Raw genomic sequence first — 72,089 nt, 5'->3', positions numbered from 1 at the left:
ATAAAATTTAAAATTAAATCTGTTGTACATTTGCAACTCAGGTATAACTTACTTTCCCCCACAGCATAGTTATATACATATACCTGTGTGTAAAATATATATATATATATATATTATATACATATATATCATATAGTTGCAGAGGTTTCCCAACTGAAATAGGTAAAAGAAATAAAATTAGAGAAAAACCTGCATCTGTACAAGAAAGAGGGAAGAACGTCATATCAACAAACGTTGAATAAATGAATGAATGAATCATGTGAATACATAATATCTTAACAAAATAAGATAGTAGATAACCTGCCATATCTAGGACCCAGAAATAAAAAAAACAGAGTAGCTTTCATGTATCTAAGGTACAATCCTTTAGCTATTCCTATCAGGATTTTGAGCCCTGTTGATAAAGTTGAATGTCAAATTTGTCAAATATGAGTGGAGAATAAGAAATGGATGGCATTCTTACCCCAGTAAAAGTCAACTCTGGTATAGTCCATCCTCTGTTCAAGAGTTCTGCATTCATAGATCCAACAAATAGATTAAAAATATCTGGGAAAAAATTGCATCTCTACTTAACATCTATAGATTTTTGTTCTTATTATCCTTTGCAGTATAACAACTATTTATATAGCATTACATTGATTAGATTTTATAAATAATCTACAGATGACTTAAAGTATGTAGGAGAATCTGTGTAGGTTGTATATATGCAAATACTATGCTATTTCATAGAAAGAAATTAAGTATCCATAATTTTTCTATTTGTGGGGGTCCTGAAACAAATCCTCCACAGATACATAGTCACAGACTATGTAGTTTATTTTTCATCACCAGTACTTTCTATCATATTAGTACTTGAATTTCTTTTCTCCATCCTATTTCCCTCCAGCTATTATGGTCTCCCCACCACCATCTCAGGGACTTTCATCACAGTTTGCTTTTGTAACACTCTCCTTGACCACTTTCCAATGTAAAGGATAGACTAATACAACTCCACCTTCACACCCTATGAGGATGAAATGAAAATTCTTACATGTGATTCCTTTGGAGAACAATACATTTCATTTCCTTTGAATGAAACCAAAGATATTGGAGGCAGTGTGATTGCAAATAGCTTCCAAGAAGAAAGATAGCAGACTGGCAAAATGGTTTATTTAAATACCTGGCTTTCATTCAATCTATTAATTGTTGATGATGTTATACTTACTTTTTGGCAAGATCTATTATATTCATGAATGTTCTTTTCTAAGAGTTTTCTGTTAAAATAGGCATACTGAATATAGGACAATATTTCTTAGAAAGTTGATGGATATTTTTATTTTGTGTTCTTTAAAAATTAAAAGAAACTACACTGATTGTGATTTGCTTGACCAAATGTGTTGGTTTTTTCCCCTCTCATATTAGCAATAATTTTACCAGTATTGGAAGACATCCTGATGGTAGAGAACATCCTGAATGTAAATCCTCCTGTTTTCCTGTCCTTTACTTCCTAACCTTTCCACTCATCCACTGGGGATGATTATACTGTCTGAAAGAGAATTAAGATTGGTAGAAAAAAGAATTCAAAGATAAAGAAACCATTTACCATATTATTTTTGATGTCCAAACTAGAGTTATAAGATTCAAGAGGAAAGACGAAGCCAAGAGTAGTTCTACCCCTAGGAAACATCAAGAACCAGAGCCAAACCTATGGACCATCTTTTGCTGTGCCTGTGAGCTCATCATCCTGCCCCTGGCCCAGAAGCTACAATCTTCTCATGATTCCCTAGTTAGGTCTTCCTCTCACCATTGCCTCCACTGCCCACCCATTCTCCCTATCTAAAGCAAAGGAATTTGGTAAATTTCAATTTTTACTAAATTAAATCATAAGTGGTAACTCTTAAGTATCAATATTTCTATTCATTACATTCATTCAACAAAAGAAAAATGTCCCACCTCACCTCGCCCTCTCCCCTTGCTTCTCATATGAATGGACCCAGATGTGTACCCATTTCTGGGGACACTCAAAACCAAGTCCCCTATTATCTATTAAGATTCAATATGGCTGTAAATAACAGAAAAGCCAAAATAACGTAACTTAAGAAAGTTAGGTTTTCTTCTTTATAATAATGGAACCCTAGAGATGGGCAGTCTAGGGCTGGAACAGCAGCATTGTAGTTATAATGCCCTCAGGCTTCCTGGTATTTCTGCTGCATTATCATCCCTCTGGCTTCTATCCTCAACGTCATGTCTTGTTACGATGTGATGGCTAATGTTCCCACTATCACATTTGCTTTCTTGATGGAAGAAAGAGTGAAGTCTTCCACCTCTCAGCTGAATCAACAACTTTTAAGTAACTTTCCAGAAAGTTCCACACAACATTTTTGATTAAGTCTCATTGGGTGGAACATTCCCTCATGGATACTCATACCTGCAAAAAAAAAGTCCGAGATGTGCAATATTGTAGACACATCATCACCACCACTCCCCTAAATAAAATGAGGATTCTAAGACGTCAATGATTGTTGGATATCAACTCACAATGTCTACCATTGCTTCTGAAAGAAAGAAAGAGACGAAGAGGAGGAGGGAGAGAGGGAGGAAGGAAGGAAGGAAGGAAGGAAGGAAGGAAGGAAGGAAGGAAGGAAGGAAGGAAGGAAACAAATCTAGGGTTCTGAAAAGGAGTTGGTATAGCACATATATCTACCTGGTGGGGTAGATAGTGGAAAAAATTTAGCCTTGATTCATGATAAATGTACAAATAAGTATCCAAGATTTAAGTTTCCATTAAGATGTCTAAATCATATAGCAATTAAGAAAGTCAAATATTTCAATGTCTTATATATACTATAATTGCATATAACACATGTGTGCCTTTGTGTGTATACATATATATTATATACATATATACACACACACACATATATGTTTTAGGCTTCCTTACAAATTAATGTTTTATAATATATAATGATATACATGTACATGTTATGTATTGCATATTATATAAAATTTACATGTATATATTGATAAATATTACATTTTATATAATGCATATATATTTACATATGTACGTATATTATAAAATTCATTTGTATATATTAATTATATTATACAACATTTATTTGTAAGAGAAGCCTACAAATAGCATAGAAGCCCCCTCCAAGTCTATGGTAATCTACTCCATTGGTTCACAACATGGCAGTCACCTGAAACTGCATGGTATTATCCAGAGACATTGATTTGATCCTAAAACTAACAGAGCTGCCTTGGGAGAGACCATTGTCCTAAAATCTAGAACTAATTCCCCAGCCCTATCTAGAAGGGAGAAGGACAGAATCTGCAACCTTTTTTTTTTTTTTTTTTAGGCAATTATAAAAGACTTAAGGAGCAACACCCTCAGAACAAAGGAAATAGATACTTTCAGGTAAATAACAGGGAATAGTTAGAGGGTTTACTATTTGCCGGGCCCTATTAGAACCACTTTGCTCCTTAATAAGCACAACTACACCAAAGGGTTAGAGATGGAGAGGAAACCCAGATGCAGAAATGTGAAGGAACTTACATCCATCAGAGTGGAGTTAATCACAGCGAGGGCTGAGCCAAGCCAGGATGAATAACCAGGCTGTGCTGGGAACCCTCCCTTCTGCTCTGCTAGAGCAGAGCTCTGGTCAGAAGGAAAGAGAATGTGACTTCATAGAATATTCATGGCAGTGCTGATGATAGGCAACCTGAAAAAAAGTCTGAAATTTTTAAGAAATTTATAAGCATTTGATTTCAAAAGTGGTGTCAGAGACACCAATGAAACATCGATTTTCTCAGTGGGGGAGGGAGGTTGTCTCCATTCCAGTTTCAGAAAGTTCCTGTTGCTAGGAGCTGTCAGTCTTTCCCTTTTATAACTGCAGTTAATGACGAAGCCACAGGAGGAATATGCTGTTCTCAGGGGCTCTCTCTGCTCTCAGCAATGTCAAGTTTCAGGAAATAATTTTGTACTCCAACCATTGAGGTGATCTCACCCCCAACCTTCCCACTCTCCTCACTTATTTGAATTTCTGAATCCAAGACAGAAATTAAACAAAGATGTAATGCACACTATATTTACTAATACTATTTCTAGACTTCAGCGTTGAATTCTTCAGAAATTTAGAAACTAGAAAAAAATGGCACTGGAGATAAAAATCTCCAACAATTTTATATCATGTGGGAGCTTCAAATCGTAAGCTGTACCATAACAGGGCAGCAGAGGATGTAGTTTGTTCTAAAGAAGAAAATTATCCAAAGCTGCATTGGAAAACTGAGGTGTGAGATTATAACTCACACTTCCAAAATTTAGTTTTATCTCTTCAAAGTATCTGCCAAATTGATGAATTTGCCGCTGTTAATTACATTTTAAAAATTCATAAAAGTATAAATTAATCTCACTGAAATTACTTCCAACACCCAATATTTGATAATTCATTTAATAATTTACCTGTATTATAAAAGTGAAAAAAATTTCCAAAATAGTTCATCATAAAGTGATTCTACCAATTTCCCAATGATTCCACGATTATACTTTTTCACTTTAATTATCTAATAAAATATATTAACTTTCTGTTATGTGTCAGACACTGTTCCAGGTGCTGGAAAAACATCAATGAATAAGGTAGTTGCTATTTTGCAGCTTATATTTAATTGGAGGAAATAGACAACTAAAATGAATAGATTATATTAAAATGTGATATGAGTAAAAAATAAAGCAGAGACAAAGAATTGCTAGGGAGAGATATATGGTTTGGATGGGAGAATCACTTTATATTAAGTAGAAAGCCCACCCATTCCCCCTATCTAAAGCAGAGGAATTTGGTAAATTTCAATTTTTACTAAATTAAACCCTAAGTTATAACTCTTAAGTACCAATATTTCTATTCGTTGAATTAAAATAATTAGGTAACCAATGACAATCTATCTTTTAAAAACAGACTTGTATTATAAATGTTAGAACCTTTATAAAAGAATCATCTTATATGCTCTTCTTGATCAAACTTTATAGGATGGTCTTCTTTTTTCTTTCTCCAGCTTTATTGAAGTATAATTAACAAATAAAATGTACATTTTTAAAGCATTTCATGTGATGTTTGGTCTTGTATATGTTGTGACATGATCAAGCTAATTAATATATCCTTTACATTGCATTGTTAACTTGTGTGTGTGTGTGTGTGTGTGTGTGTGTGTGTGTGTGTTGAGATTATTTAAGATATATTGTCTTAGTAAATTGCAAGTATATGGTACATTTTTACTAATTATTGTCATCATGCTGTACATTTAGTTCTTATAACTGAAAGTTTATACCTTTTGACCAAGATCTTTTCATTTTCCCACTCAAGGCCTTTTTCAAGGACCTGAGCATGTGTGTGTGCATGGGTAGCTCCTAACCTGAGCAATCACCTCATTCATAGTGAGCAACAAATTGCACCCAGCAGAAATCTAAATGTATCCAAGAAAATTTTGCTCATCACTTGACATTTCTTCAAGTGGACCTGGAAAAAAAGAAATAAAAGAACAAAATTGAGGGAGATGGAGAAAGCTTGGCATTTTATTAGATGGTAGTCATATATACAGTTTAGGAAGAGTTATTGAAGATCCAGTGATTTCTGTGAGAAAATAGAAACTTAAAAATGATTGGTCACTCTTGCTGCCCCAGTTCCATCAGAAGCAACCACAATGGAGTAGGCTGGCAAAGAATGTTTGTTGGTAGATGTGCTAGAAAGCCTACTTTGCCATGAGAAATTCTAAAATGGGTCATGACAAGCCTGATTCAGCAAAGCAATGACATACATAGTGGAAGCCCTGCATAGGATGTGAAAATGCACTGGTAGTTTCCAAGATGACTAGATATTCCTTTGTCATAAAAGCTTCCAAGTCATTGGCGAGGGAAGAGTGGTAGAGAATTCTGGAGCTCAGCTTTTCTTCTGTCCTCCATACTTCTCATGCATTTATTTTTTTTTTTTACCACGGATTTACTTTTCTCCATCTTTAAGTTCAGAAGAGAATTTTAAAAAGAAGAAGAATTTTTCTTTGGGAAGAAGCGTTGTTCATTTTGCACCATTTTATGGACTTCTCAAAATGTATTTTGTACCACATTTTGTGCAAACACCAAAAGGTTGCAAGCATGATTAGTAGTGATAAATAAATAATAACACCCAAATTTGAATCTTATTTTTTGCAACAGTTTTGGGAGATTTCAGCTAATTTCATGATGCTAGTTATTGGTATCTAGTAATAACTAGTAGAGTGGGGGACCAAAACATAATTCTCTGAGCCTTTTCTATTTGCCCACTTCTGGACAGCCTACAACCCCAGCACACCTAGGGGAAGCTCATTTTAATGGGATGTGATCAGAATACAGGAAAATATTACCATTCATAGCAGAACTTGCTCTAAACACAAAACAAAAATAATGGCATTCTAAGAAACCCAAAAGACAAGGAATCCTCCCTTATTCATGTCACTTCCTACATTAACCAACCAACTCTGCTGTAAATGGCAACACAGAAGGAATGGGAAGGATTGGGCACCCACCCCATAGCTCCTCTAGGTTCTGTTCTTCCTCATTTATGGGGAAGCCCACACATACAAAAATCAGTAGGTGTCAGTGGAATGTAGGTTTATAAAGAAATGAAATAAAAACAATTGAGTTGGTCTTATGAAGCATTACCAGTCTTCTGGTAAGCACAAAAATACATAGGCACATATGTGCTATGAAATACAAATGATAATTTTGATAATTTTGCATATGAGTTCAATGCTCATTTGCATTTAAATGTACATTGCACAATGTAAAAACCAATGTTAGAATTCATGCTTATAATTTAAATTTTTTTATTTTTTATTTTCACTTAGAATGCTATTAAGTAGCAAACAAATGAAAAAACCACCACCGAAGGAAGGGAAGAAAAACACTTTGTATTTTAGTACTATTTTTAATGCCACTTTCTTCCTGACTTGTAAGCAGCAAGCCCTGCATTTTCTTTTACACTTGACCTGCAAATTATGTAGCTGACTCTGATTTTTAAGTATTATGAGTTAATACATAAATTCACTTGGAATAATGCCAGGTGTATAGCAAATGTTTTATGAAGGTTTGTTTTTACTATTATTATCATTTCTAAAAGGCACAGACATTCTAATTTCTTTGGCAAGGCAAAATTCATCCTTATGCTGCTTATAAAGACATTTAACTGCAATAAAATGTTAAAAGATGGTTTAAATATGAATATTTTCTTTGTATTTCATGAACGTTAATTTGAAATACTATCTTTCTTATGTAACTTCAAGTTCTCGTCCATTTTCTAGAAATTGTACATTTAATTTCCAGTTTACCTCTTAATTTCTAATTTTTGTTATTCAATTATCCCTCCCTATATCATTTATAATGCGGAATTTTTAGAATGGCTCAAGTATCTAACAACTGGAAATCGGATTTGCTTGACAAATTAAGAGTCCTAAAATAACTTATGAGCTTACGTCTAAACACACTAGTTATCCTCAAGAAAGTCTTTATAATGTTTTTTTTTTCTAAATGTAGAAAATTTTCTTCAACCCAATGTTCTTTAACTATTGGGTGAAAAAGTGTATATCCTTGCGGGGAAATAGTATTCAGCAATGAAAAGGAATATGGTACTGATATAGGCTACTTATTACCTGTATGAAATTTAAGGACATTCCACTAAAGGAAAGAAGTTAGGGACAAAAGAGCACATAGCATGTGAGTCCCTGTATATGAAATGTATAAAATAGGCATATCTGTGGAGGTATAAAGTAATTGCCTACAGCTTTGAGAATTTGGGGGAAAATGGAAGGGACTGCTAAAGAATATGGGATTTTACTTTAGAGTGATATAAACTCACTATAAAACCAGCCATGGTGGCACAGGCCTGTAATCCCTGTGGCTCAGGAGGCTAAGGCAGGAGGATTGTGAGTTCAAAGCTAGCCTCAGCAATTTAGCAAGGACCTAAGCAACTTAGGGAGACCCAATCTCTAAATAAAATATAAAAAGGGATCGAGACGTGGTTCAGTTGTTAAAAGCCTCAGGGTTCAATCCCAGGTACACTCCCGACCCGCAAAAAAAAAAAAAAAAAAAAAAAAAAAAATTCCCTACAATTGATTATGATGAGCAGTGCACAACTTTGTGATTATGCTAAGAACTTCTTCAGGGAAGTGGGTTACTTATATGTTATATGAATACTATCTCAATAATGCTGTTTTTAAAAATTAATCATCAAAAAGTCTTTATTATTTTTGTTAAGCCTTATTTATAGATGATGTATGATCAGTGCAAAAATATTATCTGTCAAAAATATTATCAAACAATTTTTAAATTTAAAAAAAATTTTAATCCCCAAGGAAGCCCTCCTATTTCCTGATCTGATTTAAAATGTCCTTGAGCTTTTGGGCATTTAGATTTTTTTTCTTCAGATTCACCTATTATCAGACTCTAAGGATCCCACTTAATTTCCTTTTGGAGGAAAGGGAAGGATTTTAACATTGTTGCAACTTGACTCATTTACAGACCTACAGAGTAGGAATATCTGGATTAAAAGAAATTAAGGTATTAAAGCAATGGAAATTATTAGACACTGGTCTAATTTGGTTGTACATGCGAATAGTAGAGGGGTGAACTACATATGTTGACTTTAATTATACTGCTAACTATTATAGAAATACTCCGTAATGTGCACCAAAAAAATCAACAAGTGTTGATGAAGGAAATGAAAATTTATAAAACCCTTAGGGGAAAAGGGAAATAAGAACTCTGACCTTTTGCAATTTCTCTTATCTGCCAAAGTTCCCCTGCCCACCAAAAGTAAGCAAACAGAATGTAACTAACCAACTCCTACCAGGATGTGGATCTGCTTAACCCTGTAAAATTCAGATCCTTTTTATAATCATTCGACATTTTCCTGTTAAAAATGTACTGGTCTGCTAATAAGCTTTGCTGATCCATTCAGGTCTGTCTCATTTCTTTTTCTTTTTGTATTCTCTTTCATTTTTCTTCAGTTGATATTTGCAATAATGAATGAAAAAATATATTTCTTCAATAAAAACAATGACACAATGCACAGAAAGAGAGAAAGAGAGAGAGGAGGGGGGAGGAGATCCCTAAATGTATTAAGAAAATAAAGTGCATATGTATGGCATGATGCCTTTTATAGAAATCATGCAGAAATAAATCCTAAATGCATACGTGCATATGCACCCCCCCACACACACACACAAATGCATAGAAAAACAGGCATGAAAAACTGTGGTGCCTAGGGCTGGGATTGTGGATCAGTGGTAGTGTGGTTACCTTGCTTGAGTGGGGCACTAGGTTCGGTCCACAGCACCATGTAAATAAATAAAATAACGGTATTGTGTCCATCTACAACTAAACAACAACAACAAAAAAAAAAATTAAAAAAAAAACCAAAATGTGGTGCCTAATTTTTCCTAATTCTTTACAAAACAACTTTGGTAGGCTGGGGTTGTAGCTCAGAGTAGAGCATTCGCCTAGCATGTGTGAGGCACTGAGTTCCATCCTCAGCACCACATAAAGATATTGTGTCCGTCTATAACTAAAAAATAAATTAAAAACAAAACAAAGCAAAAAACACAACTTTGGCAACTAACCCAATAGCTTAAGAGTGTAGCATTAATATAATTTGACAAACAAAATACTTTGGAATTGTGATATATTTCATATTTAGAAGAGAAAAAGTACTTTTTAAAAACCTTAGGAAAAGAAACTTTGGCAAAAAAAAAAAAATGGGTTTGGCTGGGGTAAGAAGACAGCCATGTTTTACAGTGGGAAACATTAAGATCCCCCATGGCAGAATATCTTTGAATACCCGTTTATCCGTAGGGGCCATGTGTCCCACAGGTTGAGCCAATTACTCTGTGCCATGGTGCTTCCCATACTCAACACATATTGTCTGCTCAGCTGTCATCTTGGCTAGTCTCAGAATCTGCAACACATTCCTCATCTCCGGTTTTAATCTCATGCCCATTACCTAGGAATGTCTTTCCCATTCCTCCTCTTTAATTATGCAAGTCTCATTTAGAATGCCAAGAATTTCGTGAAGCTCCTTGGAGACCCCTTCAAAAACGACCTCCTTGGAGACCCCTTCAAAAATGCACTCCTCTGGCATTACAGGTGGGTCCCTAGCATGACACTTGTTTTATGACATCTCATGTTTCTGTAATCCTTTCTATTAGTTTTGTGTTTGCCCACTCCAAAAGAATCATTCAAAATATTTAAGGCAACTAAAAGAACCGCAGAAGGAAGTTAGGGCTGGGGATGTGGCTCAGTGGTAAAGAGCTTGCCTGGCACACATGAGGCCCTGGTTCAAATCCCTCAGCATCGAAAATAAGGAGAAATTCAGTCAAGACTCATCTTTAGCTAAAATTCTACACATTGAAATAAAGCTGGGCTGGAGTTTACCTCACCTCCAGCCCTTCTATGCTCTGCTTTGTGATGCTATTGGGGAGAGTCAATAAAAGACAGAAATATATTCCCTAGACCAGCTTCCCACCAGCTTCCAGATAGATTCTGCTAATCAGAGGGACCATTATGAAATCAGAAGGCAGGGAGATGGGAGAAGCCATTCTTTCTGTGCAGATCTCTCTCCTCCTTCCTTCTTAGATGTGTCCCTGGAGGCCATGACCATTCCAAGTACAATTGCAAATAACAATAGAGGGCATCCAATCAAATTTAAGTTTAAAATAAGTAATGAATACTTCTTACTATAAGTGTGTCTCATACAAATAATTGGAATATACTTATACAAAAGCATGATTTGTTATTTATCTGAAATTCAAATTTAACTGGGAGACTTGCATTTTATCTGGAAACCCTAACTATAAAGTTCAAGTTACTTTATCTATCTTCATCTGCCCCACCTTCCAGCAGGGTGCAGCCCCTTTCTAAATCTTTGGGGATTCTGCTGCATAAAGTGAATTGCTTTGGGGGCTCTCCTTATTGTCAATTTAGGATTCAGTTTTCTCCAGTATGTTAAGTTGGTTATCTTACGTCTTTTTATTTCCATATGCCTTCTCATTTCCAAAAATTGTTTTTTTGTTTTCTTCTTTGTTTCTTTTTGTCCTTGTTGTTTTTCACTTAGTACAAAGAAACAATTTCATAGTCCTTATAGAATTATACTATGAAAATATTATGAGGTTTTAGGAAGTAGCAAAATAGATGCAAATATGCTATCAAGCACCTTTAAGGAAGTCTCTCTATATTTTTAACATTCCTAAAATTTTTTCTTTGACTATTGTTTCACATTAGTGTGTTCAAATTTACTTCATTTCTTCCACTTAATGGCACTAAGTATTCCCTGTGCCATGGTTTTCATGCACCACAATTTACTACTGAACTAATTTTTCTTGAATGAATGATAAGTTGTTGGTGGTTTTTGGCAGTTATGCATAAAGACTATTTCTTTCCTCCCTAAATATGCCTAGATGTGAAATGGTGATGTATGAGTGACGAAATGACTAACGGATGTGACTTGCTGGTTAATAGTTTCTCTTTTGATTGTTGGCAATCGAAAGTAAAAGTTACTAGTTTTTGAAGTAGAAAGTAAAAGAATTACCCTATTCCCCTGTTATATCCTTCTAGAATTAGAGTAATTTGTATCTTTAAGAAGATCATACTGTATATTCTGTTCTGCATACTTCACCCAAAATTCTTCAGCTATCTTTCTATGTCAATATGGATGTCTACTATATTCAACAGACACACATTATTTATATTGAAAAATATATATCAACTAATCCTCGACTCATAAACAAATTCTTTGTATACTGAAAGATGTACATTCTAAAAAGTACTCTATAACTTAGCAAGAAGCCTCACCCCCTTTCACAAAAGAGATCAATGTCTAATTTCCTATATACCCTTCAATGTCATAGTATTTATGAGAACAAATTTTAAGCTTAAACAAGGGGAAATTAATTTTGCATTTAGACAAGTACACAACTTTTTCATTTTGATAAAATACCGGTGTGGTTTTTGTTCTTCTATCAGAGCAGATACTAGATTTCCCATATATACCTAAGCCAGATGCTGGGCTGTCTATTCTGTTTTTTTTTTTTATTCTTAATTTTCTTTCCTGCATTACTAAGCAATTCTGACCCACTCATTTGCCTGTAGAACACATACCTCCATCTCTCATGGGACTGCTTTTTCAAAGATTTCCTAAACACATTGGTATCTTTGGGGAGGGGTCACATAATCTTTGGCGTTAACCTTTAAAATTCTTTAAGCAAAACTCACTGGAAAAGCCTAATTGGAATTTATTAAATTTATATTTTAATTCTTATAGAAACAGCACACTTAAAACATAAAATTTCCCTACATGTTTATGGAATGTCATTTCATTAATTAAGACTTTTAAAAATATATTAGTTTTATAATTTTTTGCTCTTCTGCATAGAGATTTTGCCTTTCCTGTTAGTTTTTCTGAATATTTTCTAGGTTTTGTTCAGAGCATAAAGGTTATTTTTTTAAACAATATGGAACTGTTCATTGCTGTTATCAAGGAAATGTATTAATCTCCAGGTACCATATTTATCTTGTATGGAATCATCTTACAGTCCTCTTTCTGTTTTAACAGTTTTTCTCTTGCTTTATGTGCCTTAACTACAAATTATTATAATTTGACTTTTCTTATTTCTTCTTTTTCTGATCCTGTTAATTCAAACTTTCAGAGCCATCCTGAATTTTAAAATATGACTGCAGACGACTCTTTATTATTCCTCACTCTAATTATTCTCTAAGCCTCCACATTCTACTCTGATTTAATATTCCTTTCAAATAAACAACTCTTTAGTATTTCTTAGGACTCTAGCTTGATATTTTCCTTGAATTTGTTCAAATGATATTTCTGTATGTGTAGTATGGGTATAATGATCTTGTATACCTGAATCATAACATTAAATGTTTGACATTTAAATACTCTTGCATTATTAAAAAGAATCATATTAAACTTAAATCATACTTCTTTATAGCCAGATAATGTTAAACCATGTTTCTTGATTCCTTTCTGTATAGGTCTCCAGATTTCACTGACATGCTGATATTCCATTTTTTAAATTTGTTTTTGTACCAGAGATTGAACCCAGGAGGGGTTAACCACTGAGCCACATCCCCAGCCATTTTTATATTTTTAATCTTGAGAAAGGGTCTCACTAAGTTGCTTAGGCTGTCAGTAAGTTGCTGAGGTTGACTTTGAACTCAGTTTTCCTGCCTCAGCCTCCCCAGCCAATGGGATTATAAGCGTGTGCCACTACATCCAGCCTAATATTCTAGTTTTTGACCATTGTATGTGATTGTGTTAAGTCAGCTTTCCATTGCTATGACAAAATATCTGAAATAATCAATTTTTGAATTGAAAAGCTCTATTTTGCCTCACAGTTTTGGAGGTTCCAGTACATGATAGATTGGCTCCTGTGCTTTGGACTTAGGGTGGCACATCATAGTGGGAATACACATGGGCCTTTGAGGGACATTCCAGGTTCAAACAACACAGTGGTTATGGTGTGGGTCCCAAAAGACTACTGAGAATGGCCATCAATTTGAGAAAGTATGTGTCTATAAAGAGTGTCTAGATTACAAGGGACAGCTTCTGGGTCTCTGAGGCATCTGTGACCTTGGACTTCCCAGCATTTTCCAGACTACATTCCCCAGCCTCTGTTGCCAGTCCTATTCTATTAAAAAGTCAGACCCCTTGTCATCTCTCAGAGTCAGGAGTAACTGAGCTAACAGACACCCAATTTTAATTCAGAGCCAGGGTCATCTCACTCACCAGGTTCTGTGCTCACTCTTCTCTTCTGCTCTGTCTGCTTGAATGTTCCCCATCCTTCAAATACAGGCAAGACTGCTCTCCTTCACAAAGATCACCTTTGTAGAACATACGATCCTCCCTCTCCTGAAGCATATTTAGACTATAGCATCCATCTAAGACTAAATTTTATGCTGGAGTGGAAAGAAATCCTTATATTCTTATTTAATCCTAAAGTAAATATTTAATGTTTTAATCCCTGATTACAAGGCAGTTATGGGAGCACAGATTACGCATTACAATTTTATGGGTGTAGAGACTAGGTCTTACATACTTAACACCTATCAGGTGTGTATGAACTCACAAAAAAAATTGTTGAATACATAGACAGATATTCTTAAATAAGTGATTTTTCTCTCCTGTAAAACCTCCTAAATCTCTAACCCTTAAAGACCTCATTAATATATAAGAATCCAAGTAACATATTAAGCTATGAATGTGCATTTTCTTAACGGGAGCCTTTCGGAGACATTCCAGATCCAAACTCTAATTTTCTTAACTAAGAATGGATTTTAGAATCTAGCAAAATGCTTCCTTTAGCATCTATGAAGATGCTCATATTTTTTGTTTTAGGTAAGTCAATGGAGTATCTTTTCCAGCAGTGACCCATTCTTGCATTGTTAGTATAAAGTCCACTTTGGCATGTGCTTTTTCTGTTATTAGACTTTACTAATGATTTTTAGCACTGATATTCATAAGCAAGATTAAACCATAATTTTATTTGTGCTTAACTGGGTTTTCGCTAACATCTGAAAGCATATTAAAAATTTTGTTATCTAGGTCCTAGAAAAATTTGAAGTGCACTGAATTAGAATTTGATTTTGAAGATTTTTGGACTTATTGGTGTATGTAGACAGTGGTGGTGGTGGTAGAAATACAACTTTATTTCTTCTATGGCAATTAATTTGTTTAGGTTTTATCTTTTTGAATAAATCATTGAATATTTTAAGTCTCACCACTGTATTAGGCTCTTCAAATATAATGACATAGAATTGGACACACTTGTCTCCGTTAATTAAATTCTTCTATGTACTTATGCTTCTATTTGGGTTTTTAAAAAATGTTTTAGATGATGATGGACCTTTATTCATTTATTTATATGCAGTGCTGAGAATCGAACCCAGTGCCTCCATACATGCTAGGGAAGCACTCTACCACTGAGCCACAACCCCAGTCCTCTATTTAGTTTTATATAAGGTTTCACCTAAAATAATATTTACTAATTCTGTTTTTCCTTATTTTCTACCAACTTATTTTCCTTATATGTTGAACAAATTATTCTTGTTATTTCTGTACTAGAAGAAAATGGAAAACTGAGGAATTACGAGATGAGTTAAACTTTGTCTATAAAAAGTGAAGCAGTTTGTCTATAAGTGAAGAGAAACAGGCACATAAGAACAATAGTTATTTTTTTCTTGAAGACTGTCACTATATTTTTATGCTGATAAAGATCATTTGATACAGAGGAAATTAAATGGTGCAAGAGAATGGTTAATCATGGGGGCAAAGTCCTTGAGTAGGCACACACAATGGCAAGAGTAGGTTGATGTCTCATCTTTTTAATAGGAGGCAGAAAGTTTTTAAAATGGAAATGTATTATTTGGTCATCACTGATGGCCTCCTTGAGGCATGTGGTCATAGATCACTAATGAATCCAGCTAGCACAGCTGTTTTACTCAGGTAATATTTGTAGCTTAGGTATAGATATGACATAGGCAGTGTAGGAGATTTGGGTTAAACCTCTGGTTGAAGTTGTACCAAGCAGGTTGAGAGGGACATATACATGAAATTCTGACTTAAAATTTTGAGTTTCATATGGTAAACAAACTTTTTACAACACCTTTTGCAGCACATAAAGGATAGCATAAATTCTTTAGATTTCAATGCTCATTAAAACTGCTAATGGTTCCTAACTTAAAACACAGAGGCTGAAACCTTGCTAAGCAAATTAGTATGGGCTATCTTACTTTCTTGTACTAGCAATATCTTTCTTCTTTTAGAAAGCATATTAGAATCTCTCCGGGATACTAGTTTATTTTTTTTCCTTTATTTAAGTTTACAAAATACATGCTTATAGAAAAGTAAAACATTATAGAAATATATAAAGCAGACCATGAAAATTTCCCAATTCTACTCCTTCCCAAAGCCAATGTTAACAACCTGGTGCTACTTTCCCATTATTTTTTAAGTGTTCATTATTTTACAAAAATGCATATACAACTTCCTTTTACATGAGCAAACTTTGGACATCTTGCCCTAGTAAGTCTAGATGTTCCTCACTCTCTTCATGAATACAAAGATATAAGTTGGAGGATCATATCTATTAAAGTAGCTCCTTAATGATAGGGCATTTGGGTTAGTTTTAATATTAAAGAACAAAGGTGCAATGAACTTCCTTGTGTACACTTGTCAGGTTACTCCTATTAGGCCGTTTCCTAGAAATGAAGTTACTGGGCCAATGATTCAAATATTCTCAATAAACACAAAAAACTACACTTCTAAAATTGTTACAATTATACTCCCACCTACAGCATGCAAGATGGGATATGTAAAGTTTGGAAATGTTTGAACTCATGGTACAATTTTTTAACTTGGGAAAATTTTTAAATTGATTGTTCTTATAACAATCTTCTGACCATAGGTGAAGTGGGACAAATCTTGACTGATGGGGAATCAGGACCTCAAGGGCAGGATTTATAAAATTTGTTATTTACCAGGAGATATAAGAATTAGAAATTTTAAACAACTTCCTATACAATCTCCAGAAGATTGTACCCCTTGCTACTGCTTTAAGTATCTTCAGTGGTATCTCCATAGTTATTTCCCTAAGTTTCTATTACAATATTGGTATCCTACTGCTTGTGGAATAGAATCCAAACTCAGACCATGAGCTTTTCCTAACATGAACCAGCTTTGTATCCCATTAGTCAACTGAAACAGATAATTCTGTCCTTGAGTATACCACTCAGGTTCCCGCATCTGGTTTCATCCAGTTAATGCCTCAGCTTAGAACACTGTTTCCTTTGCCCTCCTTGACTTCAAGGTCAGTTCAAAAGATCCTTCCTCAATGAAGTCTTCCCCAGCCCTCTCTGGGAAAGATGAATAGCTTTTTCCTCAGTGTTCCTCTAGCATTACACCTACATCTGTATTACAGCATTTCTGTAAGCTAGCAAAACTGGAAGTTTTGGAGACAGTTAAATCTTATCTTTTCCTGAACAGTATCTACTGCTGAATTCTAAAGAACAAACTCAAAAACTGCTTTTGAAATGAACATATATAAATTAAGACTGAAACTTTTAAATCCCAAATTATCAGTTTTTAAAGGATTGTAAAAAACACCTGCTCCCCTCAAAACACGTTGTTACAATAGACAATTTTTAAAAGAGGCTTTTTAATAAAACTATCAAGAATTTTGTCTTTAGAATAGTCATGTCTAATAAACCTCCATGTGCTTGATATTTGCATCTTACTTTCTAGGATCACAAAATGTTTATTTTACAAATAAAAACACGGGGGGGGCATAGGGGACAGTTTATTGTAAAATATTAAGCAGCAATGATTCCAGTAAATGAGTTTCTGCTTTACATTCCCGCCAAAACACAAAATGACCGACATCCTCATCAATGCCAAGCTTAAAAAAAAAAAAAAAAAAAAAAAAAAAACCACCATGAAGACAATGCCACATTAAAATCTCTTTCGCTTGATAATTTCTGGTTTCCAGCTGACTGGATGAGTTTCTTCTGTCTAAAAGTAAAAAATAAATTAAAGTGCTATTAGTTGAATTCATGTTTAACAGAATTCCTTTTTAACAAAAATAATGTATTTATTCCAAGTCATATTATTTTCACTATACATATTTAGCAGGTTAATAATGGTTTTAGGAATAGCTAATAAACTTTAGGCATTATCCAAGTGTAACAAAAAGTGAATAGATTCATTAAAGATAAATTTGTAGTTTCTCATCCAAAATAAAATTTTCATTTAGCTATAGTAGCATGAAGTTTGTGATTCTAGAATAAATTTGCACGCAATTTGTTATTATTAGTGTACCATTTTCCCAGTAACTATAAAAATGAAAGTTGGTATAAAAGTACAGTAATATATTCAGGGTTGGGGTTGTGGCTCAGTTGTAGAGCACTTGCCTCACATGTGTGAGGCACTGGGTTCAATTCTCAGCACTGCATATAAAATAAATGAATAAAATAAAAGTCCATCACCAACTAAAAAAAATTTTTAAAAAATGAAGTGATATATTCACTTAAATCAATGAAAATGATACAGAAATCTAGGAGCAGACACTATTCAAGATGACAAATACCTTAATACCATAATCAAGACCCTTGCTAAATTGGTATAGTTGTTATTTTACTTTAAATGTATGTAAAACAATGAACTTACTGCCGTATCATCCTCTCTGTACACTTTAATGGTTTTATCAGCTTCAGCTGTTAATAACCGACTTTCAGACTGATCAAAAGCACAAGCAAATATTCCTGATTCACTGTCCAAAGACCCAGGCTGCACAGCTGCATGAACTCTCTGAAAATTGTAGCCAGTTCTCCAATCCCAAAGATGCATAGTGCCATTGTCAGCTTAAAGGAAAAGATCTAGTTAGTTACATTTGGTGTCCCTTGACCAACAATTAACCTAAACTTCTCTTAATATTGCTTTGTCTAATTTCATCTGTTTTTAATTTTATCATAGATCTTAAAAAGCACCACAAAATTTGACAGTCAATTCCAGAATACTCAACCAAATATTATGCAATTCTCATCATAAACCTGTCTCTAACTTAGATTTATCACAGGAGAACTTAAAGTGAGCTTAACTATGAAATATACTACATATATTCTGAATAGGCACAAACACGTACACATCCAAATATACCCTCTTCAGGCAAGTTCTGCTATAATACTTATCTCTGATGCCTTAGAAATGTTCATTCATTGACTAAAAAATAAAACAATGAACTAAACACATTTATTATAAAAATCTTATGTTACCTCCAGATACAAGCACTCCATCAGAATTTACTGTCAATGTGTTAATAATAGCATTATGACCAGAAAGATTTTGAATAAAACTTCCATCAGGGAATTTCCACTGCTTTATGTTATCTGGAGAACCAGATGCAAACGTGTAACTGAAATAAAAGCAAAACGAATTAATGGCAATGTAAATCAAGCTAAACAAAATGGTGGGTCTTAAAAAGCTTAGTTAATTTCCCATGCACATTCACTGATATCTGTAGTTTTAGCACTCTTTTTTGTTCTGGAGATTGAACCCAGGATGTGTGGTTTTACCACTGAACTATATCCTCTGCCCTTTTTATTTTTTCAGACAGTGTTTCAACTGGGTTGCTAAAGTTGGCCTCAGTCCTCCCACTTCTTTACCCTCCTGAGTAGCTGGGACTACAGGCGTGTGCCACCATGCACCCAGCTCAATTTTAGCAAAATATTAGTGTCATATCAACATGCAAAAATATCAAGGTACTTGTTTCAAGTTAAATGAATTTTTCAAATTTTATGTTTTATTCTTTCATTTTCCTGAAGCTGTACATCAAGAGTAATAAATATGCAAATACCTAATATCACAAAAAAGGCAAAAGAGTGAGCAACAATTTTTGGAGAAAGGGAGAGAAAGAAATATTGAGAGAAGAGGAGAAAGAAGTGAAGGACAGGATGAAAAGGAGTGAAAACAGGGAAAGGGAAGAAAAAGGGAAGGACAGGAAAAAGGGAGAGTTAGAAAAGAAAGGGAAAAGAAAAAATATAAATACAAACAGAAGAATGTCAGGAGTGATCTGATACGACGAACACTAGGATGTGATATTCTTCGCCATTTCTGTGGATATCTTGACTATAATGTTCATGGTTCTCACTTTCTTGAACTTCTTAAGAATTAAATCATTCTATGTGTTTCTCAAGTCTAATATCATTTATGTGCAAAGCACGCCCAGCCAATGTTACTTTCTATTTTGATATGCACCTTTTGTCCATGATATACTTATATTGTCTAACTTGATAGTATTTGTGACTGTATAAAAGGCTTTCCTCATCTTATTTAGGGCATAAAGCAAAATAATTAACATAAGAAAAACTGATGAAATGCATGTCCACAAGTGAAACAGGACTGACGGTGACAGTGGCTACATGACTGCCAAAAGCAATGCTCAAGTTGTTATTTCAGTACTATACTAAGGCATAAAGATGGAAGAGAAGATAATGAAAAAAAAACACACTTACTGTCGTGGATGTAAAACCACAGCCCTGACTGATTTCTTATGATTTGTTAATGTCACTCTTGTCTTTCCAGCCACCAGATCCCATAATCGTATTGTAGTGTCATGGCTTCCTGTAATGGAAATACACACAAATCCAAAACATAGACCAAGAAAAAGAAGCAAAAGTGATATATGACAACATATGAAGCATTCTTCCACAAATATATACATATTAAATGAAAGTCTTATCATCTCTTGGCTAATTTCATCATAGTTCCAGAACTCAAGGTTGATTTTAAATGTTAATTCTTTTAAAATGCAATACAATTCTTGATTTGCTATCAACTGAAAGCTACGGCAAATACAAATAACAAATACAACAAATACTTAGTTAATAAAATGTTAGGTGAAGGAATTATTTTCTAGTTTTAATGATCCACTGTTAACAAATACAAGGTTCACATCAGTTCTAAAGGTTATTGATCTCAGAGTATTTTTGTCTTCTAACTTTAATTTCTTAGACTAATAATTTTGGCACTATAAAATAACACTAAAAAGTTTTCTAGTTGGATGTTATAAAATTCTATGTATGAAATACCCTATAATATGTAAAAAGTATGAAGTAAAAAACAACTAGAAGTCTTAAAGAAATTTCAAATTCCTACGATTAAAATATACAATACAAAAATATCACAAACACAATAAAAAGAATCACAATGAATGAGAAGTATATGTACAATTATAACATATTTGATATAAACAGACTATAAATATGAAAAGTATCTTATCATACCAGTAATAATTTGTGGTTCTGCAGCTTGACACCTCACTGTAGCAACTGCATTTGTATGTCCAGATAATGTGTGTACACTGGCTTTAGTTCTCACATCCCAAATCTATAAAAATATAATAGATATAATGTTAAAAAGAACAGGTATTCATATCTCAGGCAGATAACCGGATCAATTCGAGGCTGGGAATTTACTAGATAACTGTGCCTCAATATCATAAAGAAAATGCTTACAAGAAGGATAATGATTTATAAGCTAGGTGGGGAATATAACTAGAAAACAGCTGCAAAGGGAAAATAAAAAGCTGAAAGATAAGGGTACTGAAAGATTAATGGGCATAATGAACTAATGAATAAAAAAGATAACGGACAACAGTTGTAACAAATTGGAAAACGAGAATGCAAGGCCAAAGAACTGAAGCCTAAGGTGGTAAAAAAAAAAAACACAAGTCAAGAAAAGGAGGGGCTAGGGTATGACAAATCAAGCAATTATTTTTAATGCTCTATCAAATAATATAAGACTGATATCAAATATGTATACGACAAGATGCACTACGTTTACAAACACACAGCTTTATATCATTTACCCGAGCAGTTGAATCTCGACTACAGGTTACCAGCACATCGATTGTTGGATGCAAATCCAAACCATATACTGCACTTAGATGTCCATGATAATGCCTTATAACCTAAAAGATAAGGCAATAAAGTTAAATTTTCTAAAATTAGAAAAATAAACAGTAGCTCATAGTATTTTCAATACTTAACTCTAAGAGTACCTTATTATATTCAAGATCCCAGCATTTTACTTGTTTGTCTTCTCCACAAGAAAACAGGTATGGGCTCCTTGTGCTTACTATCACACCTCGAACTGTACTGATATGCCCGGTCAACGAGAGTTTTAACTTGCCACTGGCCAGGTCCCAGATCTGCAATCAAAGATATTTTTTCATTTTGTTGGTTACCCCAAAGCAAATATTTAGAATCCTAATGTTAAGTCCCCAAATATATACACACATATACATAAAAATTAAAAACTTGAAAAATGATCCTTTCTAAATAAAAGAAAATGTAAAAGGCATGCTCAAACTGTCAAACTAGAGAAATGTTTGCAATAGAGGTAAAGGCTAATATTCTAAACAATATGTAAAATATATCATTGATAATAAAAATATGAATAACATGGTATTAGGTTGGCAAAGGACAACTGAAAATGAAAAACTGAACACAAATAAATGAAAATTTGTATAGAAATTTTGTATGAACTACTTAAAAAAAGATTAGATACCCATTTTTTACTTATGTTATTAGAAAAAGGAATACAAAATTGATGGACTGGAATGGATTCTCTGAAATACGCTGCAAGTCATTTGGGAAGTAATTTATACTTTGGGTATCCTCAAAAATAGTTGACGTTCCTATTTCTGGGAATGTACCATAACAAAATAAAATACAGAAAAAACATGTATGCATAAAGGCTAACTACAGCATCACTTTAAAAAATATATATATTTATTTATTTTTTAGTTGTAGTTGAACACAATACCTTTATTTACTTATTTTTATGTGGTGCTGAGGATCGAACCCAGGGCCTCACACATGCCAGGTGAGCGCTCTCCTGCTGAACCACAACCCCAGACCCATACAGCATCACTTTTAATAATAAAAATCATCAAAATAAAAACTTTAATGTCCAACAATAGGAAAACAGACTGTAGAATATCAAAATTATATATTATGTAACCATTTAAAAAGATAGACTTTTTATAATATGGCTTTGATATAATGTTAAATGAAAATAGATATAAAGTTATAAGTATTTTTAAAAAGATACATATTTATACCTTAACACCCTGAAAAAAGTCCTTGAAAAAAGTTCAGAAGTAAATGTACTAATGTATATAAACACAAAAATAAATGCTTTTTAAAATTAAATTTGTCTAAATATCTGATATTTGTAGGATTATGTGTGGTTCTTTCACAGTTCTCTAAATTTTCCACATGTTCTATAAATTAGCCTGGTTTAATTTTGTAACCAGGGGAAAAATCTTAAAAGTATTAAGGAATTAGGTTATTATGATTAGGATAAAACCCCTATTGTTTAAATGTCTCTTTTCAAATAGATATTTATTTCAAACTATTACTATTACAGACTACATGCTGAAGTCCAAGAAATGAAGGCTTGCAATACAATTCCTTGCCATAGGAAATAATTTAAAATAGTTTAAACTTCTGCAACACAAAGTCCTGTTTATCTTTTCTTTCTTATTACCTTTATAGTTCTATCAGCAGATCCAGTAACAAACCACTGATTTCCAGGTTCCACAGCAATACATCGAACCCAACCAAGATGCCCACTGATAACCTGAATAAGAAAAAGTAAAATAGGCAGAATCATCTACACATTAGTCAAAATATATTCAATTTTAACCACAACCTGGGTTTGAACTGCAGTATCTTTATATGTTTACAAGATTATCTGACAATATATTTTACAGTGAGCAACATTAACTTATCTTCAATAGGTGAATGGGTACATAATTGCGGTACATCTATACAAAGGAATAATAGTCTTCAAAAAAAAAAAAAGGAATGCTTTACTAACACACACAATAACTTGGATGAATCTCAAAGGCAAAGAATGAAGAAAGAAAGACAGTCTCAAAGAGTACATGATGTATGATTCCATTCTGACACTGTAAAAAAGACACAAGTACAGGGATAGAAAACATATCAGTGATTGCCAGGTGTGGAGGAGGGTATGACGAAAAGAACAACACAGTGGTGTTTGGAACTGATGCAGATTATGGCAGTGGTTACCCAAACCTATATATCAGTTAAAATTCAGTAGACCAAAAGAAAAAAGTCTCTTACAATGTGATCATTTGAAAAATAAGATCATGTTGGCTGCACATTTCCTATTTTATAAATTTTATTTTATATCTGGTACATTCTGAGTTATTTTAATTTATTGCAGTTGAAAGAATAATTGGTAGGTACAAAAACTCACTAATAAGGTGTTTATTCCTCAGCCTTCATGTTAAATACTTCAAATATTTTCCTGTATTTATTTTGCCTGCCCTACGCATTTAGTAGCCTTCTGTCAATATTTTATACTGCACTTTACAAAAAATACTAGTATACCTTTTACCCAAGGAAATCTCGAGATATCTTTTAACAGTGCAAAAGCCCCTTCTCATCCCACCGCAGATCACTCTACTATTTTCATATTCATTCCTTTTCCTTTTTCTATTCTTCAGCTCTCATCAAATGGAAAGCAATGATATTGTACATAGTGGAATAAAATCTAGATTTGCTCACCCTATAGAGTTTCCATGGTGGGTGCCACTGGGGTTTTGGCATTGTAGGTGCTTTTTTGGCCATCAGCGCAGAGTTCTTAGTATTGCCAGTTTCCATAACCATCTAAATATGGAACAGATTACGTTATCAATAAAGAAGTCATATTTAAAGTTTGGTTTTTAATTAAAAGATGGATTAAAAGGGGATTTATGAAAATTTTTCCCCTTAAATGAGAGAAAAACACCTAACGTATTCAACTGAAAAGTCAGTCTAAAACTCTTACTTCAGAACTTTATTTTTCTGTATGTTCATTTTTAAAAGCAAGTAAAAAAACCTCAGAGAGGCAGAGTATTAGTTAAGAGCAGACATCACTCTGGGTTCAAAACTCAGCTATGCCATTTTCTAGCTGACTGACCTTATGTAAAAATTCTTTAACTTATATGTGCCCATGCTAAAAAATGAACAGCAAAATGCTTTTATCATGGGTTTCTATTCATCTTTAAATACAAGCACTTAAATACTATTTTAAAGGTAAACTGCTGATACAGATTGAGCATCCTTAATCCATAAATCCAAAATACTCTGAAATCGAAATTGAATTTAGATTTCAAAATTTTAGATTAGGGATGCTCAACAGGTAAAGGCTACACAAATATTTCCAATCCAAAGTTTGAAATCTGAAACATTCTGGTTTGAAACACTTCGAATAAGGGCAACTCAACCTGTACCATCTATTGTTAGTGTACATTAATTAAAAAAAAAAAAAAAAAGAACATAAAATTCTGCCCTCAAGAAGTTTAAATTATATCCTCCCAAAGATGCAGAGAGTTTGAACACAAAGACTGCTCTAAATGAGAATGAAGAAAACATGTGGTGTGAGCATCACAAATTCATTCACTTCATATGAAACAGAATCCACAAAAAACTGATGAGTTCTATTCCTATACTGAAAAAAAACAAAAACAAAAATATAATATAGTTGTAAAGCCCATACTTACGTCAAGACACATAATAAAATAGCTTCACATTTTCTGTTATTTTTTTTCTACAACCATTTTCACTAAGAGCAATTGTTGTTTACTTACAAATAAACCAATTTCTACACACTCATTTATAAAATGCTAGTTGTAGAGCCCAAGAATATTACCACACTGTTAGCACTCAGCTTTAAGCACACATCAATTTAAAGTTCAATTGAAAAAGACTTTCATAATTAGCACATAGTAACACAAATGTCAGGATAATACTTCCTGTATTTTTAATAGTGCATAGTAAATACAAAATCACATTGTCTTAATCAAAATACGTATTACGTGCAATGTGCACGTAGATATGGATGTAACAGGATTTCAAATTCTAAAACATGTTAATTTACTAAAACCCAAAGTTTTAGGGCAAAGAAATGTTAATGACTATCTCAAGCTGCTATTTATAGGAACAAATTCCAAGAAAGTGTTAATTTCTCTAGTAGTTAGAGGAAAACTTTTGGAATAAGGGTAACAAGGTAACATTCCAAAAGCTAGAAACCTGTTTTGCTATATGACATAGAATCTTACTGAATTCATCACTGTAGGTTGTGAACGGTCAGAAGCCCCAGGATGTCGATATTCAGTTCCACCAGGCGCAGTACGATTTCCCTCAACTCTGAGGCAAAAGAAATATTATGAAAGTAATTAATACCTCAGTCACATGACTTGAGGCAAAAGAAATATTAGAAAGGTAATTAATGCCTCAGTCACATGGTCAGTTTAAATTTTTGTGAACAGTGCCAAAATAAAATACACAGTTATAAACAACTCTGAAAAAATGTAAATGGTGAAATATATTTTCAATCTTTGTAATTATAAGCATAACATCTGATACCTGGCCTGGGAAGAAGGTAATGCCACTGCCAAGGACTGTGCAGCTGATTCGCTGGGCATTCTTTGGACCTTAGTATCCGCTGTCAAAGCAACTCCTATTAAAAATAAAATCAGTTCTTCTTAGTAGTTATTTTTGTTCTCATTTACATATATTTAAAATAAACTGTTAGAGAATAAGACACTAATTGGTGATCTCCAGGCAGTGATATTACAACAATTTTGATTAAGCCTTGCTTTCTTTGTTTCTAAATTTGATCTAATTTAAGCAGCTTGGTATTAAAATAGCCCAATTTCGTAAATTATTAAAATTCAGATATTACTTTCAAAAGCAAAAAAATTAAGCAGCTACTCAAATACTAATGTTTCTAAAAATGAAAGTTACTATAAGATGCACCCAATCCCCCTGCACTTTCCATTCTATACATACCACACATTGTCTGTCCTCCACCCTGTCCATATCATCTATGTGCCAACCCATCTACCCACCTACAAACACTCACACTGCAATTTTTAATCATACCTACTTCTGTACCAATACTTTTATCATTTTTAATGTTTACATAGTTGCATGTCTGTCTAAATCACTCAGGTAAAAAACTTAGGTCTAGAACTAGAGCAGTCTTACCGCCTTTGAAATTCTAGCATGGTGCCTAAAAATTGTAGCAATAAAATAAGATTATTTCCAATACATAAAAGTTTACTTACCAGGTCCTGGTGGATATGGATGTGTACCTGTAACCAAATACTCAACTTCTTGTCCTAAAAAAGAAAAAAACAACAAAAAAGAAAATAAATGTATTGATAGTGAATCTATCTTATATTCAAGTATGATCTTTTACAATATATCAATAATATTAAGTTACTAACTGGATTTTTTCCTCTCCCAACTAAAGTTAAGTCTCAAAAATAATGAAAGTTCATCAGATTTGTTTTGACCTCAATAAACCATATACTTGGTTATTTCCTTGTCCATTAGTTGGTAAGAGATCAAGAAAGCTCATGCATTTGCTAAACAGCAATGGTGTTTCTGTTTTTCATTTGTTTGTTTTTGCGGTTATAGGGATTGAACCCAGGGCCTTGTGCATGCATGGCAAGCACTCTACCAAATGAGCTATATTCTTAGCTCTCTAATTTTAATTTATGTAGAATCTTAGATCCTCTTTGTTCATTACAACTTCAATACTTAATTTCATCTTTCTGAATTATAGCTAAGATAAATGATCTTCCTACAGGTTAGAAATATTCTTCAATTTTCTCCATTAGTCTCCATTGTGACCTTCTGCACATCCAACAAATTTCTGCCATCATTATATGCTTTTATTTCCCATTAGAAAAAAAAGTCATCAATCAATATAATCTAAGCTACTACTCTCATGGGCAAGTCAAAACTTCCATCTTAATACTGATATAATACTGTGTAACCATAATAAATGCTTTCAGAAGGAGCACTAATAAGACATTTGTTTTTATATTTAAAAAATTCACATAAGTCCTGTCATTTCTGATTTATACTATACTCACCTTGATTGGCAGGATACTGTTTATGACCGTATGAATCCGTTGCATTCTGAGGGCCTTTCTCTTTAAGATTTTCTTTTGAAGTAGGCATATGCAACACAGGACCGTACTCATTACGGAGCTTGATTGCCATTTTTCGTTTGTGACTATTTAAAAATTATAAACATAAAATATATCCTTAAATACTTTAAATATTTCACCAATGTGTTTATGAAAAGCTAGTAAATAAGTACTTAAATAGCTTAGGCTTGTGTAATCATGTAGAAAAAGTTTCTAATTATATTTTAAAGTTAAATAGTAGAGTCAAAAAATTTCAAGTGCATTTCCACACCATATAAATTTATTTTTTGTATCACATCAACATTCATTAAACTTGAGTAATTTTTTAGTTACTTAATAAAGACAAAACCTTTCATGATTAATTCCCAAGAATCCAAATAATTAAAGATATACAGAAAGTAATATATCCTTTAAACCCTCAAAGTCAATATACTTTATTTCTAATGTCTAAATCTAAAAATAGTTTAAACCATCTGTACCAAACTTTACTAGATGTGTCTAAAGAGTTTAGTTAGAACTAATCAAAGCACTTAATGAGTTCAATATTTTAAAAAGAAATGCACTTATATTACTTTTATAGTCCACCTTATATGTTAAATATAAATGCTTGTTTGAGGAATTAAATAGATTTTAACAGAAGGATAAAGGGCAAAGAAGGAACACTGCACATAATGCAATCCCAGACTGGAGCTGGAGATGTAGAACCAAAAATATGCCACCACTCAAAAATCTTCATCATACTAACGAGAAAAGATGGGAGTAGAGGTACTGGCCAGGTACAATTTCAGCTCAGCAAGGCTCTGAGAGCAGCGGGAAGCTGAAAGCACATACAAAGTGATTGATTATAAGATAAAATACCTAAAAGGGGCTCTCCTAATTACTGGATATTTGTAAAATGCAATTAATTAATTTTGAGATTTTATTGTAAAAGGCAAAAAAAAAAGCTAAATCAGCTGAAATTATGCAAGAACATCACTTCTTATTGGATAGATAACCTATGTGTATTAGTATTTTAAGACCTTTAAGGGTCTTCCTCTCCTTGCTTTCTTCCCTCAATATCAGAATTTTAAATATTTTAGAAACTGAAAAAGAACTATACCTACCTCTCTTCATCCAAAGGCACAGGTTTTCCATTATCAGCTACAAACATGTCATGGGTTCTCTTCAGTGACCTGAACACAAGTGTGTGCACAGAATGTTTCTGTACTTCCTAGGAAGAAAAGAGTATAATTGCACATTTAGGAACAAATTACCCGTATCATAAATTAAGCAAAATTACTTTTACATGTTTCAATATGTAAAAAGTTTTATACATATTGAGTGCATCATGGCTATTTGTAGCAAGCTACAGAAGTCAAGTTCAGAGAAGAGGAGAAAGTTCCTCTTTGGCCAGAGCCCTAAGTATAGCAATTGAGTCATGTCTGGAATTAGTAATTTATTCAATGAATATTTATTGAGTTTGTATTTATATATCTAGCAGGTATTGTGCTGGAAGTTACCCAGAGAACAATGAAAAGGTAATAATGGTCCCTGTGTTCAAAAGAAAACAGACAAATAAAAATAAGCAAAATAATTCAGCATTTTGAAAAGTACTATGAAGACAAATAAGGGGCTAAGTCAGAGAACACAGGAAGAACTCAATATAATTGAGATATCTCTTAGATAATATTTAAGTATAAAAGGAGGAGTCCCTGCTGAAAGGACAAAGGGATTATAAAATTACAGTATAGACATAAGAACAAACAAGGCAGACTGCAAAGGTGCTCAACAGTTGAAATAAAGTAAGAAACACTGCACAACTGTGTACATTGGCTGAGAGGGTGGGTTGTCCTATAAGATGAAGCTGCAAGGGTAGGTGAAGTTCAGATCAGCTCAGGTCTTTCAGACCATTACACAGCCTATATTTTTGTTTTACCAACAGAGTCAAAGGAATTCCTGCAAAACATGATCAACTCACATTTCAAAGAGAACAAATTATAGGAGAACAAAAATGGAAGAAGGGAGATGAGCCGGAAGCTAATGCATTAATCCAGGTAAAAGATCAATGAAGCTAGTCTGAATTAAGGTAAATGCAGGATATGGAGACGAGTGGATGGAATCAATATTTGAGATAAGACAAACAAGATCTGTTTGTCTGAATGGGAGCTCAAGCTAGGGAAAAGATGTAAAATTTCAAGAATGGCAGGCTCCTGCAGTACAGCTGAAATGAGAGACATAAAATCTGAATGCAAAAATTGAGAAGATCTCTAGTCTTTAGGACCCCTGCAGTACAGCTGAAATGAGAGACGAATTGAACGCTAAAATAGAGAAGGTCTCTAGTCCTTAGGACACAATCACTTGACACTCGCAGTACCAGTGGTCAAGCATCATCAGAAGGCAGTGCTGGATCCCAAGGATCAAATAAGAACTGGATGAATTATCTCAGGCTTCCCGTCCAGACAGAAGCAGCGACTCGGATTCTCACTTGGCTTCCCTCCCTCCCCAGAAAACCTTAAAAAGAGACCACTCGGCCTCGGTCAAAACGTCTCCCCTCGCAGCCTCTTCTCGCCCCACATTCCCAGCACATTCCATCCCCTATGAACAATGCCAAAGAAAAAAAGCCCAGAGACTAACAACTCTTGAGTGCCCAAGTGTCACTTTACCTCGACCATGACGCTTCCGTTTATCTGACCCCTCTGGCAACGGAGAAACACTTATCGCCAACGCAGAAACAGCCGCCGCCACTCTTCAGCCTCTTCCGGAATCCGGAGCCCTATCGCCGGACGTGACGTAAGATCGCGCACGCGCGCTAATAACGCGCCGGCCTTCTGGGGTCGAGAGGCGGGTCTTCCTCTTCGGACCCGCCTCCAGGGTGGGGTCTAGAGCCTGTGGGCGGAGACTCTTGGAAGCGCTTGGCTGGCGGGTGTTGCTCTTCCTTCTTGAATCTTCCCCCGCCCACCCAGGGCCAAAAAAAAAAAAAAAAAATGTTTTCGGCCTTACTCTCCCTTCTTGTCTTGGCTTAGAGACTTGCTTGATGGTGCTTTCCTCGGAAATTTAATGCTTTTAATTAACAGATCTTAAGAAATCAGTTCTAGGGAGGATCAGAACAGCGAACCTTTGTGGGTTCAAAGGTCTTGCTGCCTTTGTGGTCGCTTTGGCGATGGTTCCGCTACTTGGCTGGCAGACTGTTTTGGTATGGGTGCCTAAAAGCAGTGCAAAAGCACTTCTTGAATAAATGTTGCAGAATTGTTGTTTTCAGTTTGAGAAATTTTGACTTGTAGGTGTGAAAACTAATCTCATTAACAGCACATGGCAAAACCCCAAATTTATTTTCTGCTGCATAGATTTCTTTTAATATCTCAACAATACAAAGTCTTGGTCATTTCCTAGTTGTCTGTTGGTTAATATGGCATCAACAATTCCAGGACGCAGCTTTTCAAAACTGGTGGGAGAAAGACAATCAGAGATCATAGCTATTCTTATTTAGAGGTATCCTGATACCAAGTACTGGTATTTTTGTTTTGTTTCCTACCTAGATAAGATCTGCAGTTTATGATCAATTATGTGCAATTGTTTTTCTGTGTAAAAAGAAAAAAATGATGCAGTTGGGCATTTGCAAACTTAAATAGACAAACATTTCACTGGTCCTACTTTTTCCTTAACTATGATAAGTTTCAGATCTTGTCACCAGAAAATACTGCTTGTACTTTGAAAAGGAGCAAAAATCTAATAAAAGTATAGTGATGTCAATCAATGATCTCATTTAGAAATTCATGATTTTTAAAATTTATTAAAAGCATGAAAGCCATATTTTTACTTGAAAATACAATCATCTCTGAATTTAAGTTTGTTTGACCTATTATTTTCTGTAAAAGTGGTCAGTGATAGTAGACCTTGCAAGAAAATGCCGTGATTATAAAATGCATACTTGGAGAATTAAATCATTTTACCTTACCTATATACAGTAGTAGCTATAGAAAATAACACTATTTTAGTTTTTTTAAAAACATGGTTTTAAATGTCAATAAAAACTGTAGAAACAGTAATGTATTTATGGTAATATAATAACTGTCTACTTGTGTTAAACTGTTAGATTTTTATCATTCTGGAAATATTTAAGTTATAAACCCAGACTCAGAAAAATATTCCAATGATTGAAGTAAATTGCACCAGACTTTGATCTTTTAAAAACTCTTGAATTTATGAATTGTTTCATGCGAGTTTATTTTAGAGCTCATGTAGCCCTATTATTTTGTTCTGGGATCCATGAATTACATATATCATAGGCAAATTTTGTATTTCTATAGGAAACTTGTTTGTGTTTGTTTGTCTTTCCGTCCCAAGGGATCTATAAATTTCATTGGATTTTTGAGGGAACCCAAGCCTCCAAAAACATAACTATAGTGGCTGACATCGTGAGTTTCCTTATTTGACCAGTAGATGTCCCTACTACTCTTCATACTGACTCAGAAGACTTTTTTTTTTTCCTTAAAGCAAATATAGCAAATAATTTAGTGTAAATAATAATGTCTTATCTATTTGTGTGAAACTATTGGTATAAATTTTAAGAAAAGTGTTCTCAGTCAACCTATTTTTTATTATCAATAAAAAAATTATTTTTTTTCAAAGATTATGTCTTCTGCTCTTGAGCAGTGTTAGGTTATGTGAGTGTAGATTTGATTGCAGTATCAATACTTTACACATCTTTATAGGAAATGTTTTCTGATTATCATACCTGTAAAATTATGAATTTATAATTTCTTATTCTTGTTTCTAATCCAAACAGTTTAGGTCCAGAGTTTCTTCTCTGAGCCATTGTATATCTATATGGATAACTTGAGGGCTGAGGTTGTGGCTCTGCGGTAAAGCATTCCCCTACCTGGGTTCGATCCTCCGCACCACATAAAAATAAAGGAATTGTGTTGTGTCCATCTACACCTAAAAATAAATATTTTTTAAAAACTTGAAAAAACAAAACAAAACTTTGTACTGGGGAAGACCTTCTTAAGCTAGACCCAAATTCAGGGATCCTAAGATTATTTATAATTTGGTACCATAATTATTTTTGAAATACCATATGGTACATGTTTATATGTACATAGGAGAGAGAGAGCATAAAGTCAAAATATAAATGAAAATTGGGAACAAGTTTGCAATGTACATGTTAGTCTAAAGGATAATTTTATTTTTATAAATAGAACTGTTTTAAATCAATAGAGAAAATGAACAACCTAATAGACAAAGCACATTGACAAGCAATTCATCATAAAAGAAATATTGGGGTCAATAAATACAAAAAAGAAAGATCCTCAATATGCCTCATAATTAAAGAAGTGCTAGTCATACAACAATGTGATATTCTGTAATACCTAATGGATTAGTTCAAATTTTAAAGTTTACAAGTCTCAGTGTTGTAAAGGATGAGGGAACAACCTAAAGATTGATTGGTGTACAAATGGAGGCAAATTTTTGATAGGCAATTTAGCAGTAAATTAATCAAAAACTTTCACATGCCTTTTGTCCCAAAAGATTAACTTCTAAAAATATAGTTAGATGTGTGTTTGTGTGTGTGTGTGTGTGTGTGTGTGTGTGTGTGTGTGTCTTCCTAGAATTAGGCAGTTGTACATACACAGTGTTCATTTTGCTGGGGTAGGAACAGTACATCAATACAAGAGATCAAACAAGCTTTGTGCATAACAGGAAGAAACTGCTCATCATAGTAGGCAGGGATATAAAATTTGGAGCCAGAATGACATTCTTCAACACCTCTCTGAAACTTACCAGCAGTGTCATCTTGAATGATTTTCTTTTGCGTGCTTCAATTTCCCATCTGTAAAATGGAAATACTACTACTATGCTACCCAATAACATCGATGGAGAAATTAAGAGTAAAGTACTGGCAAAAGAGTCTGGCACATAATTAATTGCTCCATATGAGTTAGTTTTACTACAATCAGAATTCCATTTCTTATAAGAAGAAAAGAACTGCAGAAATGGAAGCTAGAAGTGAGAGGTCAGTACTTCCACACAAGCAGCTTTTATTTTCATTCTGAACTAAACTTAAAATAGGCCTTAATTCTTCCAAAAGAAAACCTGGTCCACAAACTCTTAGCAAAATAAATTGGAATATTGAAGAAATCACAGGGAATTGACGGAGGATTCTAAATCTTGTACTCTGCAGTGTTTATCCCCCTTGTTAAGCCTCTTTCCCCCGCTTATCTTATTCGTTGACCCATGTACCATCTCCCTTACTTCTGTAGACACGGTGGAAATTTTTTTATGCTCTTTGCCCCCTTCTCTAATACAGTTTCCATGTTAACCTTTCTGGTTTTCTTGGATTCATATCTGGGTTCAATTTTTTTTTTTTTGAACTGAGAATTGAATTCAGGGGTGTTTAACCACTGAACCACATCCCAGACCTTTTTATTTTTTATTTTGTTATAGGGTCTTGCTAAGTTGCTTAAGACCTCCCTGAGTTGCTGAGGCTAGCCTTGAACTTGTGATGGATCCTCTTGTGATCCGAGTTGTAGGTTTAATATTTTTCTAAATAGGTGTTTGTTTCCTTTCTGTTTGTCCATTTTCATCTATACAGCTCCATGTTTTCTCATCAAGCTATAACTTTTTATAAAAATTTCATTAAATCTTTGATGAATCTTGAGCCTATTTTACAGAAAATATTGCTAATTTAATTGAAAAAATAGCTATCAAATGGTGAAAAATTTTTAATATGAATGTTACTGAAGCGCTCAAAAATAAAATTAAATCTTTCATTTCCCTCCAGAGTTTTATTGCTGGTACCATATACTTAATATGTAAAAAAATTTAGTGATATGTTGCATTATTGGAAAATATAGCTTTTTTCTCCAAAGTACACTTTCTGCCTAAAAATAAGGCAGCCAGCCCAATTCCAAAATACTTAATTTAATTTTTTTTCAGATTTGTTTGGGTTCCAGAAACCATCTCAGCCTAAGTTATTGAAAGGTAAAGTGCAATAGGTGCTATTGAAAGGCCATCAAGGGTCTCTCAGATTTGACAGAAAAATTTAACCAGTAAGTTTGCAAGTTTTGGTAGGTCTGCTAGTGCAGCTTGTGGACTTTCTCTCTAGAAACGTGTATGACTTCAGGCCACCTCACCCAGTTGTCTGAAACTTCCTTTGCAAATCTCAAATCAGGGGAGTGGATTTGATAGAGCTTGCTTGCATAAAGAGTATGTCTACCCCTAGCGTGGTCACCTGTGTTCAGAAGTCAGGGCATCATACTACCAGCAGGACCATTGTAGCTGCACTCTTGAGTGTTAGGGGTCATTCCAGGAGAAGGGAGGTGGTCACTACACCCCCCTTTTTTTTTTTTTTGGTCTCAATGTGACGAAACTAGAAGATCAATTTGTCTTTTTTTCTAGCTCTTAGAATCTGCACCTGATGAAAGAAGAAAATACTCCATCATCCCTTTCATGTTGACTCCTGTACATAGAGCAGGCTGACATCTTCTAAGTTAATAGTGGAAGACCCTCCAGAAGAGAGAGCTGCCTTCTCCTTTTCTTCCCTGTCACCTGCTTTCCCATAGAGGATGGCTAACCAACTTCAGGTGTCGCTGCCACCTGGTCTTGGGCTTGTACAACAAAAATAGAAGTTCAGGAGATTAGACAATGAAGAAGAGAGGGAAAAGAGGGAGGATAGGAAAAGGAAACACAGTGAGATGAATCTTACATAATTTGCATATGTACATCACAGTGAATCCCACCATCATGTAGGTCCACAAGAATGGGGTCCTAGTTAGAATAATATATATTCCCTGCTTGTATAATTATATCAAAATGGATTTCAAATCATGTATAACTAAAGAGAACCAAAGAAGAACTAAAAAAAAAAAAAAACCTCTAGTCCAGCCTGACCTCCAACTCTTCCCTTTGGATTGTGATTCTCAAACTGTAGCTCAAGGAAAACATGATTGAAGACTAAGAATGATTTAGTTTAAAATCTCCAAAACTATACTTATTTAGATAAAGAAGATCAATATTTCATTTTATTCATTTGTTCATTTATATATTCATAAACTTGCTCAAAAGATATATCTGAAATACTTCCTAGGTGCCAGGTGCATGGATAAAACATACAATGATTCAAACTATGAGTTTCTAGTCCACAAGTGTCCTTTTCCTTTCAAGTCCTTTCCCCCTGCCAAAATAATACTGGGTTCTTAAGTCACTGTTGCCAAAGCCCTGCTTTCCTACTCAGCCCAAGTTACTGTAGGTAATGTCCATTTTCTCTTTCCCACTAGACATAGAGCTTCATAAGCCCAGGGCCCTTGTCTGTCTTGTTCACCTAAGTGTCCCTGCTCCTATCAAACTACCTGCTACAAAGCAGATGCTCTGTAAATAGCTACTAAACACAAATCTCCTTGCTGTATGTAGATTAGGCCTGACATGAATCATAAAAGTAACAGCAGCAATTGCATTGACGATCAGTGCCTGCAAGTCTTTGCCTTTCATGCCAGAGAGCTGCTGGCAGGACAGATTATCTCTGTTTTCTCTGTCACTGATTTACTGCCCTGGACTTAGGTAACAACATCAGCTAATAGGACGAGCAATGCAACATTGACCTCAAAACATAACTGAACAAACAGTACTCCCTTTATCCTCCACCAATGGCATCAACTTTGTGAAAAATGTAAACATTTTATTAAGTGGGATCTCTGCAAATATGTTTCTTCTCTTTGAAAACATCCTAATTTACTTTATAATATTAAGCAAGTTAGAGTGTTAGTACAGAAAAATTCTACAAGAACTATAATTAAAGAAACTCATCACCAACATAACTGCCCATGTCTCTCACACAGACAGGAATATTCATACCTACCCATAGATTAGGGTGAAAATATATGTGAAAGTAAGGGTTAAGAGTGTGTGTGCCCATCTGAAGTACTGTAATATCTACCCCAAACAACAGCAACAAACAAAAAAAGAAAGTACAGGTTAATTTTGTATAATGTTTACATTCCATTGGGCAATATTGGCATAATAGGCACAGAGCATAGAGGTTGGGTTAGACAGAGTGGGTCAAGTCCTGGTACTAGCACTTTATGTGTGCTCTTAGGTAGTTTAAGCACTCTGAACCTCAGTTTCATTATTTGTTGAGCTCAGTAGTTTCAAAATTAAATAAGATAAATGAATATCGTTGTTGGCATCTGAGGAATGAATCAACGAAGGCCAGTTTACTCACTCATTCTATCTTTATTTATAGAATGTCTGCTATGTCTGTCTTGCTCACCAATGTATCCCCAGACCTCACCAGACCACCTGTCACTTAGGAGGTTCTTAGGTACTACTCATATAGAATGAACATAAGTCTCTCTGTTCTTAAGATAATTCCTTTAGTTTTCTTCCATTTTCCTTCTGCCAGTGGTAAGAAGGCCGGCTGCAGCAGAGCTAGGTGGTAAGGAACTTTCACTGTAACTTTGAACAAGAGTCTACTATATGCTAGAAGAAACTAACAAAATGAACCAGTTTCTGAAAATTAATATTTATCAACTTGTGGACTGGAAATATAATAATACATCGCCTCAAAAATTGTTTGAATCTTCTTAACAAATAGTTCTTTTAAAAATCAGCAAGAACCTATACATCACAAAATAAAATCTATCCAGATTTTTAAAATTTTCTCAGTTATGTTTGGAAGGAAAATATTCTTGTATCTTATTTTAATTGATAGAGTTAATTTTTCTGTCATCTTGTGTAGGGATATATATATATATATATATATATATATTCTGTATATTCTAAAGAATATAATTGTAAAGAAAAATGTTCATTCATGACTAATAATTGGGGCACAAATTTGAAAAAATGCAATCAAATATATTTCTTCAATTAAATTCAATATTCTGTTTCTATATATCTGAGTTAAAAGAATTTGGGAATGTAATCTATACTATCAAGAGAAAAAAGAAATTCACTGTTTCACACTATTACCAAGATTGTATTTCAAAGCACTGTTTAAAACTTCCCCAATCCAAACTCAGATAACTTATCATCTTCTTAATAAAAACATTTTGCAAACTTAATAAGAATATTTTATTTTTCATACAAACAGAACAAAACAAAACAGGAAATACTTTAAAATAGTGCACCTGATGGGATTTCCTTTTGATTCTTGTAGGAGTTCTTAGTCTCAATTGCAATAAACAAATGAACAGATAAGAAAGATGGATCTTGTGACTTATGAGAAATGATGAAGGAAAATTAAGTGTGGGAACAAACTGAAAGAGAAGTACAAAGTCATTACTGTTATGAAGGCTTCCCAATGTTACAATGACATTGTTTTTAATAAGCAATCTGATAGAAAATAAAATATGAAAATTGATTATTATGGATTATATGAAATGTTAACTATGTATCCGGTCACTATAATGTCAATTTTGATTTGAGAATCTATAAACTATTAGTTATTTTAATAATGATTAGAATTTGTTGTAAGTTTTAATTTACATTAATAAAAGACAAAGTATAAAAACTAGTCAGGGTTAAAAAAAGATCTGGACATTTTCTTTCCGGTGTTTGTCTATCAAAGACATGAATTGTTATTTTTTTAATTCTGATTAATGTCTAAAGAAAGGATAAACACATGATGACATAAATTACTCTTGGTTTTAATGGCCTCTTGTAAAATCGAATTATATGTTTGCCTCAAAACCTAGCACATATGGTGTATCTTTAGTGGGTTCCTAATCTTAGTGATTGCTTTCCGAGTGGCTCAAACTTTGTGATTCTATTAAATTTTTTTCCCTGCACATTCTTTGTGAACTTGTGTGGCATTAATTTATGAGAAATGTGATACATCTCTTCCAGGAATGTTCTAAATTTCCATCATTTTTCTGGTTAAATGAGTTGAGGAGATTAGTGTTTCTAAATTAAACCAACAGCAGAGAAGAGTTGTATCACAAGTAAATAAGTCTTGCTGGGAAGATATTGCTTAAGTGATAAAATGGTTCAGCCAACAAGGGAACCAAAAAATTAAATATTTACTAAGGGAAGGTAACCATTTCTGAAATCATGCCTAACAGAGGACCCAAGTATATATAGTTGAAGTTCTCTCTGGTCTTCAGGCAGAAGATGATTTCTTGGAACTTTCAAAAATTTGAAACCATGAAACATCTGTTATTGCTTCTGTTGTGTGTTTTCTCAGTTAAATCTGAAGATTATGACGAAGATCATGAGGTGATTTTTATATTATTCTACTATTACTAATCTTATTAATATAAAATACAATACAATCATACTAATGAATAGTTACTTAAATGAAATTAGTGTTGATTATAGTTTGAAACTGAATTGTTAATCTCTAGGATCTAATTTACCTAAAGCTACTTCGTGATGATTCATTTGAGAAAGCAAAATAATTTGATTTTTTTTTTTGGTTTATTACTTATATTTTCCAAGGATGAAGATGGCTTGGCTAACGTAAGATGTATTTTTTTTCACTTTTTGTTATCCTGAATGCTATGATTTTCCCTTAGTTCAAGCAATACATTATTACAATTATAAGTATAGAATCTAAAAATTGTAAGGGCTAAAAGACAGCAAAAGAGGAGAGTTTTAAAAGAAAAAGCTGTGGTAGATAGGTGGCTTTTTGGTGAGGAGAGCAATATATAGCTCTTGAGATTACTGACTAATTATGAATATGAATTATAATTTAAGTTTAAATGAAACGTTTTTCAGATGAGAAAATTTAAATCAGAGGTGGTGTTTATTGTTATTATTGATGGCTATGAAGTCTAACTTTTTATTTTGTCGAACAGTTTTGTCCTCAAGTGTTATCTTTGCCAACTTACTGCTATTAGTTTGTTATTATCAAAAACATAGAAATGCATTTAGAAAAAAGAAATATTTAAGGAATTGTAATTTTATTATCAAATGTATCATGATAAAATTTCTTGTGTATGATAAAGTATCAACACACTAGAAATAAGAATATACAATAAGACTTTGATTCATTTGGCTCTTTTATTGAATTTGGAGAGAACTTTAATGTTCTAATCATCACACTCTTCAAATAAAAAGATAACTTGGTCAATCACATTTGGTGAGAAAAATGGAAAGAAGTTGTGAGACTAAGTTTTTTGAAGCACTTTGCAAGGTACTTTCACATTCTTACTCAGTAACTAATCTTCATAGAAATAGTTTAATAGTTTATGTTCCAAAGCAGATTTTCTAGTTTTGGTTATTTTGATAAGTGGTCTTCATAGACTTAAAATCTGTTAAATATTTTTTACATTTTTTTCTCTAGTAAAATTGCTTCTCGACTAGCACTCTAAAACAAAAAAGAAAACAGTCTCATTTATAATTTTATTTATAATAAACAGGTGAATTAAATTTGTGTTGGAGCAGACAAGCTCTCCTTGGGACCTTGCCTTTGATATTTCCTCCAAATCTTTTTCATTAAGGATATATGTGATTGAGCAGGGGACTCTGGAGCCAAACTTCCTAGGTTTTAATCCTAGCAGGAAATGTTAAGTAATAAAATTATCTTACAAATAAATGACAATAAAATTCTAAGCACAGCTCATTTGGTGACTTTTAGACTCAAACAATTGCAAAAGAGTTCAGGTCCTTCTCCAAATTTTTGTCATTTGTTAATTAGTAATTAAGTCCCCATGAATACAATTACTGACAAAGAGTATATTATAATATATTTAATTCAAGCCAAAAACCTTCATATTGCACTGCATATTTTGCAATTCAAGTTTATTTAATGCAATATTTTTGTTAATACATGATTTTTATTGCAACATATAAATCTTAAGAATTATTTTAAATATGAGATAATCTTGGTATTTCATATAGAGATCATATAGGAAATTTCAAAATTATATTTTAAAAAATTTTGTTAATAGGAAATAAGAGTGAAAGTTGAATTAAGAGTGAAGAAGCCACTTAAACTATAATATCTATTATGTATGATTCCAACATATATAATATTCCAAGTTATAATGAGCATTTACAATGGGCCTAGTACTATTCTGAGTGTGTCATACATAAGTCATTAAATCCTTACAGTAATCTTATGAGACAGATATAAACTACTGTTATCCTTGTTTTACAGATGAGGAAACGGGGACACAGAGTAACTTGCTCAGGGTCTTATAGTAAATGTAGGGTCACAGTTGAAAGCCAGGCAATCTGACTCCAGAATACCTTATTTCTCTTGCAACATGTTAGGGTCAAAGTTTGTCTTATTACAAATCAAATTTAAGTAAATTTCACTTTAAATAAACCTTCTATTGTCTGTTACATATGATCCTATAGGATAGACTGATGATCAATTTGTAAAAGTTGAAAGTGGGGAATGATAAATAATGATTACAGGAATTTAGTAATCGAAGGGGCTTAAGAATATTCATTCTTTTGACTGTATAGATTCCTGAGAATTTTGTGTGTTCCAATGTTTGGGTTTCAAGAACCTGAGGTCAAGGTTATTCATAATCTCATATAGTTTTCTCTTAGAGGCTCTCTTTAAAAACTCTCTTGGGTATGGTAGTCTTAGATGCTATTCTTCTTTCATCCTTTTCTGAAGAGACATAAGTAACCTTCTGATTTTCTACCACAAACTAGCCAGTGGATGGACCTTAAGCAAATCTTCAGGTTTGTGACAACCTCAGTTATAAAATGAGGGTGTTGGAATAGTTTCTCTAACAGTCATCATTCTATTTCTGTCTGGCTTTCTGCAGGCTGTAGTGGATGCTCGTGGTCATCGACCCATTGACCGGAGGAGGGAACAGGCTCCCAGCCTGAAACCTGCCCCACCTCCCATAAGTAGAGGTGGCTATCAGGCTCGTCCAGCCAAACCAGTTGTCGGTCAGAAAAAAGTGGAAAGAAAAGCCCCAGATGCTGGAGGCTGTCTTCATGCTGACCCAGACCTGGTAAGCATTGACATTTCTTGCAGTGGTGGGTCTCCCATGCAGAGAAAGTCTAGGTTTTCACTGACCCACATTACCAGCATTGCTATTTTGTTTATTTATTTTGCAAATAAAATTCGGAACATAAACCTAATTTGGTCTTTGGTGTAGTCTCCCTTTCTTGTGTTCTTTGGTCTGGGCCTAGGATAACAAGTTAGGATATGTGGGTATTGTCTTTGCTTTAAATTTCACCTACTTCTTTTGTTTAAGTTGATAAAATTTTCATAGCCTCATTACATTTCTTCTGTGGTAAGGATTATTTTAAGTTTTCAAAATATGTAAATATATGATGATGCTAATTCTGACATTTCTGGTCTTCCATAGAGCAAGTCAAATAACACAGTGTTACATTGACTAATGAGATAATTGGATTGTTATATGCACTATTTTAACAAGTATCCATAATCCACATCCTTTCTCTAATGCCTGCTTTCTTCTTTGTAGGGGGTGTTGTGTCCTACAGGATGTCAGTTGCAAGATACTCTGCTAAACCAGGAAAAACCAATCAAAAACAGCATTGCAGAATTAAACAACAATGTGGAGTCTGTTTCCCAGACTTCCTCCAACACATTCCAGTACATGACTTTGCTAAAAGACATGTGGAAAAAGAGGCAGGCACAAGTAAAAGGTGGATATTCTTGTGTTTTCCATTTGATTCTCAGTTATAAAATCAGCTGTGAGAATGCATGATTATGAGATCAGCATTTCTAAACTGGTCTAAATAGCATCATTATTGCTTTCAGTATGCATCTGATTACATTAAGATCCTGGCTTAGGCATCTGCACCTGTGTTCGCCAGATAAACATGATCAAAGTTTTTGTTCCCAGTGTGACTTCAACAAGAGTGATCTATGAAAAATTTTACTATAATTTTTCATTGTTCATCTATAAGAGATTTGGTTGATGACTCAGAAGATAAAGATTCACAAAGTGAGCCGGTCCCAGTGCTGCCAGCCTGTAATCCCAGCTGCTGGGGGCGCTGAGGAAGGAGGGTTGTGAATTCAAAGCCCAGCCTCAGCAACAGTGAGATGCTAAGCTACAAAGTGAGACCCTGTCCCTAAATAAAATATAAAATAGGACTGGGAATGTGGCTCAGTGGTTGAGTGCCCCTGAGTACCAAAAAAATAAGAATAAAAATTTACAAAGTGAAAATTTAGCACATATAGATTGAATTTTGAGGTTTTGAATGTGAAAGAGAAATGCATGATATATTTCATTGTCTCATGCACAGGGACGTCTCAACTGTGAATCTTACGATCTCAATGCTTAGGGGTACTGGCTTGGTGTTTAGGGATCAACTACAGTATGAGCCTGGCTTCTCAGTAACATACCTAAGTTTGTACACTTTTCAAATGAGTTGAAGGAATCATAGCATCTCTCTTTTAACTTTTGATGTTCTATAGTACTTATGCAAGGTGTATACAGACATCAAATGCATTTGCTCTAGAAGATGTTCAACTTCTGAGATGGAAGGCCCAAATACTGCTTTCTCCTCTTTTCTTCGACAAAGAAATAAGCAACATATTGTATCCATTATTGGATATAATCTTTAAGTTATACCTATAGTAAATTACTCACATAGTGGTGATAATGCTGAAGTTCTATGGCTTTGCTAATTTGTCTATGCCTTGACAAAATAATTTTCCCTAAGTACAACTATATATCACGATTATTTGATAGTAGCTCAATGTCTCTTATTCTCAGCAAACTAAAATCATAATTATAGAGTTGAATATACTTAGCTTTTAATGAGGCAAATGCTGACCATCCCTATATAATTTCATTTTCCTAGACAATGAAAATGTCATTAATGAGTACTCTTCAGCACTGGAAAACCAACGATTATATATAGATGAGACCGTGAATGAAAACATCCCAACTAACCTTCGTGTGCTCCGCTCAATCCTGGAAGACCTGAGAAGCAAAATACAAAAATTAGAATCTGATGTCTCAGCACAGATGGAATACTGCCAAGCCCCGTGCACTGTCAGCTGCAATATCCCTGTGGTGTCTGGCAAAGGTAAGTAGTTAGCAAACATACTTCTATCAGATTCCAGAAGAATTCACATTCTTTAAAAATAAAAGAATTAAAAAGTGGATCCAGTACATTTTCCTCAGTGGAGCCTAATGTCACTGTAGCACATCATGAAGATGTCATTAGCATGTTGTGGTATGCCTTGGCCTGATGATTTTGCCAATTTCCTATAAGCAGGGTGGAATATAATGATGGTGGTAGTTTCAAGGGTATCTGATGTACAGTCCACGAATGTACTTGGGTGAACAGATGGCAAGGACAGGTATTGGAGCTTCCCCATCCCATGTGTTCAATCCAGGGATACTCCTGGGCACAAGAGGGGCTTAGGGGAGGGCCCTTTTAATTTACTCAGCAGATAGAATTCTTCAAAACTAAGTTTGATTTTCAAAGAAAGATCCAGTGTTTTATAATATTAAAACAATTCTCAAATGTCTATAATAAAACAGTCCTCCCTAACCTATATAATCATTTTTGATAAAGAACTGACCAAGTAATGATGTTATAGATCCTGAACATAAGATGTTATCTTATGTTTGCAGAATGTGAAGAAATCATCAGGAAAGGTGGTGAAACATCTGAAATGTATCTCATTAAGCCTGACAGGTCCAGCAAACCATATAGAGTATACTGTGACATGACCACAGAAAATGGAGGTAAGTATTGGACAGTGGTTCTTTCCAATACCGGACAGGAAACAAGACCTTGCTGTGACATAGCTGGCAAAGAGCAATTTGATTTGGAATTCAATCTGATATTTTAAAAGTTTTAAAATAACTGTAATTTACAAGTTGGGATAAGATCAAGCATATTTCATTTCCAAAGAGTTTAAGAGTTTCCTCCCATATTTATTTTCATGATTCTGTCCATTTTGGAGAACTAAATTAAAGTGGGCATAAGATAAATTGAATGGACAATGGATTCAGATGTTCTTTCCAAAGCGATATCACTTGTTATTGGCTAATTTATGCTATTTTTGTTTCCATCAACCATAGGATGGACAGTAATTCAGAACCGTCAGGATGGTAGCGTTGACTTTGGCAGAAAATGGGACCCCTATAAAAAAGGATTCGGGAATATTGCAACCAATGCAGATGGAAAGAAATACTGTGGCCTACCAGGTAAAAACTAGGAGGAGAAAATAAAATTATTGTATTTCAAATGGGATTTTTTTTCCATTGTAAGAGCATTGATTAGAGTCTGTTTTTAGGTTTTAGGCAGTTAAAAGGAGTTTAATTAGAAAAATGTAAAAGAAAAAGATAGATAAGAAAAGCAGGGTTTTTGTTTGTTTCCAAATATTTGATATTTGGTAACATTTTGTTCTGTTTTTCCTTTAGGTGAGTATTGGCTTGGAAATGATAAGATCAATGAACTTACTGAGATGGGAGCCACAGAACTTTTGATTGAAATGGAGGACTGGAAAGGAGACAAGGTGAAGGCGCATTATGGACTCTTCACCGTGCAGAATGAGGCCAATAAATACAGAATCTCAGTGGGCAACTACAAAGGAACAGCCGGCAATGCTCTCATGGATGGAGCTTCTCAACTGGTAGGAGAAAACAGAACCATGACCATCCACAATGGCATGTTCTTCAGCACCTACGACAGAGACAATGATGGCTGGTATGTGCGGCATTCTTCACTCCTAATTTAAAAGTCCCTACTAGTATTATTACTCAGCATCATTTAACAGCTAATGTTATTAGCAGCCACAATCTGTCACCCAATGTATGTTTCACTTAAAAGCATTTCAACTATAAAGTAGAAATTATTATTCTCACTTTATAAATGCAACTTCAAGAAATTAAATAATTAACCCAAAGTCCAGTAAGAGAAGGAACTGGAATTAGACCACACTCATTTTCTGAGCAATGAACATTCATATAAATACCTACATATCTATGCTCTAATGTTTATTTGAAGATCTTCATTTTGATTTCCAGGGTTCTTAAATACTAATGCATCTGAAAGTTATCATTTCAGTATGAAGTAACCAATGTCATCACTACATGACTTGGCCACATAGGCCCAGCTATCTCCCTTTCTTGCTATGGGACAGGGAAGCCTTTGGTGTACTTATAGGACTTTACATGTAGAACCCAAGGGAAGTACCTCAGTATAGCACTCTCCTGTGGATACTCTGCAAAGAATTAACTTGACAACTGTAGTTCTGCTTCTAGTAACCCAAGACATATTTCCTTTCAGGACAAATGAAGATCCAAGAAAACAGTGTTCTAAAGAAGATGGTGGTGGATGGTGGTATAACAGATGTCACGCAGCCAATCCAAATGGCAGATACTACTGGGGTGGACAGTACAGCTGGGACATGGCCAAGCATGGCACAGATGATGGCGTAGTATGGATGAATTGGAAGGGGTCATGGTATTCAATGAGGAAGATATCAATGAAGATCAGGCCCTTCTTCCCACAGCAATAGTTTCCCAAATGTAGATTTTTATTCTTCTATATGTGACAACATTTTTTACATTATGTTATTGGAATTTTCTTTCATACATTATATCCCTCTGAAAATCTCATATGATTCTGTGTCTTTTTGGAAAAGGTATAGGATAAATGACATTCAAAGTAGCATGAAATTTTCTTTCATATTCTTCACTCACCTTACCATGAAGTAACTAAGAGGATAGTTGGTGGACAGAGTCAGTTGGTTCGAATTGATTGTGAAAAGTTTCAAATCAGGAAGAGAGATAATCTATCCTTATAGAAAAATGATGAGGCAAACTAAAATCTTTTTCTAAATATCCACTTTTAAAACTCTATTTATTTATGTAATATCTGTCACTGAAAACTTTCAGAATTATTAATTAAACCAGTGTCTGTTGCAATAAATCAATGTTTCCTTATTTTGATATCCACACTGCCAATGAGTTAGACTTTGAACTTGTAAGAGAGAGAAGCATCCTCAGCTTCAAGTATCTGATGAGTCAAAATTTTACTCTGTACCATGGGAAACCCACTAATCTTTATTAGGATCAGAACTTCCAGGGGATAATCAGGAGCAAGTCTTCATCAAACATTTTTTAAAGGGAAATAGCAAAGTAAGAGTATGCATAGTTTTCATGGATGAGGTCTACTGTTACTCTCAACTAGGTTTTTCTTCTTTACAAAGTTATACTAGAAGTAGAACTGTTCTTTCTACTTCTCCTTTTGAAGTGGGTATATTGTTTCAACGTCTCCTCATTGCACCTCAACTGCCCTTGGTAACCCTAGGTTCCTCAGTCCTTTTTTGTCATTGCCATTTATTCTGATAGACCTTAATGCCCTGAAGTTCATTGTATGAATCTACCTTTTTACTACTGTGACTAAAAGACCTGGCAAGAACTATTTTAGTGGAGGAACAGTTTCTTTTGGGTCTCATGGCTTCAGTGGTCTTGTCCATAGTTGGCCAATTCCATTCTTTGGGGTTCCAGGTGAGGCAGAACATCATGGTGGAAGCATGTAGCCCAGGAAAGCAGATGTGAGCATGGCACCAGGAAGCACAGAGAGAGACTCCACTCACCATCAACAAAATGTATCCCCCAAAGTCACGCCCTCAATAACAAGCTCCCCCAGCCACACCCTACCTGCCTACGGTTACCACCGAGTTCATCCCTACCGGAGGATTAATGCTCTGATTAGGTTAAGTCTCTCATATCCCAATCATCTCACCTCGAAACCCTCTTGCATTGTTTCACATCTGAGTTTTTTGTAGACACCTCACATCTAAACCATAACACTCATCCTCTTCATTTTTCTAAGAAAAAAAAAAGGGTATTACTTTCTTTATTCTGAATGCTGTCATGTCATCAAATCTGACTTCAACTTTTATCTGGTTACCCTGCCATGGGTTTTGTCACCTGTAGCTTGTGCTCCTTCTATCACTCTGTCATCTCACATATCATCCTAAAAATAGAAAACTCTGGCCAAGTTACTTTCCTGCTTAATGTTAGTTCCTTGCTGTCTATGTCAAAATTCCCTAAAATCAAATTTTTTAGTTAGAGATGAAAATGGCTTACTACTTGGTCCCAGTACCCTCTCCTGCCTACCTACATTTTTGTCACAGTGGGTTTCTCACCATATCAGGACAGATCAGGTCCTTGAAAATGTTTTCACTGGCTTTATTCAGGTATAATTGACATACAAACAAACAAAGTTCAATGCCTAGCACCCCCACCCCCAAAACAAAAACGAAACACTCAAACTTGCACACTCTTTTTAAAAAATATTTATTTTTTAGTTTTAGGTGGACACAATATCCTTATTTTGTTTTTATGTGGTGCTGAGAATCGAACCCAGTGCCTCACGCATGCTAGGCGAGTGAACTACCACTTGAGCCATATCCCCAGCCCCCAAACTTGCACATTCTTAACATATGCTACTCAATAAGCTTCAATATGTGTAGAGCTATCACTAAGGTATCCAATCCATCACCTCCAAAAGTTTTCTTGTGTTCCTTTGTTTTGTTTTGTTAAGTTGTGGTAAGAACATTTGATATGAGATCAACTCTTATCAAAATTTTCAATGTACAATATTGTATTATTATCTACAGGCAGTACATTGTAAGAAGATCTCCAGGACTTATTCATAACTCTAACTTTATACTCATTGAAAAGTTCCCCCTTCCTCCTCCCCTTATCCCTGGCCACCACCAGCTGTTTTTCCGCTTCTATCACTCTGACTATTAGATACTGTGCATATCCTTGTGCACTGTTAATGCAGCCACTAGGGAAAGCAGTTCTCATGTTCAACAGCTTATTCCCCCCAACACCATCTGCTAAATTACTATTCATTTCAAATTTCCCTTTAATTATCAACACCAAGAGAGAACTCTCTGAAACTCTTGGGCAATTTAAAAAACTAATACCAGTAATTGATCTGTTTTTTTGATACACCTTTTTTCCTACATTAATAATAAGCTCTTATTAGGGTTTGATTTCAGAATGATTAGTCTGTCAGACTACTTTTCATAAACTCATAAGTGTTGACAGATTAAACCCAATGATTATCAGAGTTTGGGATATTCCTGTTTTTATACAGAACTCACAGTCCAATAAAGGTACGCGTAGAAACTCATTAGGCAAAATAGTTAAGAGTGGAACTTTGGGGTCAAGAGTCCACTGGAAGACGGGGGCTGGGAAGGTCAATCCTCAGACCTTTGCTCAACCCCTTATGCACACACAGAGGACCTAGTGTATCCCTAGAGCTTAAAGTAAAGGCACAGATTTAAAACCATTAAATCAGACAATCCAATGGCCAATTCTTAGCCCACATACAAATAGCAAAACATCACTCCTGGAATACATGTAATATATAAGTCTATCTAGAAAGAAGCAAGCTCTATTAAAGCATCATTTGGTAAGAAATGCTATCTATCTGATTTTGCCCTTTTGGGCATTACAATTTTGAATATAATAAAACAATAGTTTCCTCTAGTCAGAATTAAAAAGATAGCATTGAAAAAGACTATTAAACCATGACTTTATGAACATAATGTAATAATGAGTTGAACGTTAAGGTTAATGCTACACTGTGGCATGAGAAAAATAATATTTTATTATACAATTAGGGCTGAAATTATGCAACAAACTATAAAAATATATTGTATATGTATACGTACACATATATTATGCGACATAAACTTTTAATTCCTTTGCATTTAGGAAGCAAGGGAAACAACTAATCAATGTAACTAAGGGACTGGATTTTAAGATGATCACAGATTCTGCACTTGGGACAAAAATTGGGGGTAATGTGACATATCACCAGATCAATCAATATTTCTGTTTAATTATTACACACTTAAAGTCCTGGATCCTGGTTATCAGAATCTGCAGGGATTTCCTGGTATAAACCTAGGTTTATTACATCAAAGTCTGCATGTGGAATAAGCCAAAGAGTCTGTTTTCTCAATAGAGTTTCTGATCACTGGCTGGATTTGGGAATTACTGATGCAGGATACATTTATCTGTGACTCCTTTTATCTCTCTTACCTAGCATCTTGTTTTTCATTCAAATGACCACCATGAAGTATATTTAGAGCAAATTGTTATCCTTGAAGTTTCCATAATCTTGTAGGAAACTTCTACCTATGTTTAAGACTGGACTTGGGTTTAGTATGTCTCCAAAGGCTAAACCCACCATCTCTCCCACATTGCATCACAGCCTTAGGTGATTCTCTTGGTTGGACTTTAAGTTGTTTTATAGCTCCTTCTCCCACCCAAAATGTGATCAAAAGGTAGCATTTTTTTTTTTGTTTGGGGTTTTTGATTAAATTATATTTATTTCTCCTTCTAACATTTTACTTTGAAAGGTTTCAGACTAAAAAAAAAAATTGTAAGTTTAATGAGTACCTCTCTATCCTTCACCCAGAGTCACCAATTGTTTACTGCATTTGCTTTATCTCTCAAAAGGAGATACTTGAAGGCAATTTTGCAATAGCTTATGTAGGCGTGCAACCTTGAGGTCATAGACCTTTTGGGGATTGAGTCAAAGATGAGTCTGGCAAATATTTTACTCTTTTGCAATCACCACATACCCACCTTCAGCAATGAGATGATGAACAGGGAGACCACTGTTTCATAACTTAGCTTTTCTCAGCTCAAACCTGGCTTACTCTTAGGTTTACTCTCCTCTGTGCTTTTTTTTTTTTTTTTACACTGTCTAGACCATGCAGAAGAGATGAAAGTAACTTCACCTCAATTTACAATGGCCCAATATTGTTTTATCCCACGCGTATAACTGCTTATATCACTGAGAGACTATAGCAGCAAATAAATGGGAAGTCCTCTGTGCTTTTGATTGTTGCTTTTGCTATGTGAAAATGAAAGACATAATGTCTTTTTCAAGTATTAATTTGAGTTTCCTCCCCAAATGCAAATCCCTATAATATTGTAATGTTTGAGGTCCTTCCTGATCTCAACCTCAATTAATTTGTATTTTCTCCATGAATGACATTTAAAAAGTACTTGGTCTCAATTAAAAGCTAACAATAAATGAATCAATGAATGCAAAAATAAATAAATGGATAAATAAATAAAATACAAGATATCTCAGAAATGGTTTCTATGTTAAGCTCACTACCTACAAGGAATTTGCATTATGTTCAGAGTTATCAAAATCTAAATGTTGCTAATCTCAAACATTTTTGGTAAATAGTAAATGTTGCATTATTTTTCTTGAATATAAAATATAGTAGGTTTATGACTTTGCATTCTGCATGTACTTGTATTAGTGACCTATCATTTCCTTTCAGGTTTTTGTAGACCTGATTTGAGATGAGTGAATGTGTCTGCATAGCTCTACTTTCCAGATTCACCTGCAGCTCCTCTAGCACTAGCTAACTGGGAAATATATTTTGTTGCCTTGGGGAACCTATGACAGAGTATAATCAAATCAGTAACAGTACTGGGAAAATAATTTAAAGCAAATGCCATATACAATAGTCTGATGTTTATCTCTGAATTACAGTATCATTATCTCCAAATGAATAATAAGTGGTGGAACTTAGGTGGTTAGAACCTATGAAAACAATATCGTGTGCTTCACTCACAGGTGTGCCCCTTATCATCACAGAATTTAACCTCCCTAATTTATTCTATCACCTGAGCAATCAATTAATAAAATGATCTCAACTTTGTAAAAGGAACTAGCAATATGTGATTATTAATTAAAAGTGTTCTTCTAACATTTTAGAGAAATTTATTTCTCCAAATTTCCAGTACTAAAGAGTTTCAGAAAACTGGAACTATATTTGCAAATATAGTACATGAATTAAAATGTAAGTAGTTTCGTGAATAAAAATAAAATAAGACATCTTAATTAACTTGGGTATATCACTAGATATGGAAGGGATTTTTGTAAGGTTTGAAGTAGAAGACTAAAAGTTTTTAGATTCCTTTACTTATAAAAATTTATTGGGTCATTATTATGTGACAGGCCTTGCGTTAAGTAGTAGATATAAAAATATAGTTCCTGCACCTCAGAAAAGAGTAACTAAGAGCTTTCCTTCATATACTATAGCATACTGAAGAAGAGCATCAAGGATAGCCTCAGGCTAAAAGACATCGATTAACCTATGCATAACTTGAAATATGACTGGATGTTTTTTATATTCCTAACTCAAAATCAGAAACCCTAATTCGGCATTTTCCTCCAAGGAAGAAATATTTAAAATTATGTACTTTCATGGCAAAATGTTCTGGTTCATATCTATTTTGTTCATTCATACATTCATTCATTCAAGGGTTATTTTGAAATAGAAAACCTAAATAGAACTTGATTATGGAAGAGGCAACTTACTCTAAACCCCTTAAAAGGTAACTAATTGTAAATTAAGAAAGACTTTTCCAGGTAACCCCTAGAAGAAAATTTCAAAAGTAAAAATGAAAGTTACAATTTTTCTAGATTAAAAAACAAACAAGCAAACAAAAACCAAAATGGGATAGAAGTGAGACAATTTCATCCAAAAGCTGTATTTTAAACATGAATAAGGAATAGCACTGTGGGTCTCGCTCAGGGATAGAGCTCTTGCCTACCAAGGCCCTATGTTCAATCCCTAACACAACACACACACACACACACACACACAATGGACCTAAACAGGAGGCTAAACAAAGGCATCTATGAAGAGATCCAGAGAAAATTCGTACAATAAATTGACATGTAAATTCTATGGGCAAAGAATGCTTTATTTAACAAGGTATCCCACTAATACTTGGACATCTTTCAGAAGAAAAAAAAAGAGAATATTTTCTTCATAATATATTAAAACAAATTCCAGATTAATTAGGCATGTAAATATAAAAGAAAAATATTTAAAGAAATATTTAAAATCTATCTGTATCATCTTAGGATGAGTGAGATAGTCTTACGTAGGACAGAATACATGACATAAATGAGCTCTGGCCTAAAGGAATTCACAATCTAGTGCCACAGTAAAATTAGTGTGTTAGGGTCAGGAATAGACTGCTTTATTTTTGCAAAAACAAGGCACAAGAGAACAATTCATTGTATCATGTGGTGGACATCAGGGAAAGGCTCTCAGAAGCATGATTTGAGCTATTTTTAAAGGGATAAATGGGCATCTTCTAGATAGTATGTGAGAAAGCACAAAATCATTAAAAAACCTGGTATTCCAGTACCAATGAAAAATGCAATGTAATTGAAGTGCAGAGCGAATGATTGTAGAAGTGGAAATGGGCTAATTTGTGTAAGAGTTCATGTGCAAAGCTAAACAAATTTAACCTAACCTCACTGACTTTCCTGCTCAAGTCCACTGATGTAGATGAAGCTTTAGGTGATGGTCACACAAAATGAAGAGCAAAGGTCCTCATTGTAGAGAGAGAAATCAGGGTTTGGCTAAAAGTATTAACTGGATTTCAATCTCTATTCTCCCTCTCCTCTTTATTAACAGAATCCTAATTTTAATTAGGACTCTCTTATACCCAAGCTAAAAGCAAATGTCAGCGTCTCCTATTAGATCTACCTGTGTGACTAAGGTGTGACCCATAAGATGTCAGTGGAGGTGTTCTATGGAGCAATCAAGAAAGCTCCTTAAATGAGAAGAGACTCCCTTTCCATTCCATCTTTCCTCCTTCTTCCAGGCTATCACAGAACACAAGGTGTAGACCAGGAAGTGATCTGCAAGCCTCTGTTAATATTTTTTTTAAAAAACTACTTTTTTAGTTGTAGATGGACACAATATCTTTATTTTACTTATTCATTTTTATGTGGTGCTGAGGATTGAACCCAGTGCCTCACAGGTGCAAGGCAAGTGCTCTATCGCTGAGCCACAACTGCAGCCCCTCTGTTAAGATTTGACTTCTTGAGGACTGTGGGAACATATTTCTGCAGACTTTTTTTTTTTTCCTGTGAACAGAAAATGGACTCTTCCTTGTTGAAGCCACACATGCCAAACCTCACCCTAATAGATGAGCACTAATGTTATCGTAATGACAAACCCTTGCATTTAAGGAGTCATCTGGGAAGAAATCACCAGTTTAAAAAAAAAAAAAAAAACAGAAAATTGTGAGACGGGAAGGAGTGAGATACCAGAAACCAAGAGAGGAGACAGATCCAAGGATGGGGTGACTATGAAAAGAGGCTATGAAGGGAAAGGCTTGAACGCAGGATCCTAACAAAGTTACAAAGTCACTGCTAACCGAAGGAGAGCAATTTCAAGAGACCAGTAAGCACCTGGAAGCCAAGTTGAGGGGATTTCCCAAGGAATGAAAGGAATTGAAGACGAATTAATCACTAATTTCAAGGGAAGGGAGAGAAAGAAATCGGTTAAAGAGAAGGTCAGATGGAATAAAGAGATGTGTGGTGTCTTTTCTCCCACTCAAACTCTATTTCCAATCATAAATGAGTCTGCTAAAATGTACTGTTTATTGAATTGAAAGTCTACTTAATTCTCTTATAATGAATTCAAAATCTTCAAAGAAAGCCCTTTCCATTCATAATCTCTTTCATATAATTAAAGAGAACCCACAAAAGAAAACAAATTGACCAATGTAAATATGTTGAATTTATAAAAATGGCATAGATCATATTTAGTGAGGTGTTTTCAAAGTTATGGTTTAGTATTTGGTGGAAAACTGAAATCAAATCAATACTGGGGAGATTGTTTATGCATGTGTAAATTTCCTTTTTGGAAATATTTGTAAATATTTTAAATGTGTTTTTCCATATGTTCTTGAAAGAAATCGGTTAGACTCTGAAAAAGAATTTGAGTCTGCCTTATAGTCTCTATGGGTAGACTCAAAGAATACATTTCCATTTCTATTAGGAAAGAATGGTTTTTCTGGACTTGCTTGCTGAAAGAAGAGATGAACATATTTTGAGGGATGGGCTGTGGCTCAGCAGTAGAGTGCTCGCCTAGCATGTGCAAGACTCTGAGTTTGATCCTCAGCACCATATAAAAATAAATAAAGGTATTATGTCCAACTACAACTAACAAATAAATATTAAAAAATTTAAAAAACATACTTTGAAAATTGTGAATTCCTCTACAAAGGTCAAGCACTGCTCAATTCAGTGATTTTTAACTCAAAATGTTGGTTTTAAACCATTCAAACCTAGTGGATGAAAATAACAAGTTTGCAATGGGCTAGCCTATGACTGGGTGGTGTGGAAGAGAAGTTTTCAACATCTTCTGGGTTACAGAAAGGAGGTCCCATGTGACTCCCTCCTCCTGGTGTAATGAATGTCCCTTAGTGTATTTCTTTAAAAATTTTAAAGCCCACAGAGTTATTAAAAGGTAAAAAAAAGTTTGATTATTTTATTTTTCAAAGCACTAATATGTCTCAGTTACATTTGGCTACAGTACAAAGAACAATGAAATAGCACCTGGGCATTTTTAATAGGTGGTAAAGAATCTTGACTCCTTTATCTTCCTTATTTTCTCTCCACTTTGCTAAACAAACCAAGCCTTTCTGTCCCCATTCCCACTGCTTTGGCCTACTGGCTCACCAGGGGCCTGATTTTCATGCGGACAACCCTCAGGGAATAATCTGCTCCTCTAAAGGGGACCCAGACCACTCCATTCTCAATCTCATAAGGGCTGTTGTTCCTTGGGTCATAGGAGCCCCCAGGGTAGAAGATGCCATTGAGGTTGGCTGCCTGGCAGTTGTTGTACCACCAGCCCCCTCCGTAGACTTCTGCACAGTTCTCTTCCCACTGGTCTGCATCCCTGTCGAAGGTACTGAATTGCATGGCATTGTGAGAAGTGTATTCGGTCCCTTCTTCCACAGAACCCTCAATCAGAGCATCCCCAGCAGTGCCCGTATAGGAGGAAACCTGCAGAGCATATCCTTCCTCCTCAGAGCCCACCCGCAAGTGGTACTCCGCATAAGCCCCTTTCCCATCCCAGTCCTCCAATTCTACCCTAAGGATAGAGCCCCTCTGTGTGAGTAAGTGGAGGTAGTCATTGCCTAGCCAGAATTCTCCTTCCCCCTTGTCATTCAGGCTGCCGAAACCTCTCTTGTAGTCTTGCCAGGTCCGGTTAAAATTCAGTGATCCATCCATTCTTTGCTGGATCAAAAGCCATCCTCCCAAACTGGTCTCTTGATCGCAATAAACAGAAAAAATCTTACTGGATCCTGGTAGCTTGATATTGAAAATGCCACTTTGGGCACCTGAAGGATGTGTTTGGAGGACATCATCACAGTCTAAAAAAAAAATTAAGCTGGTTGGAAGAAGTTACTCTCATTTAACTTTTACAAAGATAGGCATGGACCAGATTAAAGAAGGCAAATACTGCTTTCTTTCTTCCCTTCCTTCTTTCTTTCCTTCCTTCTGCCCATGGGAAAAGTATGTACATAAGTGGGATATAATTGTATGCAATTGAGGGTCATCTATATCTTCAAAATGCAAATTTTTCTCAAATGAATTTGGAATTTTACTTGCACAAACTGACTAATGGCAAATAGCCATCAAAGGTAGCCAAGTTTCAATGAAGACTAGTACAACTTGTTTTTCACCTGATCTAAATATCAACTGAGACACACGCTAAAAATTACAATTAGTCAATTGAGTGACAATTCCTATAGCGCGTATTTTGAATGATGAAACAATTTGGTTATACAAACTCAAAACCGAGTTTCAGAAGGTATTCATTCATTCATTTAACATGTATTTATTGAGTGATGACTTTCTGCACTGCTAGGCATTTGGGAATACAGAGATAAACACAATAGACAAAGCCCCTTCCCCCATGGAACTCACAGTCTAGCATGAAAAACAGACCCCCCCAAAAAAGTGTCATTTTGATAAAGCTTAGTAGATGACTAAGAAAGAAGTGCAAGGTACTTGTGGGAGCACTTTGCAGAAATAATTAGTCTAGGGGTTCAGGGAAGGCTCCCCCAAAGGAGAAGTGTGGATACCTCTGGAAGGACGAGACTTGGCATGGCCTCTCTTGATAGTATGGGCTTCTCGGAATTCTTCATGGCCGGCTTCACTTCCAGCCTCATCTGCCATTTTATAGTTCTTGGTTTCCACTGTGGAGCCTCCTCTACTGTAAGTTGTGCTACTGGTTACAAGTTTTCTGTGACTTGAAGTTTTTCCACTGGAGGGGAAATCATGAAGAGAGCCAGTTTCCCCTGTGTCGGATTCTGAGCCCATAGTTTGGATCTTACTGCCAAACTCTTTGAAGGAAGGTGGGAGTAAACCTGGGAATGTTTTCCCAATTGAGGAAGTTTCGAAGAAAGAAGCTTCCTCAGGGTGCAGTCTGGAAAAGTCAGCCAGGCTGCCTCTGTGCATTGAGTCTAGGTCAGTGGCATCACCACAGTCAGCAGGATCTTCAGAATTTACCACTTCTTTGGTTACTTCTCTGCGACCATCGGCACCTATCACAGTCTTAGTGATGGTTTTTGAGCACGAACGACGTGAGGTGGTTGTACTAGCAGAGGTGACCTTCTCGTTCCCAATCAGGAGCTCTTTCTCTCCTTTAGAAGTGACCAGTTTACCTGTGCTATATTCTTTCTTTGTCCCTGGATTTATATTTCCTGTCATCTCTTCAAATTCCCCCCAGTCTGGGTTGGCAGGCCTGGTGTTCCCATAGCCCCCACTCTCTGGCCTAAAACTTCCATGTCCAGAGCCTCCAGGATTCCAATTTCCACTATGACTGTGTCCAGAGCTACCAGGATTCCAGTGTCCAGTACCATCGGATCCAGCAGTCCCAGGGTTCCAATTTCCACCACTTCCAGGCCTAGAACTTCCAGGATTCCATGGTCCCGTACCAGAAGATCCAGGGTTCCTGGGCCTTTCTGTCACTGACCCTGTTCCATAAGATGGAGAGTCTCCTCGGGCACTCCCCTCTCTTCCGTGTCGCTCTAACACCATCCTCATCTGTTGCATTTCTGTTAACGCCTTCCACTCTGGAGGGGCCTTTTGAAGCTGGCTCTTGTAATGTCCAGGAACCAAGTCTGGGACTGGAGTCATTTTTATCAGGGGTAAGTATTGCCTGTCTGCAGAGGGAAGTAAGTTTTGGGATATGATCTGTTCAAGTTGCCTCTGCTGGTTTTCATAGTCCTTCAGATCTATCTCACGTGATACAGACCTACTACATGACCCTTGGCAAGATCGGATCTTAATATCGATGTCCACCTAGAGAAAGAGAAAAGGAAAAGGTAGATTTAAATAAGGGACCATGCCTCTTGAGTTCCTGGAAGTCCATTTATTGTTTAGAAACTGGTTAAATTTTTACGACTTGCAGACCTACTAATCCATATTTTTGTTTTCTATCTTCAATGCAAGACAGGTTGAGCACGGGAAGGCTAGCTAGGATTTGCAATGGGAGCTCTTAGGGTTCATCTTAGATTCAGAATGGTAGAGAGTAAGGTGCCATTCCCTCTGAAAGGCAACACCAATTAAAACACCCTTGGTACAACTGAGGCTAAGGCCCCAGGTTGGTGATATCCTGGGTTTTGGAATCAGGCAGACAGGACTTAAGTTTTGCTTTTGAAATTTACTATGTGCTGTTGAAAGTTTACTTTTCTTCATCTTTAGTGCAGGGGTGATAGTTCCTACTTTTAAGCAGATGGTGGGTATAGTACTTTTCTTTGCATATGGTAGATACTCAATGGGTGTGACTACTGTCTTCCTTTTCCTCACAGTTCAATGACAAGGACATGGGTCTGAGCTACAGTCTTACCTCCAGGCGTTTCATATCTATCAGCTGGGCCCTGACATTGTTCTGCAGAAGCTGTATTTGCTGTACTTTCTCTATTACTTTGCGCTTCAGGATCTCAATTCTGCTTCTCAAATCTTCTGACACTTGATTATATGTATTATCATGGTCTGAAATAGAAAACATAGGTTTTGAAGTTTCTGGGAGTGATTTGCTTATAATAGCCAGCAAGAAAATACAGGAAATTTGATTATAAATACTCCCACATTTTGTTTTGTTCACAGTTTGTTCTCCATATATTTATTCTGTGAATTTCAAGCTTATTAGGCATTCAATTTTTAGACACTGTTGCATCCTGCAGTCATTCATGAATGTCGGTTCCAATGTCTTAGTAGTAGTTAGTAATTCAAATAAACACAGAAGGAATTCCAAAGAAATTTATTTAATAAATAATAAAGAAATAATGAATTTATAAATAGATGATAAAGAACTAGCAGATTTATTTAATAAATAATAATAGAATTTATTTAATACATAATAAATTTCTTCAAAGGTTAATTAAGAGATAAAATAGTTTGATCACATTCCAATTATTTTATCATATCCTTACTCAAGAGATTTGAATCCATTATTGGATTTACTTACTGAGGAGTTTTTCTTCCTACCTATAGATGTTAAATTGTTCCTCAACTCTTTTGGGGGTAAACAGAGAGAAAGAGAATGGTTCTATTTTTAAAAATTTAAAAATCTACATAATGAACTCAGTGGGGTCTGGGGTTCACCTCCAGCTTTGTGTCTTTGAGCAAGTTCATTGACCTGTGAGTTTCCTCCTCCATAAGATAGAAACAAAAATATCTGCCGGGTGAGGTGGTGCATGCCTGTAATCCCAGCAGTTTGGGAGGCTGAGACAGGAGGATTGTGAGTTTAAAGCCAGCCTCGGCAAAAAGCGAGGAGCCCAACAACCCGGTGAGACCCTGTCTCCAAATAAAATACAAAAAATAGGACTGAGGATGTGGCTCAGTGGTTGAGTGCCTCTGAGTTCAATCTTTGGTAACCCTCCCTCGCAAAAACAAATCTGCTCAAAGCATCCGGTCCATCTAATTTTCAGTATATATTCTTAAAAACAACATGCTTACATTCTTGTCTTCAATCCAAAATTCTGACCAACTTTGTGACCTTTAAGAGTCTAAAGTAACTTCTTTTGCTTTGTGAAAAAAGATTAAAAAAAAAAAAAAAACAAGCCTCTCCTTAAAATTCAGGGATATCAAGAAGGCATGTATTTCTATGCTAAGTACTTTGGAATAAATTTCAGTAGCTATAAGCAGACATCTTATTTATTTAAGATTTGTGTTGTTGCTTTAGTTATAAGGTCAAAATAATAATATGGAATACTTACTATTGGCGTTGGCAAAGTCCCCTCTCAAAAGCTCCATTATATTCCTGGTCAACGTATTAGAATCTTTATTGTTTTTTTGATAATCAAAGAGCGAATTTTTGAGCTTATTTATTCTGTTCGTAAAATCTTGATTGACTTCATCAATCAACCCTTTCATCCTGCAGCCAGAAGGGCATTTTTGGTTCTGAAAGTGAATAGGGGAAAATTACATTAAGGGCCTATCTCTTGGATCCAGAATGATTTGCAGTTCCCACCATCCCTTCTGACTTAAAAATAATCAAGAGGACTAATTAGAGAAACTCTGGAATGAGTGTTGACCTACCTATAAATGGGGTTCCATCAAATGTTGAGACCGCAGTACTCAGGTTCCTAGAACTTGCCTAAGCTTTCAACTAACATCCAATCTGTTCAACCAGGTAACGATCCAGAGTGGGTTGTAATTAAACTGTGCTCTCAGGATTAGGTACCTTGACCTTTGTTGTTTTTAATTAGACAGGCAAGGAGCTAGATTATTATTAGGTTATTTCCTACTGGAAAAGTTTTCTGGGCCCCTTTCTAGCACCATAGGGAAGGACCCTCCTGCTCCCCAGGCCCACAGCTTACCCACTCTTCATCAGCACAGACGGGCCAGTCCCCCACTTTGCAGTCAGACTGCTGTCCTTCCACAACTCTTGGGCCACGCACCCCTCCTCCTTTTTTTAAGAATTCATCTTTTTCTGTATCTGCAGTCTTTAAAGATTCATTCACAATGCACAAAAAGAGCAACAACAACGTTAGCCAGGAGAAGAAGAGACACTGTCATGCCTACAAGTCCCAGGAATGAATGGCACTCTTAAGAGATCCTAAGTCACAATTTCAGGGCTTCCACAAAACTTTAGGTTTCTTACCTTCCAATGAAAATCCTCATACCCGTTTTACGAAATGGTTATGAGACTTAAAGAAGATAAGGAGTACACATTTCTTAACAGTGTTTGACAATAAATGTCTGATTAATGTCAGGAGTTTTAAAGGGCTTGTGATAAAGGTAATTAATTATTTGGATCCATGAAATCGGTTAAATTTTGCCTTTTCATAATGATTGTAGATGGGAAGATAATGGAAAAATTCAGAGTTCTTTCTCCTAAAATTCCTATTTCAGTAGGCAGAAACCTACACTATCTTAACTTCCCTTCAAGTATTTAGTGCAGCCTTTAGCGATGGGTCCATAGTTCAGAAGAGCCATCACCAAGGGCACAAATAGGGTGAAGTAAAACTTAGGAATGCTCTTTGGGTTGCTCATTCATGGAGTGATTTCTTTTTATTTGAAGTGAAAAAAAAAAAGTAGACAGAAAACAAACAAAAAATAGTTGCTGACTGACAACTTTTTTTTTTAACATCTTATAATTAGAAATACAGACTTAAAAATTTCCTATTCTGAACCAAGTGGTCAAATAAGGTATAAAAACTCTACTAATAAGACTTTATATCTTAATATATAAAAATGGCTCTAGATTTTCACTATTTTTTGCTACACCACCAACTTACAAGAATTTTGTTGTGACTTCTTTAGTATGGGATAGTTTAAGCTAATATTTACAGTCCTAATTTCATTTCTTAAGCATATCCAAATAACAATAATCCTAATTCAAAGAACCAAGAACAATTAATGAAAGAAACAAGTAAAATCCTTTTGCCTAAAAAAATGAAAGAGTAAATTCAAACATATTTCAGAATAAAGCAAAACAACAATAAAAACAAGCAAAATTTGTAGATTTATGCCAAAAGAGAGAGGAAAAATAATTAAAGCCTATGCATTACCTGAAATATCACTTTAATAAATGGTTTTAGTTTTATTTCCTACAAAAAGTCTTTCTTATTATTTTTCTATAAGGGAGAAAATTAAGTTAAAACCCCTTCTTCATCTTTTTCCTTCTTTATTGCTTATGCCCACACTAAAATTTATGAGTTGGGGGGGGCAAGAAATAAATTGAAATAATTTACATCTTGTATAATGAACGAGGAGATAACCGAGTTTCCAGAACATATTTGACATATTTTTTTTATAAACTCAGAGTGTTTCAGAAATATTTTTGAATAAATTTTTTTCTTCCTTGATATATATCTCTGGAGCTAAATTTTAGAAATTCTTGCCATATTTAAACATTTAGAAGTTATCTTAAAAGAATATAATATTTCCAAATAAACCTATTTACTTTTCAACTTATTTCTTGTGGTCTTGCTGTATGTTTCCAAATATAATGCATTTGGTTTTTAAGCATTTTGTCTTGAATAAAAAAAGCAACCTTTTATAAAAATTTAAATAAAACTAAACATTATGCTTATTACAGACAAATAATAAGCATTTAAGAATTAGAGGGAAAAAAAATCTTATAGAATCCTTGTTCTGTTATCTAGCATGATAATACCCCAAGACTTTAAAGGGACAAAAATGTGAAGGATTCTTGTCCTTAAAAATTCTGAGAAAAACACAACCAACAGTGTTTTAAAACTGAATGACAGATGTCAAAATCTCCCTTGTGAATTTGTACACTTGGGTTCCTCTAACATCTTCCTCTTATAGTCAGGCATATTATCCTGCATTCTTGCCAAGCCTTTTTAGCAAGTTGCCTCCAGAGCCTAAGGCTGAGAGTGTATCAGAATATACAATTAGCAGAATCAGAACCTCCAAGCTCTTTGTAGAATAAACACCAGAGAGAAACAAAGAATAAATGGCACCCTACCCATACTGTGCTGACCACGCTCAGGACCAGGCAGACGATCCTCATGGAAAACATCTTCTCTGAGCCAGGGGTTGGCTCATGAGAAGCACTCCAGTTGAAAGAAAGGAGGATTGCCTCCACTCCTAGCTGCCACCCCATTTAAATCTGCAGGCTGCTTGGTAAATCATTACCTTTGTCCTTTTTAGACCGTCCTCAAGCTCATTCTGCTTCCTTTGCTCCTGCCATAATGTTGGTATCCCAGAAATTCTTACTCAATTTTCCTCAACTTGTTTGCTTCCGATAAACTGTTGCAAACAGCAGCATTTGATTTTCCAGCCAGCAGTTGGGGGATGACCCCATATTCCAGGAACAGGGTGACTTTGAAAATGCAAAGGGTGACACAGGAGGACACATCCACACTTCCATACCTGGGGGATTACGGGGGGTGGCCAAGGCGAGCAAGCTGTGAAGTAGAGATTTAACAAATGATATTTCACTTGATAAAAGAATCAGGGTTGGGTGATCCGACTTTCAAAAAATCAATAACTTTGGTGATAGGCTGACCCTGAAGGTCTTCTAGAAGCTTGTTGTAAACAGATTATTTTTTTCTCTCCAAAATGGTTGAGGCAGCAGCCCTTTGAAACAAACATCCTAGGTTCACAGTCCCAGCTACACCATTTCTAAGCTCTGTGCTCTTTGACAGGTTGCAATATCTCTGTCTGGCTCTGTTTCCTCATTTTAAAAACAGAGTTAATGATAACCTACCACCTATGTCTTTATGGAGAATATATAAGTTAATCCTTGTACATTCCTTAAAACAGTGACTGCTACATACTAAGTATTCAGTAAATGGCAGCGATTATTGGAGAGTCTGCAGTGCCAGAAATGGGTTAGAAATGATGGTGGAATGTGATGGGCAATATTATCCAAAGTACAGGTTTGAAGACACGAATTGGTATGAATATACTTTGTATACAACCAGAGATATGAAAAAATGTGCTCTGTATGTGTAATGTGAATTGTAATGCATTCTGCTGTCATATGTAAATTTTAAAAATTAATTTGAAAATAACCTTTTGTGGGATCAAAGACTTAGAAATTAGACCTGAAACTTTGCAACTGCAAGAAGAAAACACAGGATCAACACTTCATCATATTAGTGCAAACATTGACTTCCTTAATAAGATCCCTAAGGCTCAAGAAATAAGACAGAATTAATACGTTGGATGCCATCAATGTAAAAAGCTTCTGCACAGCAAAAGAAATGATTAAGAGCAATGAAGAGAGAGCCTACAGAATGGGAGAAAATCTCTTCCAGCTGCTTCTCTAACAGAGAATTAATATCCAGAATACATGAAGAACTCAAAAAAAACTGAACACTGAAAAACCAAATAACCCAATCAATAAATGGGCAGAAAGAACTAAAAAGACATTTCTTCTAAGAAGAAACACAAATGGACAGCAAATATATGGAAAAAAAAATGTTTAACATCTCTAGCAATCCAGGAAATGCAAATCAAAACTACACTAAGATTTTATCTCATTCCAGTTAGAAGTGGAAATTAAGAATATAAATAATAGTAAATGTTAGTGAGGATGAGGGGAAAAGGTACACTAATACATGTTGACAAGATGGAAAATTCGTAAAAAAACAAACAAACAAACAACAACAAAACACTCTGGAAAGCACTTTGGAGACTCCCCAAAATATTAGAAATGAAATCACCATATGACCCAGCTCTCCCACTCCTTCGATTTATTCAAAAGATCTAAAATCAGCATGCTATGGCAATACAGCCACTCCAATGTTTATAGCAGTACAATTTAATAGCCAAATTATGGAATCAGCTCAGATGCCCATCAGTAGATGAATGGGTTAAGAAATTGTGGTATACGTACACAATGGAGTTTTACTCAGCCATAAAGAAGAAGGAAATTACGTATTGGCTGGCAAATGGATGGAAATAGTCTAGAACATCTTGCTAAGTGAAATAAGCCAGTCTCAGAAAACAAAGGGTTGGATGTTTTTTCTCATAGGTGGAAGCTAGAGCAAAACAAGGGAGAGAAGGTCGGGGAGGGAATTCCATGAAAACAGAAGAGAAATGAGTGAGGTAGAGGAAGGGCATTGAGGGGGTGGGGGGGATGAGAAAGGGGAGGAAATGCTAATAGATTTAACAAAATCACATTATGTGCATACAGAAACATACCACAGGGAATCTCACCTTTGTGTACATGTAGAAAGCACCAATCAAAACTAAACAAATAAATGAGTGAAAGGAAGATCACTAGAGTAGAGGGAGGAAGAAGAGGCAGAGGGAGGGAATGGAAGGGGAGACGGGAACTGAAATAGAGTAAATCAAATTTCATGTATAATTTTGTCAAAATGAATCCAACTACTATGTGTAATTATAATGCTTTAATAAATAAAAAAAGAAGATGAAAATACCATTTCTTTCTTCTTTCTCTGTGTTGTGCATCATGATTTGCTTTCCCTACTCTTCATCTCCATATGAAATTTCATATAGAAAACTACTATATGATCCAGCAATCCTGTTTTGGAGAATGTGTGTAAAGAAAATGAGATCAGCATGTAGAAGACATATGTGCATCCCCATGATCAATGTAGCTTTATACCTAACAGTCAAGATATGGAAGAAGCCTAAATGTTCCTTGATGATGAGTAGATTAAAAAGATAAATAAATACATGTAGATAAGTATAATGGAAAATTATTCAGTCTGTAAAAAGAAGAAAATCCTGCCATTTTTGACAACATGGACAAACCGGAAGACAAAATGGTAAGTGAAATAAGGCAGATATAAAAAGACCAAATGCTGTATGGTCTCTCGTGTGTGGAATCTAAAATAGAAGAGAGTTGAATGGTAGTTTCCAGAGGATGGTAGCTGGAGAAATGGAGAGACATTGGTCAAAGCATACAAATTTTCAGTTATGTAGGATGAATAACTTCTGGAGATCTAATGAACAGCACAGTGCTTATGGTTTACAATACTGTTTTGTGCACTTGAAGTTTGCCAAGACTTCTCATTTAAATCAAAAGGATAAGTATATGAGATGATCCATATGTTAATTATCTTGACAGTGATGATCACTTTACAACATGCATGTGTATCAACACCTTAGTATATACCTTAGTGTGTGTGTGTGTATATATATTATATATAACTTATATACTTTAGTATATATAATTTTCATTTGTCAATTATACTACATTTCTCAATTATACTAAAGCTAAAAAAAAACCCTTAGGCTTAGATTTGTCAGATGTAGCATATAATTAAAAAAACCAGGATGGTCAGTTAAATTTGAACTACAGATAAATAATGAATACATTTTAGTGTAAGTATGTCTAGCATAATATTTGGGATATACTTGTACTAAAAAAATTTTAGTATCATTTATCATCTGATGTTCAAACTTAACAGGGTACCCTATAATTTATATAGTAGTCAATTCTACCTTGCCCCAAATTCTACTTCCTAGGTAAAGCCACTCTTGGTTGTAAAAGTAGCTAATGTCATTCATTGTGTGCTTACTAAGTGCTGAACACTTTGGTTGTCATTTTATAGGGTATTTGGTTTAGTCTATCCAATTGAAAGTAATTTCTGTTTTTCTATACTTCCTTAGACCATGTATCACTGGGTGGCATTTATCATTGTAGGAATATTCTCCATCTCCCCCACTAGGCCAGACATTTAAGGATCGACGTTTTTTTGTTTGTTCTCTTTTGTATTTTATTTAGAGATAAGGTCCCACTGAGTTGCTTAGCACTTTGCAGTTGCTGAGGCTGGCTTTGAACCTGGCGATTCTCCTTCCTCAGCCTCCCGAACCGCTGGGATTACAGGTGTGTGAAAAAAAGAATTGAAGTACTTTTTTTTTTTTGTCTTTGTATTCTTTCTGAAAAGGTGTGGGTCCTCACTCAGCAAGAAAACACGAGTGGGTTCCATTGTTGTGAAGTGGCCCTTCTGCCTCCAGAAGGCACCTAAGTCTTGCTAGAAATGAGTCAAAGCCCTGGTGCAAGCCAGTGTCCTCCGTCACTGTCTGTCTATGGAGGCTCTTTGCCTGATTAAGCTCATTCAGGCAGCTCTCTCGGATTTCTAGAGTCACTTCCAGAGCTCACAGGGAGCCTTAAAGTCCCATTGAGGCTCCAGATGGCAATAATTCTTTTATTTTATTTTATTTTATTTCTCGGATTTCTAGGATTTCTAGAGTCAGTTCCAGAGCTCACAGGGAGCCTTAAAGTCCCATTGAGGTTCCAGATGGCAATAATTCTTTTATTTTATTTTATTTTTTTTATTGGTTGTTCAAAACATTACAAAGCTCTTGACATATCAGGCAATAATTCCATGAAAAGTTCCATGACCACCCTGGCAAAACACAGGCAAGAAGAGGGAGGTGAGGCTTGACCTACTGAGACATTTTCTTATGGCAGCAGGAAGTGTCCCTTTGGGGAAATGCATGTGACATAGCAAGGAAGTTCCCAGAGAGTAACATGGTGAGCTTTGGGTGAGTTCATTGAACACACGGTTATAGAAAGTAAATTAAGAGAAAATTATTTGATAGAATGCCACCACTCTGGCTCCTGTCTGAGCATTTCCAAGGATTCTCCCCAGGGGTTTTATCCTTGCTGCTCTGCACTGCCCTCAAGTTTCTGCACATCTTGCTGCATTACTTCATCCAAGCCTCTACTCAAACGGCACCTCCTTGGAGAAGCCTTCTCTGACCACCTTACCTAAAAAGCAGCCTCCTTCTCCTGTTATTCCATTGGTCCTACTTAGCTATTCTTCACGGTACTGCATCACTGCTGGACAACATGGCGGCTCAGGATGGAGGAAGGAGAGAGGGCTTCCATCTGGAGATCCGAATTCTAGAGAAGGGATGTGGACAAACTATTAAATTAGTTAAGCTAGCATATTTATCTGTAAAATGGGATACCAATGGTTTTATTGCAAACTTGTGAGAATTATACAAAATGACATATATAAAATATTGGACATACATGATACCTAGAAATGTTACCTTATATTCTTCTATTGCTTCTAGAATACCCTAATACCTGGTAATAAAAAGTTATCTTGTTTTCTCTCTTATGTTACAATTCCTTTTCTAGGCCCTTTTGAGGCCACTCTTTGGACCTGGCACTGAACCAGGCAGTGATGACTTGCTAATCTAAGAATAAGCCATACTGTAAACCAGAGGGGAGGAGGTGTTTTGGCTTATGTTTTTGTTTTTTAACAAAATGTCATTAATAGGCACCAAATAAAACTAGAAATATCATTTTTAAAAATTATGTGATAATGAGGTTATCTTTTTAGTTGAAAAAAAATGGAAAAAAATTTTAAGAAATTTTCAGCGGTCTAAATTCAAACTGCTATGTATTGCTGTTGCCAGAATGATTATACAATTTTCCTCACCTCTGCAGAGAAGGATATTTGACTTACTTATTTTTTGAAATTGATAATATTCCACCAGTTATTAATATTTATATGCAAGAATTCACACATTTGTTAAGCCGTGACATCTGGAAGGACTGTGTGGTGTACAATGTATATAGAAAGGATAGAAATTCTACAGGATGTTCAGTTTTAAGCTATATCTACTATCACAACTTGCACATGAAGAATAAAATGTTTAAACAGTTGTCTAGACAGTCACATCTTAGAGACACAAAGCAGAACAAAACAAACAATAACTCGCTTCCGAATGGAGTATTTTTCCTTTCCAGGGTTATATCTCATGAATGTAGAACATTTCCTTTTTTACCAATGTTTTTTAAATGTCTTGAGTTCTAAGAGCAGTTAACTCATTTATTTATTAGTTTAAATTTAACAACCATTTATTATGTGTTCGCTTTTTGTCCAGTTTTGTCCACTTCTTCATGCCTGAGATAGACAAATAATCTAGTCTTTTATTTTTAAGTGGCTAATAATTGGGGAGCAAGTCAAATAAGTAAACAGCTAAGAATTAGATTAAACCATATGAAATTGCCTTCTTTGTAGGTCAAGTTGATGAATATTTGCAAAATGATGAGTATAGCTTAATCTAACATAAAACAACCATACATTTGGTGGAATATATTCTGAAGAAGTGCTGTTAGAACACAGATTTAAGAACACACAGCTGAAGAGTCAGGTATGGAATCTGCACTCCTTTGGTTACATTTTATGTAAAACATTCCTTTAAATGTCAGATTTAATTATGTCTCAAAAGACAAGGTGCATCTGAAAAATACTTGTTTCTTCCATCAAAAATCTACATGAGGGGCTGGAATTGTAGCTCAAGGGTAGAGTGCTTGCCTCGCACGATCAAGGCACTGGGTTTGATTCTCAGCAGCACATATAAATTAGTAAATAAAATAAAGGTCCACCAACAACTAAAACATATCTTTTTAAAAATCTATATAAAGCTGGACGTGGTAGCACACACTTGTGATCCCAGAGGCTCTGGGAGGATGAGGTAGGAAAATCACAAGCCCAAATCCAGACTCAGCAACTTAGCGAGGCCCTAACCAACTCAGGGAGACCCTGTCTGTAAATAAAATATAAAAACAGCACTGGGGATGGGGTTCAGTGGTTAAGTGCCCCTGTGTTCAATCCCCAAAAAAGCTATATGAATCTATACACTTATTATCATCCTAGTAACAAGAAGATAAGGGGACTTTAACAGGAAATACTCAGTTTAAACAATATTGAGCACATAATTATTGGAAAGTAAGAAAGTGATTTTGAAATTTTGAAATGTCTAAATTTAAAAATTTCATGAACTTTTGGCATTTGTAAATACTGCTACAGGGCCTCTGCCTCAGGTTTTTCAACAGTGACTGGTCTATAAAAGGATTCGCTGGAAATCATTGACAAGAACGTTGTGTGTTGTATTTGCTCATTCCAAGTACATTGCAAAAGTTTGCTTTTACCTTGTCATTTACTGTTAAATGAGTTGGTATGATGATCTATGTAAAAGAGAAAAATAGGACACTTGTTTTCAAAACTTGTTAATACTTTGCCTGCGGATGTTTTCCCTGGAAGTTATAGCTGTGGAGAGAAAATGGGATTTCCTCAAACACATAGAAATGAACCACACGATCAAAAGTGAGAAAGGAAAAAATAGGGCTGGTTTGTTTGTTTAATCTTGCTTGACTTCATTATACTTGCATTTAATCTCCCTATTCAGGAAAGAAATCTACCTTATTTCTATGGAAAGTTCTCTGGTACTTTCCAGATTAATGTCCATCTAAATGAATGACATTTGGGGGCATTTTTGGAATTAAGATGTAATTCTAATGGTCTTTTACTTAAGTGTTTTCAGTAAAATTCCACTAAATTGTCTGTGTGTGTGAGTGTGTGTGTGTGTGTGTGTGTGTGTGTGTGTGTGTATTAGGGTGGGGGAAGAGAGTTGAAAGTGGAGTCCTTAGTTTTTCTCACTGTTTTTTTTTAACTGCATTATCAATTAAATAACTCATTTCAAAATAAAATTATCTTACCTGTATTGCATTACCTCTGGATTTGGCATTGAACACATATTAAGATACAAATGCTATTTTTGACAAACATGACTAATTATACAGATAATCAATTGATGTCTTAATATCAACAACGTGTTTCCATTCTAACATCATCCACTGTAAATCTGCTGTATTCAGTACTCTGTTCTGCTGGTTTCATTGGGTTTCTTCTGTTAAAGATTAGCAAACAAGGTCTTTCCATCAGTAGTGCTTTAACATGGATGTATTGAAATCTGTGAAAACAGCATCAGGAAGGCACTTGGTGTTTCCACAAATAAGTAATTACATGTGAAAATGAAACAATTCAATTACCAGGGCCCATTTAATTCTCTGTGGATTTGATTCCTTGTATTGAGATATCGTTTTAACAGGTCATTTGACAGTAAAATGTATTTAACAAAAAAAAGCATTGAGAAAAATTGTAAAAAGCATGGAGGGACACTTTACAAAATTCCTAACTAATATAGCAGAATCAACTCCTGTAAACCATCAAAGGAGGAAAAACTCAAACATTGCAGACCAAAGGTGACTAAGGAGATATAACAACCTAAATATTATATTGTATTCTGGATGGAAACCTGGAACAGGCAAGGGACATTAGTATAAAAATGAAGGCAGTCTGAATGAAGTGTGAAGTTGGACAATAGCAATGTATCAGAATTTATTTCTTAGTTTTGACAAATGAACCCTTAGTAACATAAAACGTTAACATTAAAGGAAACTGGGTGATGATGGTATGGGATACTCTGTACAGTATCTCTATGACTTTTCTATAAATAAAAAGATAAAAAAGCAAAAACATTAAAAATTTAAAATTATATTTCCAAATTTAACCAACATCAGATTCATATCTTGTGTGGAAAAAAAATATATATATATACATTTTAAAATCAACTCAATTTTCTTTCCTATTGTCTCTGGAGCATTTTCATAGGTTGCCTCATTTTGAAGCTTACCATAGCTTTGCAATATGAAGAGAGCATATCATAAAGGATGCATTTCCAGGCCAAGGCCTCTTCAGTGTTGGCTCTTGTTTTTTTAGTCACACTTTAACTATTTGTCCCTGAGGATTTGAAAGAAGCCACTTTTATCAGAGTGGAATCTGCCCTCTCTGTTTATTTAGGGAGAGTCAACATTCAGATTTAGGGGCAAAATTCAGGTGCTTCGGGTCACTTTATGCTTTTCAAGTTGCCAAAGAAATCTGGGTAAGGACCTGGGAAATGGGAGCGAGGGCCATGAACTCTGAATTTGGGATTTGAGAAGCATATTTTTGACCCAGTTGTAGACCTGATTAAATGCCATGATCTCAAATTTATCTTCATTTTCTGCGTTCAGGTATTTCCCAATGAAATTGAGAAGAGCAGCGGCTTGAATTTGTGCCATCCAGCCCTGCCAGGAAGCTTCCAAACTTGCCACAGAGCAAAGCTCTGCTGGTTCTCATGGTCAGACCTTTAATTAATACTTAGAATGGGCCAAAGGCTACAGCACCATTTGGGCCAAAGCTCATGCTTAAAAGCCATTAACCACCTGTCTGTCTTTGGTTTATACTTCGTCTTCCAAAAGAAAAAAAAAATGTTCATATAATTTCAGTAGGTAGATCCTTATTGGAGAATGATTATGGTTTATATAAACTTTCACGGGATACGTTAATTCTGATAATCCTTTGTCCCAAAATGAGTTGCAAAACTTCTCCTTCCCCAGAATCACTGTCAAGACTCTGTCCTCTAACCATAGGCAATGCATCTAGATAATAGTTAAACTAGTTAAAAATTCACAAGCTTTGGAAACAATTAGTATTCACTTGAGTACCTCTGGACACAAAGGGAAATTATAAAACACTCAAATTGTAAATAGATCTTTAAAAAAACAGTGATGAATAACAAAAGTAATAAGTGGGATGGGGGGGTAGGAAAGACGGTGGAATGAGATAATGTATGAGATAATGTATGAAGACACTAGTGGTGTGACTCTACTTTGTGTACAACCAGAGATATGAAAAAGTGTGCTCTGTGTAATATGAATTGTAATGCATTCTGCTGTCATATTAAAAAAAATAAGTGGGATCGGGGAGTGACTCAGTGGCACAGTACTTGCCTACTATGGTTGAGGCCCTAGGTTTGACACCCAGCACCACACACAAACACACACACACACACACACACACACACACACACATATACACACACATACATACACACAAAGCAATACATACAATGAAGATGTTAACAGTATTCTCAAAGTATTTGTGGTAAAGGAACCATTGTATTAAAGTTCTATTCAGTCACAGACTTATTATTTTACA

General features: G+C 35.0%; 3 protein-coding genes and 1 non-coding gene across 5 annotated transcripts; 1 reads left to right on the top strand and 3 right to left on the bottom strand.

Annotated features, from left to right (window-relative positions):
• Nucleotides 1-17,352: 17,352 nt before the first annotated feature.
• Nucleotides 17,353-30,387, bottom strand: Plrg1 (pleiotropic regulator 1). Of its 2 annotated transcripts, none has more exons than XM_005330906.5 (15): nucleotides 30,231-30,387; nucleotides 28,692-28,798; nucleotides 27,532-27,674; nucleotides 26,716-26,769; nucleotides 26,012-26,105; nucleotides 25,705-25,792; nucleotides 24,170-24,271; nucleotides 23,121-23,213; nucleotides 21,628-21,777; nucleotides 21,436-21,537; nucleotides 20,852-20,954; nucleotides 20,081-20,189; nucleotides 18,842-18,981; nucleotides 18,237-18,430; nucleotides 17,353-17,582 (listed from the first exon to the last, which is right to left on the bottom strand). In XM_005330906.5, the coding sequence occupies exons 1-15, from the start codon at nucleotides 30,237-30,239 to the stop codon at nucleotides 17,523-17,525; spliced, it is 1,548 nt and encodes a 515-aa protein (XP_005330963.1). In that variant the 5' UTR covers nucleotides 30,240-30,387; the 3' UTR covers nucleotides 17,353-17,522. The 2 variants fall into 2 exon arrangements, with proteins under 2 accessions (XP_005330963.1, XP_077878115.1); XM_078021989.1 differs by lacking the exon at nucleotides 30,231-30,387 and adding an exon at nucleotides 28,334-28,405 and having other exon boundaries at nucleotides 28,692-28,737.
• Nucleotides 30,388-38,620: 8,233 nt separating this feature from the next.
• Fgb (fibrinogen beta chain) lies at nucleotides 38,621-46,398 on the top strand. Its single transcript, XM_005330908.5, has 8 exons — nucleotides 38,621-38,778; nucleotides 41,289-41,480; nucleotides 41,961-42,144; nucleotides 43,309-43,536; nucleotides 44,091-44,204; nucleotides 44,544-44,669; nucleotides 44,886-45,171; nucleotides 45,754-46,398. Exons 1-8 carry the CDS (start codon nucleotides 38,674-38,676, stop codon nucleotides 45,983-45,985), a joined length of 1,467 nt encoding a protein of 488 aa, XP_005330965.1. The 5' UTR covers nucleotides 38,621-38,673; the 3' UTR covers nucleotides 45,986-46,398.
• Nucleotides 46,399-50,202: 3,804 nt separating this feature from the next.
• Nucleotides 50,203-50,330, bottom strand: LOC120892658 (small nucleolar RNA SNORA20). Its single transcript, XR_005737442.1, has one exon. It is a non-coding gene; the product is annotated as a small nucleolar RNA SNORA20 (small nucleolar RNA).
• Nucleotides 50,331-54,795: 4,465 nt separating this feature from the next.
• On the bottom strand, nucleotides 54,796-62,438 carry Fga (fibrinogen alpha chain). The gene is made up of 6 exons (XM_005330910.5): nucleotides 62,291-62,438; nucleotides 60,174-60,299; nucleotides 59,571-59,754; nucleotides 58,199-58,344; nucleotides 56,430-57,651; nucleotides 54,796-55,715 (listed from the first exon to the last, which is right to left on the bottom strand). The coding sequence occupies exons 1-6, from the start codon at nucleotides 62,426-62,428 to the stop codon at nucleotides 55,006-55,008; spliced, it is 2,526 nt and encodes an 841-aa protein (XP_005330967.2). The 5' UTR covers nucleotides 62,429-62,438; the 3' UTR covers nucleotides 54,796-55,005.
• Nucleotides 62,439-72,089: the final 9,651 nt, after the last annotated feature.

This window comes from Ictidomys tridecemlineatus, chromosome 9, assembly GCF_052094955.1.
Source record: "Ictidomys tridecemlineatus isolate mIctTri1 chromosome 9, mIctTri1.hap1, whole genome shotgun sequence".
NCBI classification, from domain to species: domain Eukaryota; kingdom Metazoa; phylum Chordata; class Mammalia; order Rodentia; family Sciuridae; genus Ictidomys; species Ictidomys tridecemlineatus.
Note: the sequence above shows the minus strand (reverse complement) of the source record. Positions and strands in the feature narration are given on the sequence as shown.

Coding starts and splice junctions, on each gene's coding strand:
- Fgb (XM_005330908.5), top strand. CDS start 38,674: ATGATTTCTTGGAACTTTCAAAAATTTGAAACCATGAAACATCTGTTA. Junction 41,481..41,960: donor TTCATGCTGACCCAGACCTG/GTAAGCATTGAC, acceptor TCTTCTTTGTAG/GGGGTGTTGTGTCCTACAGG. Junction 43,537..44,090: donor CCCTGTGGTGTCTGGCAAAG/GTAAGTAGTTAG, acceptor TTATGTTTGCAG/AATGTGAAGAAATCATCAGG.
- Fga (XM_005330910.5), bottom strand. CDS start 62,428: ATGGGGTGGCAGCTAGGAGTGGAGGCAATCCTCCTTTCTTTCAACTGG. Junction 60,300..62,290: donor GCGTGGTCAGCACAGTATGG/GTAGGGTGCCAT, acceptor GAATCTTTAAAG/ACTGCAGATACAGAAAAAGA. Junction 58,345..59,570: donor GGACTTTGCCAACGCCAATA/GTAAGTATTCCA, acceptor TTTCTATTTCAG/ACCATGATAATACATATAAT.
- Plrg1 (XM_005330906.5), bottom strand. Junction 20,955..21,435: donor GTCGAGATTCAACTGCTCGG/GTAAATGATATA, acceptor ATATTTTTATAG/ATTTGGGATGTGAGAACTAA. Junction 18,431..18,841: donor TGGAGTGCTTGTATCTGGAG/GTAACATAAGAT, acceptor TTTTCCTTTAAG/CTGACAATGGCACTATGCAT.